General features: G+C 37.7%; 1 protein-coding gene across 1 annotated transcript; it reads right to left on the bottom strand.

Moving 5' to 3' along the window:
• Window positions 1-29,652: 29,652 nt before the first annotated feature.
• On the bottom strand, window positions 29,653-68,526 carry LOC149156142 (CASP-like protein 5B1). The gene is made up of 3 exons (XM_089437938.1): window positions 68,038-68,526; window positions 30,526-30,658; window positions 29,653-30,380 (listed from the first exon to the last, which is right to left on the bottom strand). Exons 1-3 carry the CDS (start codon window positions 68,259-68,261, stop codon window positions 30,189-30,191), a joined length of 549 nt encoding a protein of 182 aa, XP_089294064.1. The 5' UTR covers window positions 68,262-68,526; the 3' UTR covers window positions 29,653-30,188.
• Between the last annotated feature and the right edge of the window lie 3,563 nt (window positions 68,527-72,089).

Genomic DNA, 72,089 nt, shown 5'->3' with positions numbered 1-72,089 from the left:
ATGGAATAAGTCTATAACCTTTTACATCTTCAGAATATCCAACAAAAGTACATTTCTCACTCTTGGGTTCTAAAGCTTTATGCTTTTCATCTGGAATATGGGCCCATGCTTCACTTCCAAACACACGAAAGTGACTTACATCTGGTTTAATGGAACTCCAAGCTTCTTCTGGAGTGATATTCTCTAGAACCCTAGTGGGAGTGCGATTGATTATATAATTTGCACAATTAATTGCTTCGGCCCAAAAACTAAGACTGAGTCCTTTAGATTGCAGCATACAATTAGCCATTTCCTTTAAGGTGCGATTTTTCCTTTCAGCTACACCATTTTGTTGTGGAGTGTATGGAACAGTATGTTGCATTTGAATTCCATTTTCGGTGCAAAAGTTGATGAATGCGTTTTTAACATATTCTCCACCATTATCAGTTCTTAGCTTAAGAATTTGATGTCCAGATTGTTTTTCAACAAATGCTTTGAAGGCCAAAAAAGTGGTAAATACTTCGCTCTTGAGTTTTAAGAAGTATACCCAAGTGCGTCTGGAGAAATCATCAATGAAAGTTAAGAAGTACTTGCAGCCAGAGAATGAAGCAACAGGAAGAGGACCACATAAATCACTGTGCACAAGCTGTAAAGGGGCTGAGGCGTGCCAAGAGGCACGTTTGTCAAAACTGTCCCGATGATGTTTTCCGAGTACACATCCGGAACAAACACCATCTTTGCAAGATACCATAGGAAGACCTGTCACCATATTTTCTTTACATAGATGCTGAAGGGAGCGATAGTTTAAGTGACCAAACCGCTCATGCCAAAGTTTGCTCACTTCATCATTATGAGCAACAAATACTGAGGGAAGATGGGATGACCCAAAGTTGTGAAACTTATACAACCTTTTGGAATCATCAGCAAGACCAGTAGCTAGAATCTGTTTAGGATCTTTTAGATCCTTGATTACAACATCATGAGGTGAAAATTCAACAATTTTACCTTCACCTGAATGAGTTATCTGATAGATAGATAGAAGGTTGCAGGATAAGTTTGGAACACATAATACATCATTGAACTGACCATTGTCTAGATGAACAATTCCAGTCCCTACAACATTAAGAGATCTATCATCACCAATATATATATTTTTGGTGTTACAATCATTTAAAGAAGAAAACATGGCTTGGTTTTTGGCCATGTGACAAGAGGCTCCAGAATCAATGAGCCACTCATGAGAATGAGAAGAAGAAGAAGATACATTTAATGCATAACCAGACTGAGATGATTGACGATGACATGCAGAAAGTGCCGTTCCGGAAGTTGAAGTTGAAGTAGGCTCCAGATGGATGTTATGTTTCTTCATTGCGGCTTCCAAGGCTTCCATCTTCTTAAAGCATTTAGATTCTAAGTGGCCATCTCGATTACAAAAGTTACAATGTCTATCAGTCTTCTTCCATTTGTTTTTATTGGTCTTATCATTTTGCTGAAATGATCTTTCATTTTGAGGCTGAGATGGTTTAAGACCATTCTTTTGAGGATATGACTTCTTAGGATTCTTTGAATTTGGGTGCTGCTGGGCGGCTAATGCTTTCGTGGAAGAGTTTCCAAGATTAAGAAGACCAAGGTGTAAGAGTTTTTCTTGTTCTCTTATTAAGGAATCACAAAAGGAGTCAAAGGAAGGGGCCTTGTAGTCTTGTCCTTGACAAATGAAAGCTTCCCTTGTAGAATGGAAAGTGGAAACAAATACAGAGTAGGCTGGTCCTAACTTAGTAAGGATGGAATAAATAAGGTTACCATCATCTTTCTTAACTTTAACACCTTCCAAGAGATATCTAAGGGTCTTGAATTTGGACAAGAAATCTTCAATGCAGGAAAAATTATTAGGATCCAAAGTAAGCAGCTCATTTTCAAGTTGATGGGATCTAATTTCATTTTTAATCCCAAAAACTTTGGCAAGTTTTTCTAATGCTTCATGAGGAGTCTCACGTCCTGCAATGTGGAATCTAAGATCAGGAGAAATAGACATCCCTATCAAACCACGTACTTGATCTTGTCTATTTTCCCATTTTGCCGCCTTGTCTTCATCTGTTGGTTTCTTCTCTTGGTTTGTGGCTATTCTGAAGAGACCTTTACTTCTAAGTAAATCTTCCATGTATTCTACCCATTGGAAGTAGTTAGTGCTGTCAAGAATGACTTGGCATGGACTTTCCATTTTTTTTTAAAAACTGAAGATGAAGATACTGAAAGTAAGTGTACCAACGGATAGATCTCGAAAAAATAGGCGGTTTTAAAAAAAACGGCTCTGAAAAAGGCTTCCGGATGAAGAAGTTATGGCTTTTTGAAAAAAAACTTGTTGACGTTGCCGGCAAAGTGCGCGAATGTGCGGGAATGAAAAAATCCGCCCCCACAAAATGGAGACTTGAACCCAAGACCTCTACTCTCTAAAAATATCTTTGAACCAATTGATCTATACAAAAAATTTGAGAGAGAGAGCGAGAGAGAGAGAGAGAGGGGGGGGGGGCCTCGGTTTGCGTGCTTGCCTTGAGAAAGCTCTTTTTCCCTACAAAACACAAAACACAAAACCCAACACGAATATGCAAAGAAAAATGAACCTTGCGGCTCGAAGTTAGCTTTAGCCAAAAAACTAGAAATTTTAAAAAAAATCTCAAGGTTAGCTTTAGCCGAAAAACTAAATATTTTTCTCAATGTTTCTGATTTTCCGAGATCACACTAAGGTGCAGGGAAAAGAGCATACGCATGAGAAAAATCCTTCCTTTCTGTTTCTGATTTACCCAGATCGCACAGAGTCGTAAGGCAAAGAGCATACGCAGAAATGAAAGGTATAGATCCGGTTAAAAAAAAGGCTAAATAAACTGAGACCGAAATAAGCAGAGAGAAATTAACAGTAAACTGCAAAAAAAACTGTATACCTCCCGATCTGAAAAATGACGCAGCTAGGGCTACCGGAAACCTTTTCGCATGAAACGAAAGGGGTTCCTCACTGGAACAGATGCTCCGAACGCAACAGAGCAGTCCTCTCGGCCCGAAAGCAGTCAGAAACAACAGATCTAGGAAACGACAGCCGCATGCAGTTCTACCGGCTTCAGATTTGGATCACCAACGGACACGGCCCTCAAATAGCTCTGATACCATGTAGGAATTTACAGGGTAAGTTCCACAGAAAGAATACCAAAAGGACACTGCTCACAACCAGATCTCAAATCAATACACCGGTATTTTTGACGTGGTTAAAACCCTCAGAGTGCAAGGAGGGAAACAGTCCACGGCCTGTCCCAACGTGGGTACTACAGGCAATTTATTAATCAAAGAATGAAAATTTACATAAGCTTCTCTCATGCACAGATTACCCGAACAATGACCCTCCATGCGCTTTAAATAGAACTCATGGACCAATCGGGTGTCAAGCCACGGATCAAGTGTCGGTAATACCGAGGTGAGAGTGAACTGTCGGATCACTACATATCGTGACCGTCGGATTGTAAGTTACAAAATGTACAACGGTAAAGAAATACACTTTACCTAACTCTAACCTAACTCTATACTAGACCAAGTTGAACTTAACTATATCCTATGTGTCGGAATATCCTAACACTTGAACCTGTCCTTAATGCCCCTATCTCTATCAACGAGCTTATTGAATGAGGAGACTTCTACGCCAAGCAACCTTTCTAAAATTTGAGTTTTTGATGTAGATGGATCCTGTGTTTCTCCAGATGGAGTTGTGCCTTTGCTCATGTCTAACTCAATATCAGTTATTTCTACTGAGCCTTTGTGTCTTCCTGTTCTGAAACAAGATTGAGCCTAGGCCTTTTGCTTTGGCTAGCTTCATACTGTACATTGGAAGTGTCCATACCTGAGCTAGAGCCTTCCTCTCTATTCCTTTTGGGATTCTTTTCCTCATTCTGAGGAGTCTGCAAAACAGGAGGGGTACTCATGGTTCCTTCTTGCTCTGGTACCTGCATGAATGAACTTTCATCAAACTGTTTCTCTAAATCAAACAAGGTATTTTCAACATCTACCTTTGTACTATCCCTGTCTATGAGTGTTTTCCAACCACTCAGATTGGTTGGCATATCCCTCTATTTCTGGTATAGGGTGATGAATGTAGCTCCCAATTTGACCTTTTTCTTAGTTTGGTTATAAACCCTTGAGGGTCATACCTCCACATGAAACTATTCTTAAACTTCATTTGTTGCAGAATTTGATCTAATTTCTCTCCTGCCTCTCTAACTATATTGCAAATAAAAGGGCCTAACTGGTTTTTGATATTGAATTGAGTCTTTTTCTTAGCTGAGACAAAGTTGATATCATCAGGGTTCATTATCTGCCTATAATATTCCAGAGCAAATAACCTCATGGGGAGGTATTCGGGTAGTTTGTACAGGCCAAGCTGGCAACCATAGATTCTTATTTCGGTGTGATTTTGATAAAGGTACCAATCTCCCACCTTACTTTGCTTGGACAACTGGAGCACTCTTTTGATTTCTTGGCTTATTCTTGGTGGATGGCTTCAAGTCAGCATGGTCATCATTGGATGGACAAAAGATTCAATGAAGTCTGTGTAGGTGTATGATGATGAATACCTGTGGAATAGTGGTGTCCAAAATATAACAAACCTGGCCTGGCCTTTAGAATCTTTGTGAAGGGAAATCTATCTGACTGATAATAAAAAAACATGTGGTAAAGTACAGATGAGTACTTGAATACTCTCTCATTGTGCATTTAGGTAAATTGTTCATGCATCCTTTCAGCTATGAACTGGGAATAATTGTACAAAGTAGCAGGAAGCTTTCCTGGGGTGAAAATGGACATGAAGGCCAGGATGAGCTCATCAATGTATTCATCTGTGGTATAGCCCAAAATACATGATATCATGGTTACAATTTGTTTGCCCCTTTCAGAGAAAATGGCAGAAACATATGGAGGGGCATCTGTAGGAATGTGCTGCTCCTCTACAATGAAAGTTTGGAATATTTGGGCCAGTCTAGACAAGCTCAATTTTGTATACTGGTCTAACAAATCCCCAATGGAGAGTGGGGTCAGGTTTGGACCTGGTTGGACTTGCAACATTTCATTGATTGACTCAGCTGTAATAGTGAACAAGACCTTTTGGTCTGGGGACATTATAGCTCTCTCACTGGGAATGTAACAAGCATGGCACAAGTGCACAATCTCAGGAAAAACATGTACTTGTGGAAACTGGTATTTGGGAAAATTAGACTCCCAAAGGCCAATGTCATCAGTATGGTTTAGATATTTTTCCTTACTCCAACAATGAATTTTACGTAGGAGTGTATAGGCAACCGTGTCTTTGATTTGAAAATCCCTGTCTGCGAAGGGAAGGTGGTCAAGGTCCAAATGGGGGGTTGACACTGGTCTGAGATCCATGGCAATGGGGCAACCATAATTTAGTTCTTGTGGAGTTTAATTTGACTTTTGCGGGTTTATATCAGAGGTTTGAAGGTAATTTAGAAGCTTTCAAAAGGGTTTTGGGTATTTAAGTCAGGCACACTCTTTGATTTTAAAGTAATTTCAATTAATTTTACTCAATTAAAACACTTTAAAGACTGAACGTTTTCAAATTGAAAGGGTGTCTGGTAATTTCTCTTCAAATACCTAGAATTTGGGTGAAATAACTTCAAATTTTTGTTCTCGGCAACTGCAGAAGGTTGAAAGGGCTTTGGTACGGACTGAGATCTTGGTTGGGGTCTCTGTAACTTCTTCAGGAGTGAAATTGAGGTCAACTGGTAATTTCAGGGTTTGAAGGTGTCACAATGGCTTGTAGAGGTTTACAAAGAAATTGATCGAAAAAGGCCAAATAGGGCTTCTTGGCCTTTTTATTGAACAACAGTCATTTTTTGGCGGGCGAATTATGAATGAATAGTGGGTGGTTTTTTGGGTTGAGCAGGGAGGTGGTTTTCCAAGCCATCACACTGCTTTATCGAGGAGGCGGTATTTTGGCGAGGTCACCCGATCTACCTTAACGCTTGACACATATCAGACAAGGGTTTGGGAAATATCACTTTATCGGCCTAGTAAAGGTCGGATATCGGGTGAACCCGATATGGCTTTGAATCGTTAGATTCGGGTGCTGACAATCAGACGATAATCGGGTGACAGATTAGCACAGATGAAATGGGAAAAGGTTTTTTTGGGGGGGGGATTTAGTTAATGGTGGTTTGTGATTATTCTGGAGTTAAACACGGGATTAAATGATCAGACATGGTTAATGGAGGGATTATCTTAACTTTACGAAGAATTGGCGAGTTAAGAGGGTTTTGTCGGGGGGATAGGGTAAAAATATAGTTTATAATTAAACTAAGGGTAGGAGTAATATATACAGGGATTTATTTATATACAAGGAAAAATGGTATATCGGGAGCTATATTATTAAGTTAGAAACTAATATGAACTGAAATGAGAAAAATGAAAATAATACTAAGTATAATGTAATATTTGCGCTTTTCTCTTACATACACTTATACTTAGGATAAAATCTTTTTGTGGGTATTTTGAGCGAAATGGAATTTAACATGGGGTTTTTTACTTTTCATAGGCAAATGGAGTTTAACCTTAGGAAAAGGGGTTTTATTAGGGTAATGAAGGGAAATGACTTTTATGAAGGGAATTCTAACACTTGATGTCCATAAGTCATTAAGCCGAGGGTCTGGTCCCACCAAAAGTTAGAGAAATGCTCTGAGCCTTTATGACTTGAAAGATTTTTAGTACTAGAACATACTTGTGGATGGGGAAATTAGTAAGTATAGGGATGAAATGAATGAGGAGGAGTCAATTAAATGAACTTGTAAACCACTGTTTTTGCTTTCTTAATTGCTCATGCACATTGAAACATATGATTAAGCATGATAAATGTGCTTTTATCCAATCAACTTTATACTTCAACAACATTTCTTCTACTTACCCATTACTTACCCTAACATTTTTTTTTTCCAGTTATTTGGGTGCATTTAGGCTAGCAAACCCTTTTCTTTTATAAAAAAAAACTATCTACTTCTAACCTTACATCTTCCAAGGGCTCAGATTAAGCTGATGAGCCCCTTTTATTTTCTCTACCTATCTAATAATACGTCAAGATTAAGCTGTTTGGTCAGATTTTATTCTTTAACTATAAACATAAAATTCAAAGCATGAAATAGTCAAGATTAAACAATTTGACTACCATGGGTTGTGGCATATATGACACGCTGCACACAACCATTATTTGCAGAAGAAGTAAAATAGTAGTGGCATTTAGACTTGCACACTTTCATGATCTGTTTTTGTGTTTGGGGTTCATATATTTTCATTTTTTGATATTTTCTTATTCTTTTTGTCCTTTGATATTTCTTTTAGGACACACCCTCTTTACATTTTTTAATTTTTAATATGGAAAACATTTGCAGAAAGCAAAGGTATGTACAATATTACAAGAGTTACTCTCAACCAATTCAAAATTATAAATCCTATCACTATAGGACTCTAAAAGTGGCTCCACATGGGGATGGCATTTCTTAGTGAAATGTCAAGAACTATAAAGATCAGTAGCCTTTGAATTGTAGCTGAAGTTACCTTGCAAAGTGTCCTTTTGTGAATCTGCATTATTGATACTTATGACAGTAAATCTTTCAAAGCTTAGGGCCTTCTCTCTGGGCTTCAACTTTGTAGGATTACTCTCCTATCCAATCTACACTCTGCAATGTTATGTACAATGATGCAAAGTAAAGTGAACTATTGTAAGTCAGTGGAAAAGTAATGCTTCAACATCCTACCATTAACAGGTCCTCCTGGTAGATCTGATCCATCTATTTTTCTCAAGAAAAAGGCATTGTTGCCTCTGTAGCCATAAATGACATAAGGCCCTTGCCACAAAAAATCAAATTTTCCATGCTTGCCTTTGTCTTCTCTCCTTGAATCCCACTTAAGGACTTTGTCTCCTATGTGAAAATCATCTGCTTTAGTCTTTTTATCAAAGACTTTCTTAATCTTTTCCTGGATTATCTGTGATTTTACATATACTTCTTCTCTAGTCTACTGCAGGTGTATGGTCTGATTTATTCTTCTTTGAATATCATTTGGTTCCACCTATAATTCCTGGAGGATCTTCATGACTGGCACTCCCAAGGATGATGGGAAAACTGCATCCATCCCATAAACCAGCTGATAAGGTGATGTTCCAATAGACTTCTTAGTAGTCAGTCTATCTACCCATAAGGCATTGACTAACTTCTTGTTCCATGTCTTTTTATTGTCTTCCAGTAACTTTTTGATAATATTGACCAGACTTTTGTTGGATGACTCTGCTAGTCCATTACCTTGAGGGTAATAGGCTATGGAATGGCCAAGGGTGATGTGGTATTTGTTATAGAAATCTATCATTCTTTTGGATTTAAAGGCTGCTACATTATCAGTAATGAGCTTCTGGGGACATCCAAATCTTGAAAGGATATTACTCTCTAGGAAGGTGATTATGAAAGTGTCTGTGGCTTGCCTAAAAGGTATGGCCTCTATCCATTTGATAAAATAGTCTGTGGCTGTCAGAATCCACTTGTGCTGAGCTGAGGATGCGGGGTGTATTTCTCCAATGAAGTCTAACCCCCATTATTGAAATGGCATCTCAGTGGAAATTGATTTAAGAGGAAAGGGTAAAAGTTTTATCTTTCTCTCAAAAATCTGGCATTTATGACAGGAGGTCACATGTTTTTTAACATCTACAAACAAAGTAGGCCAATAAAAACTAGCCCTCATAATCTTGTCAGCAATACTCTTCCAGTACAAGTGTTTTCCACAATCCCCTGCATGAAACTCTTGTAAAATATTTTCAACTTCATCTTTTAATAAACATGTTAAAAGAATACCACTATTTTCTTTCTAAAACAATGCATTATCTATAACACAATATCTCAATGACTTCATTTTTAAGAATCTAGCTTTAGTTCTTGTCAATCCAGGAGGAGCTTGTAAGTTTAGTAAAACAAATGTAATATCTGCATACCATGGTGAATCAGTAAAAGGTTCACTGATCTGTGGAGTCGCCATCTCCTCCTAATCATCAAGGGCACTAATGAAGTTGATATCAAGGCCCTGACAGTTCGATTCAGCCATGAGTTTGGCTAAACCTTGGCCTTTGATGAGCTTGGTGGGTTTTATCTCTATGTCATATTCCAATATTATGTCAATCCATCTGCCTTTTTTTCCTTCAAGCCTATTTCGAGTCAAAATGTCCTTAACTACAATGTTTGGAACATAAGCAATAATGTGAGAGTACAGAATGTATACTCTGAAATCTTTGATAGCCTTAACCAAAGCTAAAGCCTATTTTTCCATGATATTGTATTTGAGTGTGGCATCTCTTAAGGATTTACTAAAGAGTGCTATTAGTTGTTCATATCCTTGATTGTTATTTTGCAGCAAGATTTCTATAATGGTGTGTTCTAAAGAAAAAGAAAAAATGATAAAATCTTTGTTAAAGTTAGGACTAATCAGGATTGGAGTCTTGATTAATGCTTCATTAATAGCTTCAAAGGATTGTTTGGCCTCCAATGTCCATTTAATTGCTGAGTCCTTTCTTAGCATGTTATTTAATTCCCTAATTAATTCTGCTAGATTTGAGATGAATCTCCTAAGAAAATTAATCTTACCTAGAAATGATTGTAGCTCTTTAATGTTTCGGGGATGGGAAATGGTCAAAATGGATTTTATTCTAGCAGGGTCTATCCTAATCCCATCTTTAGATATGATGTGTCCTAACAACTTTCCCTCTTCTAGACCGAAAAATGTCTTTTTAGGATTTAAAGAAATCCCAAATTTCTTGCATTTGATAAATACTCTTCTGATGTGGTCTAAGTGTTCATCGTCGGATTTAGAGAAGACTGTGATGTCATCCTGGTATACTACTAAGAAATCATGGATTTCCTTGGCAAAAGCTATATCCATAGCTCTTCGAAATGTGGCACATGCATTAATTAATCCAAAGGGCATCTTCAAATACATGAAGGTACCCCAAGGAGTAGTAAAAACAGTTTTGGCTTGGTCTTCAAGTTGGACTAAGATCTGGTTATACCTAGAGAATCCATTTAACAGTGAAATCTTAGACGAGCCCACTACCCTTTGCAATATATGGTCCATTTTTGGTAAGGGGTAGTTGTCTTTTAAAGAGACCTTGTTTAAGTTTCTAAAATCTACACAAAGTCTAATTTCACCTGTCTTTTTCCTAGTTGTAACTAAGTTTGAAATCTAGTCTGAGTAGCTAATGGGCGCTATTATTTGGGCATCAAACATTCTTTTAACATATTTCTCTATGGATGGCATAAGGACTGGGTTTATCCTCCTAGGTTTCTGTTTGAAATGTTTATGATCTTCTTTTAGAGGTACTTTATGTTGGATTATACTGGTTTCATAAGATTTGAAGTCTTCATAACTCCAGGCAAATATATCTTGGAACTCCTTAAACAGATTTATATATTTGACCTTTTCCTTCGGGGGTAAGGATTTGGATATCTTAATGAGTTTTGGATTATCTTCAGTGCCTATATTAACCTCTTCTATGTCAGCTCTCAGAGGTTCCATCTTGGGTTTCCTAGCTACATCATTAGAGTCAAACAAATCTTCTAAAGGTACTAATCGTTTAGGCAAAAAAATATTTTTCAAATGAAGAATCTCATGATCATCATGCATTATTTCATCTATCTCTACATTTTATAAACTATCTATTTCTATTGTAGTAAATTTAGTTGGTTTAGTTATTTCAAAAACATTTTGTTCTAAACAACTTTTTACATTACTGCATATTGTACAGTCACTATCTATCTTACAATTCTGAAATTCACCTTCATTGTTCATGAAATCGTAGATCTGAGAGTCCTAGGATAAAATCTATAATAGTTAAGGTTGTATGGTATAACAGGCCTATGCCTGACTTCTGCAGTGTACTGGTGGTTTAGTTGAAATGGCAATTTACAAGTACTAGCAAAGGTAGCCAGACTGTGGGCCTGCATGTTTTGTTTCTAGGAATGACAACAAATTTTGATTCCAGAAGGTCCTTGATCAAATCTAAAACAATATCCCTATATCTACCAAGCCTAGGGTTGTTGATATAATATTCACCACTTATCTGTTTGATAATCAACTCTGAGTCTCCCATGATGGAAACTTTTTTGACTCCCAATTTCCTAACCAATTGTAACCCTAGAATCAGGGCTTCATATTCGGCCATGTTATTGGTACATTTGAATTCAATATGAAAGCGTGTACCTCAACATGGTTATTTTTCATATTATGGATCCACACTCCTGCATCAGCCCCTAACCTATTTACAGACCCATCAAATTCTAAATGCAAAGTGACTCATGGAATATGTTGTCACTATCAGTTGTTCTGTACTTAAGGTCTTTGGCTATGGTTTCCTTTTTATCATTTTCTGCATTGTATAAGATGAAAGAGTCCATATCTGAATGCATGGAGTATATGGGAAAGTTTTGTGGCTTTTCCTCACTATTGAGTATGTAATTCATCAAGGTCTCCCTATATAATTTTCTTGGTTGGCCAAAAAACGGATATGGTGGCATAAGACATATCCAACTGCAAATATCCCTGTAGTTTTGCTCCCCACGAGAGAGATAGTAGCATTCCATATTTTGGTGGAATGTCTGCAACTACAATGTCCATTAGAATGCTCTTTGCAGGCACTAGACAAGAGTCACACATAAGTCTTTGATTAGACCAAGGAATTTTACCTCGCTGGAGTCAAAAGAAAATACATCCTTATAAGGCCTGGTAATGTCTAGATTCAGTTTTTCCATTATTGCCTTTGGCATTAGATTGTGGGATGCTCTTGAGTCCAACATAGAGTTATGAAATTTTTTATCATGAATGTTTAGGTTGATGTAAAAAGGAGGAAATCCAACTTACTGATGAATTCCATTGGCCTTAGGGCCAAATAATAATTTAGGCTGGTCATCATTCAAATTAATAGAATCCTCTCCCTCTCCTATGTTCAAAGTCTGAGTTATCTGTGACCTATAAGATTGATTCTTTACCAGTTCGGTCAAAGGAACTAATATCTTTAATTTAGCTATTTCATTTTCAATATTGAAACGGATTTGAGATTTGTTTGTTTGATTCAGATCTTCCTTAATGTGTGTAGTTTGAGTATCTATATTCTGTTTCTCAGTGGTAGGTATTTCAGTTTGTGTTTCTACTATCTTGCCTTGATTTCTTTTATTTTGATTGTTTTTGGTGATTGTCTCTATTTGGGTTTCATTGGAGGTTATATCTACAATCCTAGGGGTTGAAGTTTCAGTTGTTTCCCTAGGGATAATTTGCAATACTTTGTTAACTGGAGCTTCTTTTATTATCTTAGTCTGCGTTTGGACGGATCTTTTAATGGGAGTCTCGTCATTCTTCTTACTTCTCAAGCTATATTGTTTATGTACCGCATATATAGCCGTCTCATATCCTTGTTTAAAATCAAAAGATTCACCAAATTCTAACTGCAACTGCTAAAGCATATATAACTCCTGTTCTTCTTGAGTAAGAAAAATAATGTCTTCCTCTGTGGTTTCCACTAAGTTAACCTGGGTATCATCCTCTACTTCTTGGTTCTGTGAATCCTCAACACAGTTTTCTTGGAAGGGGGGCCTAATCTGTTGGTTTGGTATAGAATTTTTTGTAGTATTAGGGTTCTTCCTAAAATTTGGGTTTCTTATTGGGGGTTGTTGTTGTTGATTCTCCCATTGATTTTTCCTCTCCATGTTCTCTAACCTATCCATGATTCTTTATAAACTTTTAGCTAAAACAATACTTTTCCATTTGAAGTTGAAGCTTCTTCTTTAAATACAACTTTCTTTTCATTCTCATTCATGCTTTCTTAGCTAACACATTGGCCTCTACACTGACAGCATTACTCTGCATTTTTTCAAGTGTTTCGAGATTTCTCTCCCTTAGCTGGTATGACATGTCAACATCAAAACCATCAGGGAATTTAATTAATGCTAGGTCAGGTGGAGGCTTAATGTTGGCTGTAATTGCATTGTAGATATTATTAAATCTAGTGCAATAGTCCTGAACTGACTCGTTAGGAGCTCTTTTAATATTGTCATATTCAGAAAGTATTTGCAATGGGTTTTTCTTTCTCTCCCATCTATCAATGAATAACCTTTGAAAATTTTCTAAGTCTGCAATATGGTTGGCAGGAAAGGCTTTGAACCATTTCTTGACATCCCCAGTTAAAGTTTGGGCAAACAATCTCATTTGGACATCTGCTTCATCTATTTCATGCAATTCAAAAAAGTCGGACATCTTGTTTACATGTTGCTAGGCAGTGTAATGACCAGTAGCATCAAACAGGAAGATCTTACTCTGATAATCTGCAGGCATGGGATGGAGTTGGGCAGGTAAAACAAGAGGAGCATATCGGTTTGCCATTGCTGTAATTCTGGTTTGACTGGGGGGTAAAGTTGTGGTGGTTGAAGAAGGGCTTGAAATTGATGGAGGTGAACTAGATGATGATGAAGATGATTGATTAATAAGTGGTTTAGGTGATTGGATTGTGGTAGATACAATTGATGAAGTTGTGGTAAAGGAAGGTGGATTTACAACGAGTGAAGTTTGTGGAGAAACTCCAAGGGCAACAGTAGTAAGGGCAGCTAGTTCAGTAGATTGTTGAATGTAAGAATCACCTATATTACTTATCAATTTAGAGGCCCAAGCTTCTAATTTGTCAAAAGTATCAACAACTAATTTATCTAAATCTGAATGAATAACCCTTTTTGATTCAATGAGTTGAACAAACCCAAGATTTAAGACTGTTTCGTGGATTACATTCTCAGATTTACTTCTGAAAAATGAGAGGTCAAATGAAAAATCGAAAGGAATGTCCTCTAAAGTTGATAACTCCTGAGGGAGTGAATTTGATCTAACTAACCCGCTACTTCTGGCTTGAGTTTCTATTGTTTTAGGTTGTCTTAAAATTCTCTCTGGGTCATCCACTATAGTTGTAGGGTTTGGGTCTGGATTTGCCCTAGTATAGTGAATCTTCTTAGGAGCTAAAATTTTAAGTTTTTAAAACTGTTTTATGAAATTTTCTGAAATATTACTTCAGGTAATGACCTTAAGGGGCTCAAGATTTAATTTAAGGTTTCCTTAAAGTTTTATGAGAATGGGTTCGATTCCCCAGTTTGGTCGCCAAAAATGTTATCACTCTGATAATTCTTTTGAAGTAAAAAGAAAGAAAAACCAAAGGTAACCACAAACTGCTTTTGGAGATCAGGACCTAGCCTTCCTGATGCTCAGAGAGGGCTCTCTCTTTAAAATTTAGCTTTGTTTCAGTTAAGATGTTTTTAGGCTAGTTATGATTGTTCAGGGGGTTTTTGATTTGTATTTGAGATTGGGTGGTGGGATCTATTAGACAGATGGATAGAATGATGTCTTTTAAACCATTGGGCTATGGAGTCAAATAGTAAGGAAGCAAAACTGGATTAACTCACTAAAGGGAATGTCCAAAGGGCAAGATAGCAAAGTGTTTTTCAGATCTTTGAGACAGAGGGGTGAAAGGTTTTCACTAGGGGTGGGAGAGTAATTAAGGGTTCTCAGACCGAATAATGAATGATGAATGAAGGGATAATCGAGATCAAAGGGAAATTAAGAATCCTCTAACCCAGATATTGAAGAAATCAATCTAAACCAAAGAGAAATTAAGAATTCTTTAATTTAGACATCAACAGAAAACATTTAAATGTATAATTGTTAAGACAGAGTGTATTTAAACAAGTTCTGAAATATTATTTCAGTTATAACATTTAGATTTGGAAAAACATTAAAGATTATGAATAACTTGAGAAAAATAACAATAACACATGAGAATACTTGTCTGAAATTCGCTTAACACATGAATCCTTTGAAATGTCTGATCTTTATTTATCAATCCAGCTTGCTGGCTCAGCAAATGATACAATAACCCTCTCGGTTTTCTAATAAAAAAGTCTATAGAAATGTCTAGTAGAATCCACACCTACATACTTCGAATTTTGAAGTATTTATATAAATGGAGTTACAAAATATCTGAAACTGTATTCAAAACTAATCTAGGAAAAAAGAAATATCTTCATGCAAGAAGATAGAGACAACTATTGAACTGTTTCATGTTGTCCCTTTTATTTTGGTTCTGCTGGCTTTGATCTTTTGCCCTTTAATCTGCTTTGTTGTTTGATCTTTCACGTTGGATGCTTCATTTACTTTAGCCTTTCATCTAATACACTTTGACTTTGTTGATCTGTCAACATCCTTTTACCATGTTAATTAACCTTTTTATTGCATATTTATATAGTAAATCAATTAATTTCTCCTATGTTTCAACATCAGGTAATTGGATTTTTAGCATCTTTTTATATGTTTCATCTGCCTTTGTGTATTTGGCAAAAGTAGGCTTATTGATAAACAAGTGTTTTACCTCATGCTGGAGGTAAAACAAGTTTTCAAATGCTTGGTAGAGTACTTTCCCTGTTGGCAATGCCTTCATTCATGATGTATTTACCTAATATTTTGCTACCTCTCTGATTTTCTTGTTGTAATCCTCCTGTGTCATCAACGTATCATTTATCACTAAGGGATTGGGTAATCCCTTTTCTCTCAAAATCTGGAACTTAGCCATAAATTTTTCAACGGCTAACTGCATATTCTGACACTTATCCTCCAAGTTTTGCATCAAGTTCCTCTTGGAGAGGACCTTTTTGACCTCCAAAATTGTCTCTGTTCTATCCTCTATTTCCAATTCCTGCAGCTCATACTTATTCTTGGTGTTAAGACTTGGATAATTCTGGCAGCCTCTTCTGGCATTTGCCCTAATTCCACTTTTACTTTCGAGATGGCCTATGTAGCCAGCTTTATCAAATCTATTTGCTCGAAAATCACGTAAATAGATGGTCAAATATCATTGACAGAGTCAATGATATTGGACCATAGATGTTCCTTAGCTTGCCCAAGGGGTTCTTTCAGTGTTAAGTCCTTTTCCAATGCTTTCAATATTTCACTCATCCTAGTAGCATTTTGCATTTCTTCTTTGTGCATGATTTTGGCAAGCTTGTAATTAGTTTCCAAGCTCGTCACTTTCTCTTTGAGCTTATTCATATTTGTGGTTTGTATGGACATTTCTTCCATAGCTTTAACCAATTTTCTTGCTTCTTCACCTGATGTACCTGTTTTTGATGTAGATGTTGTAGAAACAGGTAGTGTTGTGGCCATTGGAGCTGTGGGAGCCAATGAGGTTGCCAATGTGGGAGGAATAGCTGTGGTAACTATTGGGATGACATTTAATGAGGTAGTGCCAAGATCAGTTTGTTTTAATTGGATTAAGTTGTCCAATTCCTTTTCTGTCTCCCTCAACTGATCATTGAGTTTAAGGACTAAATCCATCAACTCTTCATGCTTAGTTTGGCTTTCCAAGACTTCCTGTGTCTGGGGGTGCTACAGTTGAGGTATCTTTAACTGTTTCTTGAGGGTTGTAATGTCATCATTCTTATTTTGATTAATTGTTTAGTAGCCTTGATGTCTTTGGGATCATGTCCCAATTCAATTACCAAGTCTTCCAAAGACTTGATTCTGGTGTCTTTGGCCTGTGAGGAGGCCTTTTCCAACTGATACTGGGCCGAAATGTTATTCAGTGAATTCTGCAACTGATGTGCAGCCATGGCCTTTCCTGTAAGGGTGGAGTAAATCATTTCTCCAGCTTGCTTGTGAAATTCAATCTGGTCAATGGGATGAATATCCCTTGCCAATACTTCAAAGTCTATCTTCTTGAAATCTGTTGATGTTCTCGGTTGTTGTACAGTTGGCTTCATGAAGGACATTTGCATCTTTCCTTCCTTGATGTCAAAAGCTGACATCAACCTACTTTGATTAGGCGGTGTAAGTTGTGCATAGGATTCCGCATTCAGTTTCTCATTTCTCATTTTAATCTCCTTGAACCTGTCCTTAATGTCGCTATCTCTATCAACGGGCTTATTGAATGAGGAGACTTCTACACTGAGCTGCCTTTCTAAAATTTGAGTTTTTGATATAGATGGCTTCTGTGTTTCTCCAGATGGAACTGTGCCTTTGCTCATGTCTAACTTAGTATCAGTTATTTCTACTGAGCATTTTGTGTCTTCCTGTTCTGAAACAGGATTAAGCCTATGCATTTTGCTCTGGCTAGCTTCATATTGTACATTGGAAGTGTCCATACCTGAGTTGGAGCATTCCTCTTTGTTCCTTTTGGGATTCTTTTCCTAATTCTGAGGAGTCTGCAAAACAGGAGGGGTACTCATGGTTCCTTCTTGCTCTGGTACCTGCAGGAATGAGCTTTCATCAAGCTGTTTCTCTAAATCAAACAAGGTATTTTCAACATCTACCTTTGTACTATCCCTGTCTATGAGAGTGTTTTCCAACCACTCAGATTGGTTGGCATATCTCTCTATTTCTGGTATAGGGTGATGAATGTAAGGTCCCAATTTGACCTTTTGTCTTAGTTTGGTTATAAACCCTTGAGGGTCATACCTCCACATGAAACTGTTCTTAAACTTCATTTGTTGCAGAATTTGATCTGCTTCCTCTCCTGCCTCTCTAGTATTGCAAATAAAAGGGCCTAACTAGTTTTTGATCTTGAACTAAGTCTTTTTCTTGGTTGAGACAAAGTTGATATCATCAGAGTTCATTATCTGCCTATAATATTCCAGAGCAAATAACCTCATGGGGAGGTATTTGGGCAGTTTGCACGGGGAAAACTGAAAACCATAGATTCTTATTTCGGTGTGATTTTGGTAAAGGTACCAATCTCCCACCTTACATTGTTTGGAAAACTAGAGCACTCTTTTGATTTCTTGGCTTATTCTGGGTGGAGGGCTTCTAGTCAGCATGGTCAGGACTGGATGGACAAAAGATTCAATGAAGTCTGTGTAGGTGTATGATGATGAATACCTGTGGAATAGTGGTGTCCAAAATATAACAGACCTAGGCTGGCCTTTAGTATCATGGTGAAGGGAAATATGTCTGACTGATAATACAAAAACATGTGGTAAAGATGAGTACTTGAATACTCTCTCATTGTGCATTCTAGTAAATTGTTCATGCATCCTTTTAGCGATGAACTGGGCATAATTGTACAAAGTAGCAGGAGACTTTCTTGGGGTGAAAATGGACATGAAGGCCAAGATGAGATCATCAATGTATTCATCTGTGGTATAGCCCATTTTTTTGCCCCTTTCAGAGAAAATGGCAGAAACATATGGAGGGGCATCTGTAGGAATGCGCTGCTCCTCTACAATGAAAGTTTGGAATATTTGAGCCAGTCTAGACAAGCTCATATTTGTATACTGGTTTAACAAATCCCCAATGGAGAGTGGGGTCAGGTTTGGACCTGGTTGGACTTGCAACATTTCATTGATTGACTCTGTTGTAATAGTCAACAAGACCTTTTGGTTTGGGGACATTATAGCTCTCTCACTGGGAATGTAACAAGCATGGCACAAGTTCACAATCTCAGGAAAAACATGTACCTGTGGAAACTGGTATTTGGACAAATTGGACTCCCAAAGGCCAATGTCATCAGTATGGTTTAGATATATGTCCTTACTCCAACAATGAATTTTAAGGAGTGTATATGCAACCGTGTCTTTTATTTGAAAATCCCTGTCCGCCAAGGGAAGGTGGTCAAGGTCAATATAGGGGGTTGACACTGGTCTGACATCCATGGCGACGGGGACAACCATAATTTAGTTCTTGTGGATTTGAATTTGACTTTTGCGGGTTTATATAAGAGGTTTGAAGGTAATTTGGAAGCTTTCAGAAGGGTTTTGGGTATTTAAGTCAGACACACTCTTTAATTTTAAAGTAATTTCAATTATTTTTACTCAATTAAAACACTTTAAAGACTGAACGTTTTCAAATTGAAAGGGTGTCTGGTAATTTCTCTTCAAATACCTAGAATTTGGGTGAAATAACTTCAAATTGGTGTTCTCAACAATTGCAGAAGGTTGAAGGGCTATGTTATGGACTGAGAGCTTGATTGGGGTCTCTGTAACTTCTTCAGGAGTGAAATTGAGGTCAACTGGTAATTTCAGGGTTTGAAGGTGTCGCAATGGCTTGTAGAGGTTTACAAAGAAATTGATCGAAAAAGGCCAAATAGGGCTTCTCGGCCTTTTTATTGAACAATGGTCATTTTTTGGCGGGTGAATTACGAATGAATAGTGGGCGGTTTTTCGGGTTGGGCGGGGAGGTGGTTTCCCAAGCCATCGCACCGCTTTATCAAGGAGGTGGTATTTTGGCAAGGTCACCCGATCTACCTTAATGCTTGACACGTAACAAACTAGGGTTCGAGCAATACCACTTTATCAGGCGGGTAAAGGTCGGGTATCCGGTGAACCCGATATCACTGTGAATCGTTAGATTCAGGTGCTGACGCTCGGACGACAATTGGGTGACAAATTAGCACAGATGAAATAGGCAAAGGTTTTGGGGGGGCCCGGGGCTTGAATTAATGGTGGCTTATGATTATTCTGGAGTTAAACATAGGATTAAATTATCGACAAGGTTAATGGAGGGATTATCTTAACTTTACAAATAATTTGTAAATTAAGAGGGTTTTGTCAGGGGGATAGGATAAAAATATAGTTTATAGTTAAACTGAGTGTAGGGGTAATATATACGGGGATTTATTTATATACGAGGAAAAAGGGTATATCGGGAGCTATATTATTAAGTTAGAAATTAATATGAACTGAAATAAGCGGAATACTAAGTATAATGTAATATTTGCGTTTTTTCTTTACATACACTTATACTTAGGATAAAATCTTTTTGTGGGTATTTTAAGTGAAATAGAATTTAACATGGGGTTTTTTACTTTTCATAGGCAAATGGAGTTTAACCTTAGGAAAATGGGTTTTATTACGGTAATGAAGGGAAATGAATTTTATGAAGGAAATTCTAACACTTGATGTCCATAACTCATTAAGCCGAGGGTCCGGTCCCACCAAAAGTCAGAGAAATGCTTTGAGCCTTTATGACTTGAAAGATTTTTAGACTAGAACATAGTTGTAGATGGGGAAATTAGCAAGTATAGGGATGAAATGAATGAGGGGGAGTCAATTAAATTGACTTGTAAATCTCTGTTTTTGCTTTCTTAATTGCTCATGTACATTGAAACATATGATTAAGCATGATAAATGTGCTTTTGTCCAATCAACTTTATACTTCAGCAACCTTTCTTCTACTTACCCATTACTTACCCTAACATTTTTTTCTTCACTTATTTGGGTGCATTTAGGCTAGCAAACCCTTTTCTTTCCTTTTCTTTTATAAAACAAACTATCTACTTCTAACCTTATATCTTCCAAGGGCTCAAATTAAGCTGATGAGCCCCTTTTATTTTCTCTACCTATCTAATGATCTGCCAAGATTAAGCTGTTTGGTCATATTTTATTCTCTAACTATAAACATAAAATTCAAAGCATGAAATAGTCAAGATTAAGCAGTTTGACTACCATGGGTTGTGGCATGTATGACAAGCTGCACACAACCATTATTTGCAGAAGAAGTAAAATAGTAGTGGCATTTAGACTTGCACACTTTCATGATCTATTTTTGTGTTTGGGGTTCATATATTTTCATTTTTTTATCTTTTCTTATTTTTTTGGTCCTTTGATATTTCTTTTAGGACACACCCTCTTTACATTTTTTAATTTTTAATATGGAAAACATTTGCAGAAAGCAAAGGTATGTACAATATTACAAGAGTTACTCTCAGCCAATTCAAAATTATAAATCCTATCACTATAGGACTCTAACACAAGGTGCACCTTTATGCATTTCATGTAGAAGTCTCATATTTTACTAGGACCTGTCCATGGATACAAACAAATGTTTATTACTTACGAGCATGTATCAGTTTCTCCTCATCATGTTGCATATCATCTAAGTTATTGTGCATTTCCCCTTTTTGATAAGATTTTAAAATTAGTGTGAAATTTTGAGATATAAATTTTAACAATTTGTTTTTGCATATGGAGTTAAAAGTGTACCATATCACCCACAATTTTGGAATTTCACAATAAGATTTACATACAATTCAAAATAATCTTTTAGTAATTTTGTAACATGAGGCAAGATCCAAGCATTTATATATTATTAAGCTATTCAACTTGTCTGCTTTTACTTTTGAAATTGAATAAAGTTTTTACAAGATTATATAATTTTTCTCGGTAAGGAAGAATTGTCTTATATAAAATTTCTTTATAAGGAAGAATTGTATTAGAACTTTAGTGATGATTTAGTTATGGACATAGATTAGTTGATTGTAAATGTGTATTACTTCTACCTTTGTACTAATATAAATATCTCTCTATTGGACTAAAGTATCATACCCTTTCAATTGGTAATTGACTTCAAAGCTCATAAGGTTATTTTATATGTATATCTACTTCATTGAGTTACCTCCTTCGAAGATCATTGTATTGATGCATTAAATCACCATATCTTGTAGTGAGTTACCAATTTTGAGGGTGACAAAGGTTAAATAATTTTATTGTTTATACTGAGTTAACATCTCTTTACAATAGGATTCTACCTTCAGGTGCCACAACATTATTAATTGTACTTTCACACTTGACATCTTAGTAGGTTCCCACTTTTGAGAGTCTTTTACTCTCACTTTTCCTTATGGTTTGCCCATGGTAGTCATCATACTCAAGGGTGGAACCTTACCCTAGCTTAATCAAATTAGGACTTTCCTTATGGTTTACCTATGGTAGTCATCATACTCAAGGGCAAAACCTTAGCTTAATCAAACTAGGACCCACGAGGGCTTCACTGGGGGAGCAATATCATATCACGTGCATTCATATTGGGGGATATATATTGAGAAAAAATGACATATTATATTGGGGGATATAAAGGGGGTAAGAGTTTATATTGACAAGTGTAAAAAATGGAGGTCAAAGTTAATGAAAAAATATAAAGAGATATAAAAAATGTTAGTGAAAAAATAGATATCTACAATATCTAGTGAAGGTAAGAGTTTTTTAAATTGGAAAGGTGTATTGGGTTCCTATTGGTAGGGGGTTAAATAATGTGATTTTGAAAATTATTTTCCAATATGAGTCAAATTAGGGCTATTGGTTAGTATGCCACGAACGCACATGATATGTCAGAGGTTCATTGAGTGAAGCCCCTGTGCTAGCACCATATGTAGCTTATGTCACATGGATAATGATAATGAATATCAAATAGTGTTAATCATGTGTGGCTTTTCTCACAAGGAATGCTATGCATCATACTCCTCAAGTTTCCTAGTACACTGTGTCATCACCAATTACCCAAGTCAAAACAAGTAACATTTGTTAATAATTATTTTATTATTCTATAAATGTAAAGACACATGAAGTTATGGTCATTTTCAAGGATATTGGTTGAGAACATAGTAGGGTGTCAAGGAGACTAATCAATAAGCTGAAAAATAAGAACATACCCTTTGAAAACACTAACTATGGTTATTGTTAAGGAGACTAATTGAGAACATAGTAAGGTGTCAAGAAGAGTCAATGATAAAATTAGAATATGGGCATACTCTGATGACATTAGTTATGGTCATTGCCATTGAGACTAATTGAGAATATAGTAGGGTGTCCACGAGAATAAAAAATAAGGTGAGAATAGGAGCATACTATTTGATGTATCATGTTTTCATTTCATTTTCAAATAACACAAAAAATAATTCTTCTAATTTTCAATCTACTAATAATTGCGAAGGCAAAGGCAATTTTATACACCATGTCCAATTGAAATATGAATGGCAACGAGAAATTGCGAGAGCATCAGAGCGGCCTTAAGGTGATTAAATAGTTTAATTAAGCAACACTCTTTCTCTTATTGAAATTTTGCTTTCATATTGGACTCTCTACTTTGTTTTTCACTTACAACCAATTTCAAACTGGACTAGGCTTCCACATGTTTTTACATAGAATACGAGCTTCATGCCTTTTTCAAACCACTGTTACTTTCTTCACGGAGTGGCCTTAAGGTGATTAAATAGTTTAATTAAGAAACACTCTTTATCTTATTGAAATTTTGCTTTCATATTGGACTCTCTACTTTGTTTTTCACTTGCAACCAATTTAAAACTGGACTAGGCTTCCATATGTTTTTACATAGAATGTGAGCTTCGTGCCTTCTTCAAATCGCTGTACTTTCTTCATGGAATATGAGCTTCATGCTTTTTTCTAACCATTGTTATTTGCAATCAATTTGCAAGAGTCTCACCCGTGTTCAAATCTCTGGAGGCAGTCACCCATACGCCCTTAGTGTAGGAAGATACAAGCAATTGAAAGCAAGTGCCATCGCCAACTCCGGCCAACTCCCGCCGCCTTTAGAGTATTGGTATTTAGAATCAATTTGCAAGAATCCCACCTGTGTTACTTTCTTCTTGAAAAGGGCCAACAAATCCTACCTGGTTAAACTGATTCAACCTGAGAAAGCTTTAAGGTGAGACGTAGATGCCCTTTAGACGTCCTTTTAACTCTGATTTTTAGCTTATATTTCCGTTTGATCAATACCCTTTACAAGGACACGAATGTTTACTTGAACATTTGAAGCCTCTAAAACGATACTTGAATCTGTTTCTTTCACAGGTTCTCCCTGTTAGAGATAATGGAGAATATCTTAGAATAGTGAATTGGTTCACGGTACCTTAGGATAGGAATTAGTTTCTATTTTCTAGGGTATGGTTCTAACTTCCCTAAATCTATGATTACTATATAATGTGTGATGTACATGGACAATATAGAGCGTTCTGCAGAGCCATACTCTCCTGGTTCAAACTCTCTTTCGTAGAGGTGACCAGTGGGTTCTTTTTTATTAATTCCAACATCACTTTTTAACATGGTATCAGAGCTATAGGACGGAGGAACCTGTACGCTGAGTGGAGGATTTGAAAGGCGCCTGAGGTGAAATCATTGCGTGGTTTGGAGGGCTAATCGCGCCGATCCCACTGTAACACTTTTGTTCATTTCATTTTGGATGAATGTCGCTGGATAATCCTAGATAGTCGTGAAGACCTCCGCGAATCCGTGGTGCTAAATCGCGCAGACTGTGCAAACAAAAAAGGGTTTGCGTGGAGGCCAAGGTCTACTGAGAGGAGGTCGTGATGGAGGCCGCAGTAGAGGCCGCGAAGGAAGCCATGGTGATTTGCATGTGCGTTGCAAAATCAAAGAGTATTGGAGACCGTTTATCACAAACTCTGTCTTTGACACAGATCTGGGGTAAATCTAACATCTATTTTTTTTACCTGTCAATTTTTTTAATCGCCAAGATGAATAATCAAATGATTGAAGCATACTTGAATGAGCATAACAAGCTTGATGGCTCCAATTATGCAAATTGGAAATTCAAGATGCAGACTCTGCTAGAAGTGCAGAGTGCTTGGACGATTGCAAATGGGGATGAGCATAAGCCAGCAATTGGATCAACGTCAATCCTAGATTGGGAGAAGCAAGAAGGTAAATCAAGGACTCTGCTGAAAATGTCAGTGAAAGACTGCATCATACCACATATCAGAGAATGTAAATCAACAAGCTAAATTGGGGAATTTTGAAGGATTTGTATGAGATCAGGAATACAAATCGTCTTCTGTTCCTAAAGAGCAATATCTTATCCCTGAAGATGGAGGAGAATGAAACAATTGTTGCCTTCATAGCAAGGATCAAAGATCTAAAGGAAAAATTGGCAGACATTGGTGATACAGTTGCAGATACAGATCTAGTAACCATTACCATGAATGGTGTGACCGATGACTACCAAATGTTTATCACTAAGATAAATGCAAGAGAGAAGATCCCAAAGTTTGAAGAACTGACAGGAATATTAATGCAAGAAGAAGAAAGAAGATCGACTCTGAAGCCCCAGAGTGCAGATCTTGTGTTGATGGCGAAGAAGAACTTCTTCAAAGGAAAAGGAAATCCGCAACAACAAAATGAAGGAAACTCACAGAAAAGACCAAATCAGACTCAAGGTATGCATCCGAATAGAAACAACTCTGTAATTAAATGTTTTTATTGTGGAAAACTTGGTCATATAGCTAAGGAGTGCAGGAAGAAGATATATCATGAACAACAACAGAAGCAGAAACGACATGCAGGTCATCTCACGAATGATAATCATGAGCAGAACTTCAAATTGTTCATGGAAAATTTTGATGAGAATGTTGATGCAGACATCTGGTATGTAGATTCGGGAGCATCAACACATATGATAGGGAACAAGCAATGGTTCGAAGATTTTAAAGAAATCAATGACGGAGCACAAATCTACCTAGGTGATGATAGAAGTCATCAAATCAAAGGGTGTGGGAAAATTTCTGTCATTTTACCTAATGGTACTGTAAGACAAATTCATAATTTCATGTATGTGCCCAGTGTAACAAAGAACTTGATTTCTGTATCCATGATTACAGATCAAGATCTTAAAGTTGAATTTTTTAAATCTAACTGTTATATTAAAGATCTGTTAGATGGCATGAAGACTATTGCTATAGGAATTCGAACAAGAGGTCTGTACAAATTGGATGTAAGACCAACACCAGTTCGAGCTTTGACAGCAGCAAGTTTGACTACAGAAGAGCTGTGGCATCAGAGATTTGGTCATATCAACTACAATGATTTGTTGTTACTTCAAAAAAAGGAAATGGTAAGAGATCTTCCTATGTTAAAACAAGTGCATAATGATTGTGATGCTTGTACATTAGGAAAGATGCATAGAGAAGAATTCCCTGTTCGAGTAGAGAAGAAACAGAGAGACATACTTGAATTAGTGCACACAGATCTTTGTGGACCCATGCAAACAAAGTCATTAGGAGGTGCACTGTATTTTTTACTGTTTATTGATGACTGCACAAAGTTTTCTTGGGTATATTTTTTGAGTAAGAAGAGTCACACATTTGAATACTTTAAGCAGTTCAGAAACATGATTGAAAAGAAAACAGGGAAGCATATAAAAATTCTCCGCTCCGATCAAGGGGGAGAACACAATAAGGATGAGCTTATCAAGTATTGTAAAGACCACAGAATATTACAACAATTCACAGTACCATATACTCCTCAGCAGAATGGAGTAACAGAAAGAAAGAACAAAACATTGGTGGAATGTGCTAGGAGCATGTTGAAAGGTAAGGATCTTTCGAATGGTTTTTGGGCTAAAGCATTGAATACTACAATTTATTTGAAAAATAGGAGTCCTACAAAGAGTCTTGAGTTTAAAACTCCTTATGAAGCATTATATGGATTTAAGCCTGCAGTAAAACATTTAAGGGTGTTTGGGTCTAAAGCATTTGCCCATATTCCAAAGGAAGACAGAAGAAAACTAGATTCAAAAGCCATTAGATGTACCTTTATAGGGTATTGTTCACAATATAAAGCTTATAGATTATTTAATCCCTCTACTCACAAGATTTTTGTTAGTAGAGATGTCATATTCCATGAGTAGGATCATGAAGAATCTGATAAGGCAACGAGGAATGGGATATTCCGTTCTTGGTAGAAGAAAGCAAAGAAACATGGAACAATCATGATCAGCAGATAAACGCAGAAGATGAGCAGCAACAGATGCAACAGCAACAACAACAACAACAACAGCAGCAGCAGAAGCAGGAAGGAAAAGAAGATGATGTAGCTATCAAGCCAAGTCCAGAAAATGATGATCAGACAAGGTTTGAAGCTACCCCACCACTCAAGAGATCAAGTAGGAAAGCTCAATTGCCTGCAAGATATAGGGAAAATGCTTTTATAACTAGTATGATGAATGTTGTTGAACCTTCTAGTTATAAGGAAGCAAATGAATGTAGTGAATGGAAAACAGCTATGGAACATGAATATGAATCTATAATCAGGAACAACACTTGGGAGCTGGTTGAACTTCCTAAAGGGAAACAAACCATAGGTTGCAAATGGTTGTATAAACCCAAGATTAATGCAAATGGAACCGTAGATAAATTAAAAACTAGATTGGTAGCAAAGGGGTATTCACAAAAAGAAGGCATTGACTATGAAGAAACCTTTGCCCCCGTAGCTAAACTAAATACCATTAGAATGTTGATTGCTTTAGCTACTAAGAAATATTGGATGATTCACCTACTAGATGTAAAGTCTGCATTTTTAAATAGAGAATTGAAAGAGGAGGTTTATTTAGAGCAACTTGAGGGGTTTGTCCAAAAAGGGAAAGAACATTTAGTTTGTAGATTAAAGAAATCTCTTTATGGACTAAAGCAAGCACCCAGGTCCTGGTATGAAAAGATTGATTCATTTTTTCTGCAACTTGGCTACAACAGAAGTAAAAACGACCCTAATCTGTATACCATGCAAGATGAAAAGGGGCACATAGTGTTGATTTCTTTGTATGTAGATGATTTAATTATTACAGGTGATGCTATTTCTCTAATCAAAGAAATCAAGCAACAAATGTCACAGGTGTTCGAAATGAAAGACCTTGGTGAATTAAGATACTGTTTGGGTCTTGAGATCTGGAGAGATTCAGGACAAACATTTCTGTCCCAGGGTAAGTATGTCAAAGGTCTACTGGAAAGATTTAGGATGGATCAGTGTAAGCCTGTAGCAGTACCACTACAACAGAACATCAAACTGCAGAGTGAGGATGGCTCTAAAGAGGCAGATGCGACACTTTATAGACAACTGGTTGGGAGCTTAATCTACCTGACCACTACTAGACCAGATTTGGCTTATGCAGTCAGTGTGCTAAGTCAATACATGTCCAAGCCACTTGAGAGTCATTGGAATGCAACGAAATGTGTTTTGAGGTATCTACAAGGTACTGTAGACTATGGTATTATTTATACTGATTCCTTTGATGTTAGATTGACAGGATTTACAGATTCCGACTGGGTTGGAAATGTAGACGACCGCAGATCCATAATAGGCTATGCATTCAACATTGGATCCGGGGTGATTACATGGAGCAGCAAGAAACAAAACACAATTTCCTTGTCTTCAGCGGAAACAGAGTATCAAGCCATGTGCACAACAACATGTGAGGCAGTTTCGTTGCGGAGACTTCTCCAGGATGTCGGGGAAGAACAAAAATATGCAACAACAATCAGATGTGACAACCAGAGTTCAATCAAACTTGCTAATAATTCGGTGTTTCACAAAAACACTAAACACATTGATACACAATTCCACTTTGTCGAGGAGAAAGTGCAATCAAAAGAAATCCATCTGATATATTGTAATACATGTGATAATGTTGCAGACATTTTCACTAAGCCTCTTGGAAAAATCAAGTTTGAAATGTTTAGGGAGATGTTAGACATATTTGTGAACCCTTTCTCCATTAAGGGGGAGTGTTAGAGATAATGGAGAATATCCTAGAATAGTGAATTGGTTCACGGTACCTCAGGATAGGAATTAGTTTCAATTTTATAGGGTATGGTTCTAACTTACCTAAATCTATGATTACTATATAATGTGTGATGTACGTGGACAATGTAGAGCATTCTGCAGAGCCAGACTCTCCTGGTTCAGACTCTCTTTCGTAGAGCTGACTAGTGGGTTTTTTTTTATTAATTACAACATCACTTTTTAACAGGTTGGTCTCAAATTTTCTACCAAATCAGTTTGAGGTGTAAAAGTGGATGTTTCGATGGGGAATCTGATTATTTTAGTCAAGTAGGAATGGGGAAAAGAATGTCCTAGGAAGAGCCATACACTGCATATATAGACATCTTGCCAAGTTGAAGTGTTAAAGTGTTTTTAAACCAATTTCAAGATCTTCTAAGATGAAACCAAATTTATTTGACTTGAAAAGTGATGACATTCAATCGTCTTTGAGTAAAGTCTAGTATGCCTGGTTAGTTATGGGCCTTCTAATTTTGCTTTTTTATCGCTCCCAACTCTCCTGAGATCCATAACTTTGTGAACACATAAAAATCCATAATAGTGATCTAGTGTAAGAAAGGGACCCACCTCTTATTTTTCTTTTCATGGAATTCTCTCATTAAGACGTTGGTTTTTATATATGAACCATGCCCGTGGCAATTAGAACGTTGCTTCAGAGATAAATATCTTAATCCAAATGCAGCATCATTCAACATCCTTTACAATTCAAAGAATGTTGTCAAATTACTATAAGAATTGCGAGAAACAACAAAGAACAAAAGAATACAATGAAAAATTCCAACATTAAATTGATTCTTCTTTGCATCTACTCAGCTGTCCTTGCTTGCAATTTAGTAAAGCTTTCTTCTTGGACATCTTCTGTATAATCCTTTGGATGAGCATACCTATCTTAGAAACACAAATCCTCATGTCAAAGGACAGTTGTTGGAAATACCAAAATGCAGAGTGCTAAGGAAGAAGCCTGTGGGCTCAATCTCACTAAGGCCTGCAACTCCTCTCGAAACACATACCCATTATTAAGCAATGCAAGCTAGATATTTAATGAAATTCTCAAATTATTCAAACTGAAGTTAGGATGTGGTAAGCCACTTATCTGGATGATCAGTCATTAGCAGAAATTATGTGGTAAGCCACTTATCTGGATGAACTCCAGGTGTGCAACCTTTATACCAAAGATACAAGTTCATCGTAAGTCCAACCAAGATACATTTTAGCTTAGAGCTTGTTTAAGAAGTACATGTTGCTCAAAATAAACCATGGTAAAGGTGTTCTTTTAATGACCAGTGGAGGAACCTACATGAATTACTATTTTAGTACACGCTAAACAGAAAGGTTTACTGTCTACTATTGAACAGATTACGAGGAGACAAGTTGTCCCTTTCGAAATATTTCTATGGAGTTTCATCAATGTTTAGTATATCAATTTTACAATCATAGAGGGTAGAGATGACAAAATGCTGCCCCAGAAAGCTAACGAGCAGGTAAATTCTGAATATTCAATAGATTTCAATACCTTTAAGGATAAGAAAAACGAAATTACACAAAGCAGGATAAGCCAAACAGTTCCACCAATATGTATGAAGAAGGCCCAGTAGTTCAATGCCATCTCTTCCCAGCAACAATGCCACATACACATGAAACAGGCTCTAACTTGAAAGGCAGATGTACCCACTGCCCAGAAGGAAGGAACTTCTGGTTCTGTGATGTTGAGGAGCTCGATTTACTGTGGTTTTCATTACAAAACTAATTCTGAGAAAATCACTCGGAAACCAACAGCCATAGTGTTAGAAGAGATGAAATTGCAATCAACACCCAACTCAAGAATGCCATTGTAGCAGAAAGTTGATATCTCCGGCAATGCATTTGATCACAATAATTCAGGTCCTTATCAAAAAGAACAGTTATTCCTGCTGTTGAGCAGGCTGCTGCAAGTGACAATGTTGCAGTAACCTGTGTTTACCCCAATCCAGTCCTGTTAATCTCTTAGGAAACTTCCTTTAAAAAATGTGTGTGTGTGTCTCTCTCTATATATAGAGAGAGCCTGTTAAAAGTTTATATAAGCATAAATTACATGAACAGAAACAAATCTGCTTACCCAATCTCCCACCACAAACAAGCTCAGCAAAATTGAATTGGGAAGGCCTCTCTTTATAAGTAATGCATACACATCAAGAGTGGCTAATAAAAAGCTCCACAGAAATTGTAAGGCCATTGCTGCAGCCAAGTAACTGTAAAAACAAGAATCCAATCCAACTTGGTTATATGAATCTTTTATTAACCCATGAAAAAAATAATGAGGATTAAATGTTAGTTTTTGATGGATTTGGTAGCATCGGACAAGTGTTCTAGTCTCAAATAACGTTAAAACCTAAGAGACTAAGGAACACGAGATCTCCAAAACCCATAAAAGGTTTCACGAGATAAGCTTGGGAAGCACCTTGATTGAATTAATTTGCCATAACTAAAATATTTCCTAACTTATGAAAAGTGGTAAATTAAAGTTAAATAATTAAGGATGTTCGAGATTGCTGTAGAGACTTCTATTGATGAAGTCTAATTGATCTTAGCCATCTATGGGAATTTAATCGTGACCGTTGAGATTCCAACGAGAGATTATAAAAGCAAGTTGAAGGGCTTGGAGATAGCATCAATGTGATCAATTGTGAGCAAGGCAGATCTAACTACCTAGTTCGCAATTTTTAGTGAGGGCATAGTTCAAGCCAAGGAAAGAGCATCAAAGAGAGGGAGCAGCAAAGATTTGGGAGAAGAGATCTAGAGGAGATTATCCTCATTTTTTTAGTGTCCAGCAGGCAGGAAAAGAAGAGGCTGAATTGTCTGCAGAAGAGGCCGATTTGTATAGTGCGAGTTAGCCAGTTCAATGATGTGAGTTGCTAGAAGAGGGTTTGTTCAATTTCCAGAGGCTTGATCAGTATCGGAAGGCAGATCGAGTTCATTCCAGAGGCAGAAGGAGGCTAGACGACCCAATTGGAGGTAGATCCAGGGCTATGCATATTCTAGTCAGTAGTGCGGGCTTCCAATGTGGGGTATGAGTAGGCCAAAAGAGACCAAGTTGATAGCAAAGGGAGATAATTATCTCCAGATATTTTGCCAATTGATTGCCGGAGGTTTGCTTGTTGGCAATTAGTGGTAATAATTTTCTCAAATTGTTGCATAATAAAATAAACCCACATTTGTTGCACCGGTTTTCCCTTCAAGGTTTTTCTGCGGATGTTTAGTCCAAAATAAGTGTCATTTTATTATGTGTGTGCGCATCTATTTCTCAGTTCATGTTTTGCTTCAGCAACATAATTTTATTTGGTGAAGAATTGCAGCTTGGTTTATTCGATATTTTCCATTAATAATTTAACAAAAAACAAATAAACTGTTAAGTTAGGAGAATAATACTCAGTTACTACAATTCAAGGAATTTTCACATGGTATCAAAGCATAGTTAATAAGATCAAAGGTTTAGAGGTGAAAGGAAGAGAGATCATGCAGTTTCAAAGGGAGACCTAAAGCACTATTTCTAGATCTGCACAGGCCAGCTAAGCAGTGTGAATTGCTGGAGGAAGGAAAATCGATTTCTAGTTCAGGGTGAAGGAAAAGTTCAATTGGCCCTAGAAGCAGTAGCAACAGGGAATGGATTTTCCAGAGAGAGGGTTCCAGTGAGTAGATCAGTGAATTTGCAGAGTAGATTTGGGCATAGAGATTTGTAGTAAGGGTTTGCAGTTGCATATCTACGCAAAGCAAGAAGAGAAAAAGCACACAAAGAGGGAATTTCCAAATATTCTCTGAAGGGTTTCTAGTTTTCTAGTTGTAGGAAAGGAGGCCATAGTTTCTAGTAGCAGGCTTACCAGTGTAGCCAGTGCGAGTTTTAGGATTAACAGTACGTGTGCTAGATTCCGGAGGACTTCCGAGAACTAGAGGAGTTACCCAATAGAGGTAGCAGGCATAGCGAATTTCGGGAAGGACACCAAAGGAAAGTGTAGAAGCAAATATGTGCAATATAAGAGGAGTGCGTGTAGCAGAGAGTAGGTCGGGTGAGTTGCCAGAAGGAGAAGGAGATTTCCAGCATATAATTCTCCAGTTACTTGAGCTTCATAGATATGGCCGCAACAAGACTCGGAGATTAAGACAGACTTGACAAAGCCTCAAACTTTGGCATCTAGACCACAAGGATGCAGTTCCTTTTGGATGAGCATGATCTAAAGGAGTTTGTCACAACAATTGTAACTGAACTGACAAACCCTATCAAGTATCTTGATTTCAAGAAGGATATGGCCAAAGCCAAGAGGATTGTTCTAGACGGGGTTTGGGATCATATTGTCTTGCATATTGCAGAGAAGAATACAACAAAGGACATGTGGGATTCCATTGTGAAGCTATACCAGGATCCATCTAAGAATAAGAAAATGGTTCTCAAGAAGCTGAGGACAACAAAGATGCAGAAGGGTGAGAGCGTAACTTCCTATCTCACCAGAATTTAGGGAGTCTGAGATGAACTTGTAGCTGTAGGAGAGAAACCAACAGATAATGAACTGGTGCGAACAACTCTAAACGGGTTTACCAAGGAATGACAAACTTTTGTTCAAGGAATCACTGGAGATTGAGAACACCTATGGAGTGACTTCACTCAGGAAGAGCTAAGTCTTAGTCTCACAGATGGCGCTACCAACAATAGTAGCTAGCGATCAAAGGTGGAGAAGGAAGAAAAGAACGTGGCCCTTGTAGGAAAGGGAAAGACGAAGAAGGGTTTCGGCCAGGGACACGACTCAAAGGGAGAGAAGAAGAAGGACCTGTCGAACGTCGAGTGCTTCGGATGTGGTGAGTTTGGTCACTACGTCACCCAGTGTCTAAAGACGAAGAAGGACCAGAAGGGGTAACAGACAACAACTTTGACAAATATCGATGAGTTGACCTCTAGATTGGAGGAATTTGCATTGATAGCAGTGATACCTCCAGATGGAGGAGGAACATGATGCTTCAAATTGCTAGATTGGACAGGTTCCATGGGTGAGCAACAGGAAGTCTACATCAAATCTAGTCACTATTCACATGGATCAATACCTTTGCTACAAGGGCCCACAATAGTAAATTAGTAGGAAGATTATGGTGTCAACAAGGCGCAGTCAAATCCTAAGGGACAGTGCAAATCTAGTTGCAGTCAGATACTTGAGATGCAATTGCAGAGCCAGTTGGGTGCAGTCAGGTGCTCAATAGACAATGTAGAAGCTAGTTGCAGTTAGAGACTCAAGGGACAGTTGCAGGGGCACAGTAGATCCGAGGTTGATTCAGATGCTTTAGAAGGTAACCATAGTTAAGTATGGTACGGAGTTATGGTCATACCATTTTCTTATTTAAAATGTGGTAGGATCTCGAGTCCTAAGAATAGGATATAAGTACCATCATGGGAGTGCCATTCCATGTGTGCTTGAGAATTTGAGACTGGATCTCATCTTGGATAGAAAACTTGTGCATGTCTTTTATTGCATTAACACGAAATGGGGTTTTTATTGTAGTAGCTTCCCAAAATGCTACTACTGATGGTATTAGAGACCAATGTTGCACTAATCGTTATCGGGAAAATTTCGGCGCGGGGAAAAAATCGGAAAAAGTCATAATAATCGGGAAAAAATCGGGAAAAAATTGTAACATACAAAAATATTCATTTTTTTCAAATTTTTAATATCTAAACCATCTACAACATAAAATAAATACATTGACACATAAATATGATAAAAGAACTAATATATAAGATGTTTAATATCATTTCTAGTGCTACATCACACATAACAGTGAATCATGTCCTGAATAGTAAGTCCTGACTCCCGAGTCCCAACTCAGCCTCAAAATATCAACAAAAAATAAAATAATGTATCTCATGAGTCATAATGTCATATACAATGAAATGAACAAAATAACTAAAGTCTAATACTATTGATTTCCTTTGCCCCTCTTGTGAGAAAATGCCATAGCTTTCCCTTTCCCTCTAGAAAAAATCACAGGACCGTCGGGCAGCACGTGTTTTAAAGGGAAAAACATGATTTAACTTGTCATTTGGACAGCAGATAGGCACGCGACTGGGGTTTGGAGACTTGGAGACTTGGAGACTTGGTAATTTTGGTGCTGAATCAACTAACTGGAGGAGAAAAACGAAGTGTGAGCTAAGGAGGAGACACATTTTCCCCATAAAACCGGTATCCTTTTCCCAACAGTCCTGCGATATTATCGTTGCACTTGGCATCAAAAAATTGGAAATTTGAAATTACTAAGAACTGCCATTGTTCTTGCAGTAGAGGCGGCTACATCAAAATTTACAACATTGACAGGTAGATCATAACAAGTTACCTATGATATACTTTGATCCCAAGTTGAAGGAAAAACAAGAAGCTAATAAAAGTCAGTAATAGAAAGAAAATGACAAAATGGATGAACAGAAATCTGAATTGGAAGATGAAATCCAGAAGGAAACAAGCAACTCCAAAGCAAAATTTGATGGATTGCCCACATAGGTTAATGAGCCAGCTATTAAAATATTGTGTAATTCCAAAGTGAAAAGACTTTCCAAAATTTTGTAACAGCTAGCCTTCAATGAAGGACATTGGGAGTAGTTACTCAGTGTTTTGAAAATTGCAATGTTAAATCTGTTGTGTTCTCTGCACGATGATGTTATGTTGTTTGGACTATTTGTAAAATTTCTTGTAAAGTAAGTGAGATATAGGCATAAAGAGTGTATAAAATAAAGGTCAGTGAATTTTAACAGATGGTAGATTGGATAAGACACGATGCCCCTTGTGAGCAAAGTTTATTCTTTGTACCTGCTGCAGGGAAGTTTAATCAATTACGTGTCTCAGCTGTTCTCCACAAAACTGCGCTATCTCGTCTCAATGTGTGTTTCTTTGGTTGGTTAATTGCTACGTCTAGCTTTTTTACATTAAGATATCTGGTTTGCAGATCTTTGAGTTAAGTTAATTCATGAATCATAACATGATATGAACTTATGAAGCCATGTGTTCGAATCTCAGGAGACCCAAAAGCTTTGATCTTGGGAGACCTGAGAGTTTCAATCTCTAAAGAGATGAGGATGTTCCTAATATGTCTCTAAGCCATGTTGGCAGCATGAGATGGAGGCCAAGAGGAAAAGGGAACCCTCTGTGGCTGTCGAGTTTTTGCTCCAAATGAATGGCATGGGATTACTAGAGATGCTATCAACTCAGAAAATGGTCTGGCGACTTTGGAAGTATCTGGAGGAATTGTGGAGGAGTTGGGATATTGAGCACAAGGGACACAAAGAAGATATCTTTCAGGGAAGTTGATGGGTATGCAGCAAGGTGATTCCAAGGATGCAGTTGTCAAATATGGGCATTGTCCCTCCAAATATTGGAACTAGACATGACTTGTGAGGGAACTTTGGACGCTGAGTTTTGTACTCAAGAAAGACTCATAATTATGCTGTGGATTTAATGTATTATGGGGGAGCATTGAAGATACTGATATCAATAAATCTGTTGTTTTAACATTTTAGGAAACGTTTTAATGGGTAGTTGTATGTCCTGTCAGGGAGTAATCTAGAAAGTTCCTTGTAAGCAATCTGGAAAGTTTCTTGCAATGTACCCGACACAGAGGCATGGAGTGTATAAAAGGAAGCTAGATGCAAAGTAACAGATGGGAGATTGGGTGAGACAAGATGCTCCTCATGGGCAAAATTTATCCTTTGTATTTGTTGCAGGGACAGTTGGTTAATGAATTATTTGTCTTTGTTATTCTCCCTAAATCTGTGTTGTCTCATCTGAATACATTTTTGGTTTGCTAGCAACTTGTCATCTGTGGTTTTATTACATAATATAATCTAGTTTATCTCCGAGTGTTTATTTTGGAACACTTGGTCATCATATTCATGATCCTTCATGCAACAACTTATATCAGGAAAACCATCACTTACCTATTAAACACAAATAATGTTCATATAAAAGTTTAACAGTGATATAGAACCAAAACAGATCGCCAAACTCTAAAGTGCATTCATTGACCTTCAGGTATGTGACAATACAAACAAAAATTGGCATGCCATCAATTGACTTGAAGGACAGAGCTTCACATGCAAACAAAGATTGTTGAAAAGCTAAGTTGCACAAAATGTGGAAATGTGTACAAGTTTCTGAAAAAAGAAAATAGAACGTGAATCCCCACGACCCCCTTCCCCCGCACCCCCAAAATGGGTATGTAAGGGGAATTAAAAATACAATATTTATCTATATATATTAACACCCATAGATGAGTATAGGATGCAAAGTCCAAAATTAGTCTTTATAGATGAGGCTATGCATCCAAAATCAACCTCTAAACATGAGGCTATATGCACTGAAAATGAAATAAAACACCAGCTAAGGACACACACAATTACATATCCATCTCATCTTCATCCTCATCAACAAAAATTGAACAAGATGCTTGTTCAATAGAACTAGAGCGTGGATTGGAAGAAGAGGCAGTTCCACTTCCACTTGCATCACCACCAATATAAAAATAGAGAGTTTTCCAAGTCTGGGCATTCTGCAGCCACATCCTAATCTCAATGAGTTGCCACTAGTATATTCTTCACCCCTACAAGACACAAGGCATGGGTTTGAATGCACAAACAAAAGATCCTCAGCCTTCTATGATCCCAAGCAATTGCGCTCATGGAATGAATGAAACCATAGGTGCTCCAATTCCTTTCCACCAGTGAAAAGCTTGTCTGTTCTGATAAAAACAAGTGCCACGGTTTTGCAAATATACACCATTTTCCTCATGGACATTCCACCGTTTAACTAGGTTCATGCTCCTCCTCTCATCCAAAGATGACATGTCTACAAAATCCTCTAGTCCACCAGATAAAAAAGCAAATTCTTCTCTCACTTCAGTTTGCATACAAGCTAGAAACAACTCTCAAAAGCTTTTCTCACTCCCTTGGTCACCTCCTTGTCCTTATGTGGGGGCGTCCTCTTCCCATTGCTTTGAGAAATGAATTATTCATCATAAAATCTTGGATTGAGAGCACGTGCCAAGGCATTCAGTGGAGTGTTAAAGCCATCCCACATCGTAACAATGGTGGATCTTGTTACACCTCATATTGTATGAGGTTCCACTTTGTGATTTTCATCACTTGGAAATTTGCTATTGGCTCCTAGGAGCTATTAGACCAATTTGGGGGGGATTCATCTCTATGGATCCCCTTATCTTCATGGCATTGTATCATTTCATGGAGATCTTTGGTTTGGGGGAGTCTCACTTCTCCTTGGCTGGATGATTGTGCTTGTTGCTTGGTGGTCTTTTCATATGTGTTTGCCTTGTTGGTCACCCCTTGGATGCACTTTTGAAGGATGTGTAGCATGTTATCTCATAATGGTGGTTTGGTATATATGCTTATATTGAATATGGACGACCCTCAATGGTTTAGATGATGATGGTGGTAGCAAGTAGATGTTTCGTGATGTTGTTGATGTTTCCTAGTGACTTGGTGTGTTGATATATGATGTTGGTGTCACTAGGAGGGGGTATTCTACATGATCTTCATGTGTTGGGTGTGTGATGGAAAACACACTTGATGATTTGAAGGGTTAGCACTGTTATCCACCAAAAGTGAGTAACCCATAGGAGAAATTTTTTCTCCTCATTTGATAGCGAAATAGCCAACAACCTTATGATGGTATTCATATAGCTTTATGCTAGAGCTCTCTACCTATTGCTCTAGTTAGTGCTCTCTCTCATCTAGCATTCTTCTTGAAGGAAGGTGGGTCATCTACGAGTAGGTGTTGATTTGGGATAGCATCGGATGTGCTTTAGCCACGAAAATTGGTGGAGAGGCTAAAGCACATGAGATCTCCAATACCCAGAGAGGGTTTGGGCAGATTCTAAACAGTTTGGGAGATATTAAAATAATTAATATTTTTAATGGAGTCCCTAAGTCTAAACTTAGGGAAAATAAAATATTAATGTGTATTAATATAAAACTGTGTTAAAATGGTCCAAAAGTCATGGATCAAGCTAGATCTAACCTTAGTCGTTGATTAGGGACTTAATCTCGGCCGTTGATTTGTTAACGAGAAAAGTATAAGAGGAGGCTTGAGGGTCACATGGAGAACACACTGAGGGAGACCAGTCAGTTTAATTTCTGGAGCGGGGTTAGCGGAGAAATTGAACCAGTGGTCTGGAGAGCAGTCAGAGGCAGCGAGTTCGGAATAGAGAGACGGGAGATCAGCACAGAGGCAGAAAAAGTAGATGCAAGGCCAAAGCAAGCTACATAAAGGCAGCAGAGACTGCGTAAAGCCAGCAGGGCCTATGTCATCCACGCAGAGGCTGCAGGGGTAACACAGAAGGCCAGAGAGGGTGCGCAGAGTCTCAACAGGCTGACGCAGAGGGTTTCTGGTCACGCAAAGATCAGTAGGGCTGACGCTGGGTTCAGAAGAAGTGCTGGAAAAATTGTCTATCTGTGGGTAACCCAGTTTGGCACCCTATTGTACTAGAAAATTGCTGAATAATAAAATCCTCGCTTGCTGCACCGGTTTTCCTACATTGAGTTTTTCTGGGGACATTAGTCCAAAATAACTGTGTCAATGTGTTGATTCTTGTGCATATGTTTGTTTCTGTATTATGGTGTGATATCTGCAGCAGTGTTTATTTTAATGTTTATTGAAGTAATTTCATGAATAACTTATGGTGAAATAATTAGGAAAAATAAATCAGTTGCTGCAGTGATAGAATTTTCACAGCTGGTACTTTAACCATTTTAACAATCATGTGCTTTCATTTAATATTACAGATATATTAATACGAATAATAGGGAAAAATGGATGATTGACTACTCTCGATTGTATCTTTTTTCCCACACTTCACTTGGGAGGTTAGCCTTTGACTCTAGTCTAGTGGGGCCCCTCCTCTATGGCCTTATGGTTTAGAAAGGGAACTAATAGGGGGCACTGATTGATATAGTGTGTCCATGATAATCTATACTTACCACTTTCCATCCTTCCCTGTATCCATCTCCATTCTTTGGGTTGATTTTCATTGGTCATTGAGATTGGCATCACATATCCACATCCTTGAGTTAGGACTCAAAAACATGGCCATGGAGTTGATGCAGCTAAATGAATGATAAAAGCATATAAAACCACAATGGAAAGAAAATGTAAAATGAAAAAGATGGATGGGACTTGTTTAGCACATAGGCAAAAGTCTAGCATGAGCTCTACCTCCCTCATTAGCCATCACCCAGTTGCTCAATGTAGAAAATTTCTACAAATCTAGCTTTGATACCATGTAGAAAATTTGCTGGTAGGTTAACCCGATAATGAAATATAAATCAAAGCAGAATACTATAACCTACTTCTACTATCAATTTGCGGAAGCTTAAAGATCGAGCTGAATAATATAACCAGAAGAAGAAGAATCAATGGCACAATACACATGAAAATACTGTGGGGAAAGCCTCAGCTAAAAACCCCACACTATTGTATTATAATACAGGTGGAAATACAAAGGAATTATACAAAGCTTTAGCTCTCATAGCTAGCCAGCTCTCAGTACAATCCTCACAGATGCTCACAGGTAATCTTGGTTTCTCTCCAGCCTTCCTCTCTGCCCTCCAAGCTCCTATTTTTTATGACAATTGTTCCTTGTGGATGATATTCTCTTACCAAGTGGAAAACCAATCTAGCAAGAGGATGATCAAGCCTCCAAAACTGCGCAATCTTCAAGGATGATTCCTTGACTACATGCATGAGTTTTCTTTATAAGAAAACACATGCGACTGTTAGAACACTGTCCTTGACTTTAATCTCAACTGGGTCTTTCTCAGAATAGACATGCATGAGTTTTTGATGAGGGAATCTTCAGTTAACTGGAGTAGCACTAGTTGAGTGCATGCATGCATCAACTCACTGTTAACTCACCATTAGTTCTTCAAACAATTTGAAACTAATTTAACTGGACTTAACTTAGTAAACTGAGTTAACTCATTACAACTCAAATATAACCCAATCTTATCTCCTTAATTTAAGGGATAACTTTTGCATGACTTCAGAAAGACTTCTAACTTGAATTTCTCCAACTAATTAATTTAAAATAAATTAATTAATTATTTCCAAGTAGCTGTTAAGACTAAATTCGATTTTAATTCACAATTTAATTCAAGGACAAATTAAATTGGAATATTCTTGTTGCCATATTTCAACAAGCATTTAATGCTTCATCTAAAATAAAGGAACTCTTGAATGTCCCAACCCCAATGAGTGTGAAACTACTACATCTTTAAGGGGTATTGGAAAAGCACAAAGCAAGCTTGGCCTCCTACGATATGCACCAAAGAAAGTCAAATCATTAAATTAAAAGGTGCACTAGAGGGGTGGAAAAAGCAGGACGAGGAAAGGGCTAAGTCACGCCTCCGTGATTACTCCTCCCTTACATCATTATACCAGGATATTGGACCTCCAATAACTGATCTCATGGCTATAGCATCTTCCTTGAAGTCTTTCCTACTCCATGACCACTTCATTACATACACCTATGGATTGATGGGTCTACCTAGGACATGTCACTCCCCTTGGGGGTTGGAAACAACTAATAGAATTATTGACCTAAACATTCCTAACATAAGTGAGGTAACTTGTTTACAAATCTTGAGCTAGTAAGACATTTGAAGGTAAGTCTTGTGTGAAATATTACTGTGTCCCCAACATTAGATATGGTCCATTATGATGCTTTAATGGTTCTGTGTCCATAATGATGTTGATCTAACTTGATCATGAGAAGTTTGTTTCAAGTAGCATCACACATAACAAAGATTGTTGATTTTTGGTAGTTATGGTCATTATTCAAATCAACAATTTAAAAGAAATTAAATTTATTATTTACAAGTTCATGTAGGATCCAAACTATCAGGTTGGCCCCACTAGTTGAATACGTTTGACCCTTGGTCAAAACCCACATGATTTGACCACTATAAATAGACCATTTGACCTCCTCCATTTGGCATCAAATCAATTCAGATCATCAAGTCAAAAAGTCTTCTGTTCACACGTGCGAAGGAGGAAGAGGAGATCTAAAGTTGACCAGCTTTGACCAAGTCTTATATGTTCTATTTGACTGAATCTTTGACTGCTCTATTTGACCGAAATTCTGGAGGGTTTACTGAACTTCTTTCTAGTTGAATTGACCAAAATTTATGAGTTGACTGCAAGTTGTCTTAGCAGTGTCACCAAACGTTCTGAGGCAGAGTCGACCACAGTTCACCAAGATTTTCTGAGGCAGAGTTGATTGAGATTTCTGGGTAGCGTTTGACCGAAGTTTGGGTAGAGTTGACTGAGATTTTGGGCAATAGTTTCACTGATTTTTGTGAGAAGTTGGACAAAGTTTGACCTAGCTAGTTTATGTGGTCAAAATGACCAAGTTTGACTGAAAAATCATTTTGTACCATTTGTTGAATTGAACAATAATTTCTCCTAGAAAAGATTGCTGGGTTTTCTCCCAAGGTTGGGTTTCCCAAGTGAAAAATTTCGTGTCTATTGTTCTACTATGATCTCTATTGTTCTACTGTTCTATTTCATTTATAATTGAATTTTATGGTGTAACTGAATAATGATAATATGGAAAGTGCAAAAATATCATTAGAAGTAATTACCAGTAGCAAAAAATTGTGCTTGTCCTCTTAGTAGTAGAAAATCAACATGGAATCATAGCTTTAGTGAAGGAAAGGAAATTGAGATCACTCTTGAAGACACCTACTTGATCACTCTTGAAGACACCTACTTCTGCAATCTAATTTGTGACTAGATCTTTGACCATGGGTTCATCTACTACGGCAAAGAATAAGTTGGAAGGTGCTACAAATTTTACAGCATGGAAGACAAGGATTGATCTCATTCTTGAAGAGCATGATGTTATAGATTATGTGAATGAAAGGGTCACTAAACCACATAATAATGAAGGAAAGGCAAGGTACAAGAAGTTTGAAATTACAGCTAGAAGGGTTCTTGTTGAATATCACTTGATTCCATATGTTTAAGGACTAGAAAATTCAAAACAGATGTATGATGCCCTAGTAGGATTGTATACTATCAACAACATTGGTCAAAAAATGAGCTTAAGGAACCAACTTTGTGATGTTCATATGACTAGAGATGATACAATGGCTTCCTACTTCATGAGGATCTCTCAATTGAGAGATCAATTTCAGGGTATTGGAGAAAGCATTGAAGAAACAAAACTTGTGACTACAACTCTTAATGGTTTACCTAATTCATGGGATTCATTTGCATCTAGCATTTGTGGTAGAACAAAAATCCAAAGTTTGATCAACTATGGACCTCATGTACTCAAGAGGAATCTAGGCTAATATCAAAAGGAAAGATTCAAAGACCTCAAGGTGGTGATCTCAAGCATTTGTAGCTCATGAAAAGAATGGTAAAGGAAGAAGAAATTTTGGAAAATTTCATAAAAAGAATATAGGAAGAATACTTGCTCCCAATCATGATCAAAAGAAGAAAGATTTGTCAAATATTCAATGTTTTTGTTGTCACAAGTTTGGTCACTATTGACCACTACGTGTCACCGACCCATAGCAGTACACCCCCTTTTTTCGCAAAAGGGATAGCGCCTGATCGATGTGTTTGTGTCGTCCAGCTATTATTATCAACCTGATTGTCATGTTATAATGTAAACCCATTTTGCATGTATATGATGTAAATAATTTCAACAGATCTGTGTCATCATCATGTATGTAATTGCCTAGGTAAACCTATTTTTCCGGTAACAATCTACATTTCGGGAGGTTTTTTGTCTCACTGATCCATTCTCGGATGGTCGGCAGAGTTTTCCCTCAGCCTTACCCCAAAGCCGGTATGAATTTTGTCACCAGGATCTTAGGCAAGTCCTAGTGATCGAGTCTATGTAAAAGCGATTTGGGAATAATTCTAACTATTTGGTTAGGTTATTCTATTACAAATTGCTTAGTCTGCTAGAATATATTTGTGTCGCAGAAATGGGTAGTCTGTGAGGGTCTATTTCAGATGGGTTTTCCCCCTTGTGATGTGAAAGATATTAAAATAATGATGTAAAGTGTCTTGAGGGTTAGAAAAATAATTTATCCCCTCATAAGTTAATTAATTAAATTTTCTGGCCAAAATTAATTAAATCATAAGCCATAAATTTAATTAATTCTAGGTCTTAGGTAAATTTAAATTCTCCGAAGGCAAAATTCGTTGGTCCTTAAAATTTAAATTTTAAGAGGTCCAGGGACTAAGGTAAATTGATTATTTTGCTAAATTTTAAGCCTTTGGTACCTGGGGTGAAGTTAAAGTCAAATTTTTGAGGAAATTAATTCAAAAATTTTAATTTTTGAATTAATTAAAATGCATTTAATTGAAAAATTCGAAATTTCCTCAATAATTTAAAATTTCGACAGATGAGATTAAAAAAAAATTGATCCTCATCAACGGTCAAGATTGCTTTGACGAGGATCACTCGAACTAGCCGTTGGAGGATTTATCTTTAAATAAGAGGTCATTTGTCAGTCAGTGTCATTCGATCTTTGAGTCGTGTGCTAAGTGAAAGCTCTCTTGTAATCTTTTTATGAGCAATAAAAAAAGACTTTGGGGTTAATTTCTGTTGATATTAGTCTTCGTGGAAATACTGTGAGATGTGTCATTTTTATGCATAGATTTCCTTTTAGCCATTAACGATAGCTTTCTAAAGAGTGATTTGAGTACATGTATCTTGCTCAGTCACTAGGGTTTGAATGGTAATTTAAGTTTTGAATATAATAGCAGGTATCTCTATTAAATTTGAATTTTATTATCGTTTTCTCGCTGTATGTTGATGGTTGAATTGTGTTGTGCAGGAAATTCTTGATTTTTAGATCATCGGGCGTTCGGGGAAGTTTTCAATTAGACCAGCCAACTCCCGATTCGTATTTTCCACTGTTGATAATATCGGCGATATTCGGAAATATCGCGATATTTTCGGCAAAACGATATATCGCCGAGAAAATATCGCGATATTTTCTGTTTTGAAAATATCGCGATATTTTCAAAATATCGGCAAATTTCGGAAAATATCGGCAAAATATCGCGATATTTTGAAAATATTGGCAAAATATCGGCTATATTTAAAAATTTGAAAAAAATATTTTTTATGCTTGCCGATATTTGCCGATATTTTGCCGATATTTTCGCCGAAATTGCCGATAAGATATTTTCTGGACCCTCGCCGATATTTTGCCGATACCGATATTTTCAACACTGGTATTTTCTGAAGAGCCCAACTTGATTGGATCCCAGGCTTATCATAACAAAATTTATTGTTGATGCATGAAGGGTTTTGGGCGAAGCACCTCTGTTTAAAATCAAAATTTCAAATTTTCTGTGCTAAATTGATAAATCTGGCTTTTAAAGAGCCTTAGATTATCATATCTAGAGCGGAGTTGGACTCACACTCGCCAGATCTGATAGAGCTGTTGTCCCTGTGCATAGATCTGTAATTTTTTTTTTTTTAATTTTCTCTGACTAGGGTTTCTGGGATTTCATTTATTTTGTATATCCGAGTTCTGGGTGGTTGTGTTTTCAGGAACAGGTTGCAGATCTGAAGGTGAAGTTTGATTTTGAAACCAGATCTAGGCCTTGGAGGGTAAGATCTAGCCTCAAGACGAGCTTTTGCAGAGGCATTATTTTGCAGTCCAAGGGTTTCTTAAATTTTTTAAACCTGGAGATAATTTTACAGGGGCTTCGATTATGAATCTGAATCAAAACATATCAATTTAATCTGGAAATTTCTGGGTTTTATTGGGCCATGATTTTCCATTTTGTTTGCTACCTGGGGTTTTTCCAGTAGAATTATTTTCGAATTTTTTTAAGGGTTTTGCTGCCATTTGTTTGATTCCTCTCCCTTGCTGTCCGAAATTGTCTATCTCTCTGCCACACATTGTTGTAGCCTCCCTCATCCCCTGATCTTTTCAACCCTCGAATTTTTCTGCTCCACACAGCTCCTTCCATACTTTTGTTGCCTCATACGCTGCCCAATCCGCTGTGTTTTTCCTGCCACTCCATGCAAGCCTGCAACCTGCGAACACTGCAACGTCTCTCTCATCATCGTCAGCTTGCTCTCCCCGCTGCTCCCTCTCTGCTTTCCCGCAGCACCGTCCCCTCTCCTCTACACGCAGTTTCCTGTCGCAGCCTCCAGAACCTGCGTCCTCCCTTCTGTCATCGAGTTTCCTCATCCTTTCAGTGCCTATTCGCTCAACCCGCCTCTCCTATTCATAACTCCATCCATCCCTTTATGCTACTCCAGACCTGCGCATTTGCGTATTCCGCATCCCTGCCATCGATCATCCATTGTCATTGCCAGATCCGCATGCCTCCTTGACCTTCTCCTCTCCACCGTCGGACCTGCACACTACAATCCCATTTGAGCTACACACTACAATCCCATTTGAGTTTTCCTTTTTTTTTTTTATTCTGTGCATTCGTGAGTTAGATAGGAGGATAGCTTAGGTTAGATAGGTAGCGTAATTTTTTTTATTGTATGAAGTGTATTTTGTTTTGATATCATTAAAAAACATAAAAAAAATTCAAAAGTCCGATTTTAGTTTTATGTTATTTCTTTTTCTTCTTTTTTTTTAACTTTGTGTTTGACTTTGATACTTTTTTTATTATCTAAAATTCAAAAAATCTATATATATATATATATGTAATAATCTAAAAACCCTAAAAAATTTAAATAAAAACTAAAAAAGCTAAAAGTGGCTTCACATTAATGTGACTTTGAGACATCCTAAATTTTTTAAATCAAAAGTAAATTTTTAGCGTTAAAAGATTTTAAATTTTTTTATGTGGCCTGTGGCCCATTAAATTTTTTTAAAAATTATTTAATCTTTTGATTTACTTTAATCACATTAAGAGAAATTCTTGATTAATCATTTACCATGTTAAGTCTTGCTTAGCATATTGAAAAAGGTTTTCCTAAGGACTAGTCAAATTTGTCAAGGATAAAATCTAAATGAGAACTTTGTGGTATCAACATTTCTTTTTCTCTATAGTTAAATGTGCTTAAATTTTCATATATAAAGATTAACTATAGGAAAGTGGTAAATTTCCTAGATTTGGGTCACTAAGCATAATCATTTAAATTCTAGTATCTAAATCGGTTAGCATTTAAATTCCGTGGTTGTTTAAAGTATTTGAATCTCTTAAAATTTAATTGCTAAGACATTGTGCATCTGTTGAATATCTTGCATCTATCTATCATCATTGCTTGGATTATTTAATGTTCGTTACATGCTAGACATTTTGCAAATGTTTTCAAGTGATTGTTAAAGAATCTTGTGGTGAAATTATAATAGATCACATATCTCTGTTTCCTAAGCTAAGCATACTTTTGAGCATTTGTTGACATTGATATCGAATCGCAAAGTAGTTTTTGTTTTCTTTGAGCTAAATTGTATCAAGAAGATTTGAAATACGCTGGTGTTTTAATTGTAATATCTTCAAGAGTTTATCTTTTAAGTCTTCATCTAATAAAGCGAACATTTCATTTGAGTAATTGAGGGCTTTTGCGACATAAGTGTTTTTCCATCCTCGAGTTTAACTTCATCTCATCTTCCGGTGCATTTGCATATAAGTTAACTTTGCATAGATAAAATTTATTTCCAAGCATAAGCTTGGTCGATAGACAAATAGATATCCATCCGTCTTTTCTTGAGAAGCCTGTTTTAATAGTACTTAAAACGGTGACCTTGCAGTCGTCAGAGTCACAACTCTCTGCAGCGCCGGAGGCACCGAGTATGTTAGAAGTTCAGGAGAGGTATCGTTAATCACACCTTAGTGTGATTAAACGAGCTTGCAAAATATAGAAAAAATAGATCAACGCCTTAGAATTCAGCCTCTTCGAGGAGGCGACCTCCTTTACATTACACGAATGAACAATTCTTGAATGATACAAATGACAAGACCTCCTTTCTATATATAGAAGTTTAAGGGGTCATAATATAATCAAAGCCGACATAACAATAATAATGTAAGGGCACAATAATAACAATAGTGGGCTTCTATGGGGCACAATAATAACAATATGGGGACTACATGGGTACAACCATGTAATAAGGGGGTTGTACTAATAACAATAAGGGGTTACACTAGTAGTATAGGGGCCTAACAGTGTGCTTCTCTTTATCTTCTCTCTGCTAATTACTACGAAATCAGGTTCAACACAGAAAGGATTGAAGGATTCATAATTTACGTAGGCATTTAACTAAAATTAACCAAGATTCCTGCATCTCACATTAGTTTTAGGGATTGCAATTCATATAAGGTAGTCATTCATCCAAGCAGCAATTGCTAATTGATTACTTGGTCTTCATTTCCCTAGCAAGATCGTTGACTCCATAAGGCACTAATATCAACCGTTTAAAATCTAATCAAATTCTAAGTCTTGCTAAATCTTAATCAAGTACTTGATCGCCTCACTGTGTCTCCCGAACTGGTTGGTTCCCAACTAGTTCTTCTTCATTCCTTTTTTCCCATAGGGTCTACCCCCCTTAGCCTGCTGTAGGGAAACAGCTTAAACGAAGAGATTGGGGATCAGGGTGATAGCGCCTGATCTAAGCGTTGTCATAGTGCCTAGACATTCTGTGTGACAACAGTCACTATAAAAGGCAACACACTGAAAGGAAGAATGATTAGAAGAGGAAAGGCAAGCAACATGCTTCAACAACAACAATTGATGATGATGAACATCCAAATCAAAATAAATTCAAGAATGAAAGTGAAGAAGATTTTGTTTTCTTTTCTGCTCTTTCGGGTACTGTTGCAGATCACAGTGACATCTAGTTACTAGACAGTGGTACCTCCAAACATATGACAGGTAACTGTAATAGTCTCGCTGAATTGGTAGAGAAGTCAACACTGAAAATGGAACTTCGTGACAATGGCAAGTATGAATTTAAAGGTGTTGGTCAACAAATTTTTAGCTGGAGTCAGAAGAAAATGTTTATTTAAATGATGTATTGTATGTACCAGGTTTGAAAAAGAATTTACTCTCTACTTCATCTTTGGAAGACAAAGGGTATAGAGTTCAATTTGTTGATGGACAGGTTCTTGTATGGAAAAAGTGCTCAAACATAGATTCTACAAAGGTGATTAGTGTTCGAGAGTGAGGCTTGTACAGACACCTGGAACAATTAGCTCAAGAATTGGTACAAAATGACATCAATCTATGTGAGTTATGGCACTGTAGATTTGCTCACATTCACTATAAGGCTTTGTCAGTATTAAGGAATGTGGTTACAGGTCTTCCAGAACTCCAAGAACAACATGAAGGAGTTTGCAAAGGTGCACTTGGCAAGAATGTCAAGGGATCCTTTCCTGTGAAAATTCTATCAGTGGAACAACTGATTTATTTTTCCTACTTATTCCACAATAAGTTATTTATGAAATTACTTCAATAAACATTAAAAATAAATATTGTTGCAAATATCACACCGTAATACAGAAACAAACATATGCACAAGCATTAACACATTGACACAGATATTTTGGACAACAGTCCCCAGAAAAAACCCAATGTGGGAAAACCGGTGCAGCAAGGGAGGATTTTATTATTCAACAATTTTCTATACAACAGGGTGGCAAACTAGCTTACCGACAGAGAGAAATAATTCTCTAGCACTTCTCCCAATCTAGCATCAACCTGGCTGACCTCTGCATGGCTTTCAAACCCTCTGCGTGAGCCCCTGCGTGACTGTGTCAACCCTGGGCCTCTGTGCATCACGCAGGCTCAGAAAGTGACTGTGTAGTCTTCTATTGCCTCTGCGTCTACCCAAAAAGCCCTGCGTCTGCCTCTCCTGCCTCAGCGCTGATCTCCAGTGGCTGATCCCGCCTCTCTGCTCCGTACTTACTGCCTCCTGACTACTCACCAAACCACTAGTTCAATTTCTCAGCTAACCCTGCTCTAGAAATTGAATTGACTGGTCTCCCTGAGTGTGTTCTCCAAGTGACCCTCAAGCCTCCTCTTATACTTTTCTCGTTGACAAATCAACGGCTGATATTAAGTCCCTAATCAATGGCTAAGATTAGATCTGGCTTGATCCATGACTTTTGGACCATTCTAACACAGTTTTATATTAATACACATTAATATTTTATTTTCCCTAAGTTTAGACTTAAACTGTTTAGAATCTGCCCAAACCCTTTCTAGGTATTGGAGACCTCATGTGCCTTATCCTCTCCACCAATTTTCGTGGCTAGAGCACATCCGATGCTACCCAAATCAACATTTCCAAGAAGTGACAACTTGGATCTGATTCATTAAGATGTATGCAGACAAATGGCAACAACTTCTTTGGGTGGCTTCTTGTACTATGTAACAATTATTGATGATTTCTTCCAAAAAAACATGGATCTACTTCATGAAGACAAAATATGAGGTCTTTAGCAAGTTTCAAGAATTCAAAGCTTAGGTAGAGAACTTGACAAGAAGAAGATCAAGACTCTGAGGACAAATAATGGACGAGAATACACTTCCAAGGAACACATTGCTTTTTGCAAAGAAGCTAGGATTGAGAGGGAGTTGATAGTCCCTTACAATCTTCAACAGAATGGGATTTCCAAAAGGAAGAATGTGACTATTGTGGAAACCTCCAAGGCAATGATTTATGATCAAGATTTATCCATGTTCTTATGGGATAAGGCATCCAAGACAACAATTTATGTTCAAAAAGGAAGCCCTCACCAGACTTTGGAATTCAAGACTCTTGACAAAGTTTTCACAAGTGAGAAACTAGAGGTTGGGCATTTGAGGATCTTTGGTTGTCGTGTCTACATTCATGTACCCAAGGACAAGATGACAAAGCTGGAGCCTGCTAGAAAGAAGGTAACATTTGTTAGATACACTGAGTCATCAAAGGCTTATAGAATTTGTAGTCCAGGACAACGACAAATTGAAGTCCACAGAGGCAAGTGTTATCAGATCTGGGCCAAAACCAGAGGAACTGGCCAATCTGATCGGTTTGGGGACCAAACTGGTCCGGTTCAAGGTTCAGAACTGACTAGTTCGACACAGAACCAATCGGTTTTGTACCGAACCAACTAGTTCTGTATAAGTTCATCAAAGATGTTTGAAACTCAATTTTTTAAAGAAAAAACAAGAATTTTTTAGTGGGGCAGCCTAATATTCAAGCGTATGGCCTTTTTACTTAAATTTTTAACATTACCATGAAATGACTCAGGATGTTTGAGTGGTTCCAACCTCATTGAATTTCATATGGAGAAAGTAGAGATTTAGATCTCGCTCAAAATCCAACAGACGTAATAGTTTTTCATGATTAGTGGATTGCAATGTTTCCATCGGATTTGGTCATGTATGACGATATGGAACTAGTATTTAATCAAGAGCACCAAACCCTCTATGTGCCTTGATGTTAGTGGCATTGGTTGTCGAGCTCCTCTATCACGACCCTACTAAAAATGTACCCATTACTCAAACAAAATTTTGACTCGACGTGCTATGTTTTTTCTATGTTATTTTAATGCTTAGAGGGTGATATTGATGACAAAATCCCAATATAGGCAATGATTTTGATGATAGGTAGGCATTTGATGTAGCATGAATTTTTTGGGATGCTAGAGGCCATCTAGAGCCTGTTTGTTGATGTATTTTCAATTCAAATACATATTGCACTCAATGCTATCTTGGTCTTGTGCACCCTTACATGCTATATAAATGAGAAAATTTGCTTCTTTGTGCATAAGTGATTTGGATTCATATGGATACACATGAATATATATGTTTTTCTTTAAAATTTGAATATTTTATGTGTTTTTGGTTGACTAGTTTTTTGGTCTGGTTTTTTTACTAGTTTCGGTCTGGTTTCAACCGGTTCTCAGTTCAAATCATTTTTTAGTTCGGCCACCGGTTCAGTTCTGATAACATTGGTAGAGATGCTACCTTTGATGAGGACGCAACCTTCAGGAAGTCTAAAGATGTTGGGGATGATGAAGAACACGAAGTTCCCAAGGGAGTTGGTTCAAGGCCTTCTGAACCTATGGAACATTTTTTAGATCGTTAGGAAGAGCCTGAACCTATGGAACATTTTTCAGATCATCAGGAAGAGCCAAAAGGGTTGAATGATCCTAGGGACCCACCTATGATTGTTCTAGAACCCAAGAGACCAACATGGCTTCGTAGTACATCGCAGGAAGTAGACGAACATGTAGCTTCTCGTGGCACTTTTAGAGAAAGCAAACGTCCCAAGACCTACTAAGGATATGTAGCATTGATGAGTCACATCATTGATTCCATGCCATCCAACTATGAGGAGGTAGCAAGTCAGGAAGTTTGGAAGGATGCCATGATGGAAGAATATCAATCCATCATGAAGAATGATGTGTGGGATATTATACCGAGACCTGAGGAGAAGTCAGTGGTGACTTCCAAGTGGATCTACAATATCAAGCATGTGGTGGATGACAACATAGAGAAGCCCTGTGTCTGCCTCTCTTACCTCAGCACTGATCTCCAGTGGCTGATCATACCTCTCTGCTCCGTACTTGCTGCCTCCTGACTTCTCACTAGACCACTGGTTCAATTTCTCAGCTAACCCCGCTCCAGAAATTGAACTGACTAGTCCCCCTCAGTGTGTTCTCCACGTGACCCTCAAGCCTCCTCTTATACTTTTCTCATTGACAAATCAACGGCCGATATTAAGTCCCTAATCAACGACTAAAATTAGATCTGGCTTGATCCATGACTTTTGGACCATTCTAACACAGTTTTATATTAATACACATTAATATTTTATTTTCCCTAAATTTAGACTTAGGGACTCCATTAAAAATATTAATTATTTTAATATCTTCCAAATTGTTTAGAATATGCCCAAACCCTTTCTGGGTATTGGAGATCTCATGTGCCTTAGCCTCTCCACCAATTTTCGTGGCTAGAGCACATCCAATGCTACCCCAAATCAACATTTCCAAGCAGGAAGGTCAGTTGGGAGATCAGTTACTTACTTCTCAATAACTAAGTTGCAGTGCAACAGTGGGCAACACGATGCAACATGATGAGAGGAGGTGCAAAGCAGATGCAATGCTGGGAGGAAGGACCAACAACAGCACAGATGCAGAGGGAGTTGTAGTACAGATGCAGCAGTGGCAGTGGCAGAACCACGGGCAGCAGTATAAGATGCAGCAATGCAGAGGATGATGGGCAAGAAGGCCTAGCATCAGCGCAGGTACCGATGTTGGATGATCAGAGTAATACTCAATGAGGAGTATTGCTAGAGCACAGTCCTCGCTAAGAGGGAGTGTTGATTTGGGGTAGCATCGGATGTGCTCTAACCACGAATGGTGGAGAGGCTAAAGCACATGAGATCTCCAATACCCAGAAAGAGTTTGGGCAGATTCTAAACAGATCATGAGATATTAAAATAAATAATATTTTTAATGGAGTCCCTAAGTCTAAACTTAGGGAAAATAAAATATTGATGTGTATTAATATGAATCTATGTTAGAGTGGTCCAAAAGACATGGATCAAGCCAGATCTAATCTTAGCCGTTGATTAGGGACTTAATCTCAGCCGTTGAGATGTCAATAGGAAAAGTATAAGAGGAGGCTTGAGGGTCACTTGGAGAAGACACCAGAGTGATCAGTCATTCTATTCTCTAGAGCGGGGTTTGCTAAGAAAGATAGAATCAGTGATCGGGAGAGCAGCAGAGGGGCATTGAGTACAGAGAGACAGAGACGCAGAGGTAGTGCCGGGATAGCAGCAGAGCAGCCAGAGAGAGAGACACAGGAGCAGCCAGTGCTCACGCAGAGGCAGCTAAGTGTTGCGCAGGGCACCAGAGGGGCCGACGTAGCTGACGCAGGGCCTCCTAGGGCTGACGCAGGCCAAGATAGGCTGACGCAGTGCCAGCGCTGGGCTAGGAGAGGCTGACACAGTCCAGATTGGGCAGATGCTGGGGTTTCTGGGGCAGATTGGTGCTGAGTAGCTGCCGGAAGGATTATCCGGGGTTTTAGCCAGTAGATTTGTCAAAAACCGAGAGGTATTACTGCTAAGGAAATTCTCTGTTGGGTAGGCCAGTTTTGGCACCCAGATTGTACTCTGATATTGCTTAATAAGAAAACCCTTAGATAGCTGCACCGATTTTCCCACATTGGGATTTTCCAGGGACATTAGTCCAAAAATAGTAGTGTCGTGTGTTGTGTTTGTTCTTGTTTCTTTTAGTTGCTAATCTGTAATATGTTGAACATGCACTAGTGTTTATTTTCAGTATTTACATTGTAAATAACTTGTTAAGGAAGAGAACAAGTAGGTAGGAATAAATTAGATAAAGTGCATGGAAGGTTTCTAACTAAGTAAACTTAGAAACTTCAACACAAAGTGGTTTCTCCTTGGGGTAGTTGGGCTTCTCCTTGGGGCAATTGGATTTCTCTTGGGAAAATTCATCCCAAAGCTGCCCCAAATTTCAACATTCCCTCTCAGCTAGGGAGGAATTTTCAGTTGCACCATAAGTCTCATCTCAGATGTACATGTCTCAACATAAGAGAAACTTATCTCATCTCATCTTGTCTCATAGAAGAAGAATAATCCACAACCGATGATAGGGGAGATCGATTTACCACAACCAAGTCCATGGTAGTCATAAATGATCTTGGTAAAGATCATCCAAACACTATGGATCTCCAGGTCAAGTTCCATGACCTCATCTCAGCTGAACAACGATGTCTCAATCCATAGAAGAAGAAGAATGATCTAAGCTGACAATAGGGGAGATCAATCTACCACAACCAAGTCCATGGCAGTCATAAATGACCTTGGTAGAGATCACATGCACCCTATGTCCACTGACTAATCCTCACCCAACTTGATCCTCAGTAATCAAGTGGTAGAACACCTACATCCAATACTTAGGGGAGATCAATTTACCACAACCAAGTCCATGGCAGGCGCGTCCGACCTTGGTAAAGATCACACACCTGAATCTCCTCTCCCATGTGGCCAAGATGGGAGACAATATCGACAAGCTTAACCAAGTCCATGACCCCTTTACAAGGGTGACTTGTGGTTAGGATGCATACTAGGGTATGTACTCAACCAAGTCCATGGCTTTAAGGAGTACCATCTATTGAAGGAAATGTAACTAGGTTCGATCTTCATAAATGTACTTTGGATATTTTTATTTATTCAAGAAAAGAAATATTATTTTTATAATATATGTCAATGAGTTTCTTGCTCATCGAAATAGGTCTAGCACAAGTTAAAGTGCTATAGGTGAGTCAAATAGTCAAAAGAAAATGTAGAAGACCTTAAGGACATGTTGCATCATGTATATGTTTGTATAAAGTCAAAGAATACTCCTCCAAGCAAAGTCAAGTCTCCTCCAAAGCAAAGGCACCATCAATGAGTCTCCTCCAAGCATGTGACACCACCAAAGAAGCCATCCGAAGTACACATAGCAAGTCGGCCTACATACAGTCTTCAAGTCAGCCTAAAAGGAGGGACAATCCTCTATATATAGAGGTTGTCCACTCCATTACAACGTAAACCAAGTAGCTCTGAAATCTGCGAAGAAAAGAGGCTAGAGAAAGGGTAACGAAGGATGAAGACGAAATCTCCTAGTGCAGTGAAGAAAGGAGGAGAAAAGCCGAAGTGAAAAGGACTGTTTCTAGGGCTAGAAACAGTCACACGTGTGAAGAAAGGGTGGTCAAGTCTGCGAGTATGACTTCAGGTACAAACAGTCCATAAACTAGTGTTGTTTGGGTTTGAAACTAGGCCTACAAGGCCTCTCAAGTCAAGCGAAGAAGCCTATCTCTCTAGCGAAGGAAAAGGACCCTAATTCTCTAGGGTACCTCTCACATGTGCGAGAATTAGGGCTGCAGTGCTGTCACACTAAGCCTACCACTATACATCAAGAAGGAACTCGGATGATCAAGAGAAGGAATGAGTACCCTTAGGTGAAGAATATAACTAAGTAAAAGTATCTCTTCTAGAAGATCTACTAACAGTGGAAGGAAGAACGGAGTGTCGGAAGAAGGAAGAAGTGTCAGGGAACGAAGTGCCAGAAGGAGGTGGACAAAGTGCCAGGGAAACATAGTGTAGAGAAAAGGAAGGACTTCACCTGTGCTTGGAGGTCTTCTAGTCAAGGGTTTAGGGTTTGGCATTGATCATGAAAGAAGCTTCAATAAGAGAAAACTTACCTAAGGGTTTTCCTCTCAAGAGAAGAGAGGTTTTGGCTCTGGCAGAGAGCCAACATCTTGTGTTCTAGTTTTATGTGTTGATAGCAGTTTGATGAAGCACACACATGCATTAATAAGAAAAGAAGAAGATTAAGCTAACAAAGACAAATTGTAAAAAGACTTCACAAATTGTTATCTAGTCACGAAGAATCACTCTACACCTAATTGCCCTAGATTCTTCAACACCATCACCCAGGAGTCTAGATGCTCAACCCCCTTCATAAATTCCATGGCTAGTCATAAAGATGGGGGAAGGCATATGCTCAGTGTTCTCCATCAACCATGATCCCTCTCGAGGAGGGAGAGGCTTGCTGCACATCTCCCTTCACCAAGTCCGTGACTAGTCATAAAGATGGAGGATAACATATGCTTAGTGTTTTCAATCAGCAGTGTTCCCTCTTAGCGAAGAATACATTCTCCTACACTCCAAGCTACTCTCTGAAGAATATGAACTTTGCTTTCGACAAAGGCTTGGAGAGATTACTAGGAGACCTGCTTTCATCTCTCCAAGCCTTTGCCACCCCACCCCCTTCCATTCAATTACCTACTTTCAATTCTGAGTCACAATGGTTAAACCATTTGCCCAAGGCATGTTTCCCATGGGGAGGCCATAGGTCCCATGGCTTCTCTCCATAGTTCCCCACTCAACTCAAGGAGGGTTTTGGAATTATTGGTCTATTATGCACAAGTGGTTATGGCCTATTCATATATATCATTACCTACCTGTAGTTATGGCTAAGACCATATTTGAATTCTTTTATTGTATTACTATTTATGGTTAAAGCCAGCCTAGTCACACTTGATATGTAGGCTCAATAGCACTATTTGGGTTTGTGCTCTTGTTTTGTGGTCCCATAACACCCTCTTCAAAGGATGCCTCACTTGAATTGTGTGTAAATACACAACTCAAGCTCTCATTTGTATTGTCTCATCCTATGATATCTTGATCTCTCTTATAAAGTGTTTCATGCCTAAGGGAACCTATATCTTTGGTGTTCTCTTGTGCTTGGCATTTCTTTATTTTGCATGTACTTGTGCATTTCTTGCATAGTGCACTTTTACATGGGCATATTTTTCTCTCTAATGATAACCCTCTACGGTATTTGTGAATAAATTACTACACAATTTGGGTTTTCTTTGGTTCCATTCAATTATCTGCTTTCATTTGTGAATCTCAACAGTTGAACCATTTTCCCAGGCCACGTTGCCCATGGGGAGGTCACAGGTCACAGGTTCAGATATGGTCAAGTCCATTGGAGTTACCAGCCACTATTGTGGCTGGTAGTATCCAGATATCCCTGGGAAGAAGGGGATCCTGTGAGGTTTTCCTTGCGAAAAGGTATTAACCACTAAACATAAATTCCTTTCCTAGAAGAGTCAAATCTGCCCTTCTCAACACTGTTACCTGTGAATAGATTTTGTTTCTTTCTGTAATAACCAATGCCTCAAATATTAGCTGTCATTATCATTAATGATTTTGGAGATGAGATAATGCTTCCAAGTTCCAATACAAAAAAAATCATCCATACATAAAAAAATGTGCAAGTGATAAATAAAATTCACTATTTTCCACTATTATATTTCCAGAAATTGGGATTGCAACAGAGATATTTTCTTCAAACTGATCAGTGTATCACTGATAGCCTAAAGGGGTTAGGTTGTTTGATCTTGGGGCAATGAAATGATAATTGAAGGTAACTCATTGGGTAGCCATCTGTTTGTGTAGTCCTATCATGAGATTTTTAAAAAAATTATTCTTTTAAGTTGGTCTAATAGTGACATCAGATTTAGAATGTCCATTTCTTGAACTGGAGAGTAGATTTCTTTTCCATTTTACAAAATGTAAAAGGATTTTGAAAAGTCATCATGTCCACATATGCTAATTGAATGCCCTTAATTCTCTTTTATATCTTTCCCGGATCAAGGATTCTCCAAAAGTGAACATACTCCCAGTAAATAGACATTTCACTGTTCAGGGATATAACATAATAGCATTGAGTGGTTATGAAACAATATGCTGTGTTGAGTTAGAACAGTGGAAAAGAATTTATATATACAGTGATAGACGCTTTCCTTGGCATTCCCTTGATGATATGATTTATATATAGCATATACATAATTTGAAATCCACAATAAATCAACCAGCTAGAATCTTCTATGCAGCTAGAAAAATCGGAAAGAAAAGCAACCCAAGCTTCAATTATTTGCAAGGTTGTCTCATTAAAATAGAGAAAATCATGCCAACCAATTTTTATAAAGAAAATTGATTGGTGGTCAATAGTCTATCAACCATAAAAACCACAGTTAGATTAAATTAAAGATCAATTCAATCCTAATGGCCTGTGCAACATCAATAAATGTCAATGGGAGTAGATAGAATGTAAACGTACTCTCTGCTCTAATGACAAAGTATTGCCATGAGGTTGTTAGAAATTGCATTCTCCATATTTATGCGAAGATTTCTGCCTGTGTCATTCCTGCAGAATTTGTGGATATGTACTGTGATCTGTGGGTGATCACAGCACCCACAGATAGGTCTCACAGATGGGCTATTTGTAGCATCCATAAAGAGGATTTGCAGATAGATTGAAGATCTGCAAGGAAGTCCAAATGGATCCACACCAGATGATATCAGCGGGGGTATCCATGGAAAAGGATTGTCGCTTGAGACTTAGGAGTTTGTGGATACATTGATGCAGATACAGATACATTTGCATATGCAGCTCTGTATCTTCCCAGAATACTTCTGGTGATGAGATTGGAAGCCTGTAGATATCACTAGAACAAGGGAGCTAAAGAGATATACCAGTTTGAGTGGTTTAGTTATCAATTCGTTCAGTTACCTGAATGATTGTGACTCTTATGCCATATGAAAGTGAATGGCTAGTTGGAATTGCTCTTGTAGTGTGACTGCAAATGAAACGTGGATGGATGTAAGGATGTAGGCAGATAGTAAGAGATGGGGGATTCTGTGATACTGGGATGTCCATCATGGGCAGATGATATTCTTTGTACCTACTTCTCCTGTAATAGAACATATCTCTTTTATCCTCCATATCTGCATTTGTTGAAGTTCATATGATCAAGTGATTATTTCATTTGTTGTTTAATTCTATCTGTTTGTTGCATGCTATTGAAAATTGGCAGCTCAGGGATGAATTTCCTTAAATAAAATCTCATTTCTACCAGTTTTGGAGTGACTTTCTAAAAATAGAAAATCATGTCTAGCATCCCAAGTATGACTTTCCAAAAGTATTAAACCACCTGCATCAATTGGTAATCAAGTATTGTTGATGGAAAATCACTTAACTTATCATTAATCTTAATAGTTCAATCTCGACTTAATCATCAATATTATTATTATTTATCCTTTACGATATTATGATATTATTATTAAAAAGAATTACAAGTCACCTTACCTTCATCACCTCAATCACTTCGCACCTCTCTCCTTGATGTCTCACATAGCACTATGTAACTCTCTCTCTCTTAATGATACGTTACACTCTCTCTTACGCACTCATTAAAGACATGGCATATTCCTCTTACACTCATTAAAGGCGTGTCATAAAATATTCCTCTTACGCTATCTTTAATGCATATGTTACACTCTCCTTAACTAAGGCATGTGTACCTCTCCTTAATGGCATAAGTTACTAAGGCACGCGTACCTCTCCTTAATGGCATAAGTTACTAAGGCATGTATTTCTCTTCTTAATGGCATGAGTTACACTCCCCTAAATGACATATGTTACTCTTTCTCAAGGCATGCATATTGCTCCTCTTTTGTGACAAGAATTCATTGTTCGTCCTATATATGTATCTCATATCATCTCATCTTCTTACTACTTGTGCATTGTGTTGAATTTCCATGATTTTGGGTCTAGGATAGAATCTTAAAATCTCTGACGCTACCAAACCAAAAATCTAAACGATACTACTTTGCACAGCAAAATATAAACCAGTGTGGAAAAAGTCGGCAAAAATCGGGATTAAATCGCCAAAATCCATTTTTTTGGGTTGGCCGATTAAATCGGCTGATTTTTTGCCAACTTTTTCACTGAGAAAAAATCAGGATTAATTCGTAAAAGTCCTGATTTAATCGAGAGTCGACCCAAAAAGTCATCGAAACTTCCCAAGGCATGGATAAGAGGCGGAAAAGGCAAAAAACCCATCATTTTTCATTGTTTTTGCTGCCATTCGTCCCTGTGGAGAGAGGAGGTGTTTTCCATTTCCCAAAAGGAGGAGATTTGCTAGTTTTGTGGTGGGGATTTGGAGATTTGTCCACTGCTCAACGTGAGAGATTCAAAGTGTCGATTTTTTGCTACCAAGTATGTATTTTAATTTCTCTCTTAGTCCTTGGTCCACAAATGGCTTCTTAAATATTTCTATAGATCTATTAGTTTGTTTTTATCCTATTTTTGCTTAGAATTTAGAATCTAGATTGAATCAAAACTTCAACTTTCAAGAATCAAATGACAAAAATTCAAACCCTTGTTTAGTGAATCTAAGTGTGTTCAAGTGAGTGAGAAGAGGCATTTAAAATTTAAAATCAACAATTACATTTGTGTTTGCTTCTTATGTGATGGGCAATTTTTTATTTTTTTCAATTTTTTTTTGTGCCCAGGTTCAAATTCAAGTTCAAAGTTTCAAACAAAATGCCAAGGCTTTTGGACCCTATGTGGGAATATGGTGAACCTGATACTATACCCGAATCTAGGGGGTCAATAGAATGTATTTGACTTGCAAGTTGTGTGGCAAGCATATGTCAGGGGGTGTCAACAGATTAAAATTCCATTTGGGGCAAATTTCGGGGCAAAATGTAGACCTTTTCCTAGATCCATTTCCAAAAATCATCCAGCAAGCCATTAAATCATTGATAGATAAAGAGGAGGGAAAAGACATCGTGGCAGCACTAAAAATACAACTTGTAGGGGCCTCAAGAGTGGGGGGAAGTGAGAGTGGTTCTTCAACATCACCTTCCACACCCACATGTCCCAACCCCTCAGCTTTCTCAACTTTTTTTGTTCCTAGAACCACACCTGGTGCACAACCTGGCATCAAATCGACACTTAAAAAAAAGGAAAAGGCAGAAGCTAATAGGTTGGTCAGTAAGTGTCTTCTATGGAGTGATGTTCCTTTCAACATTGCCAAGACAAACCCATTCTACCAACCTATGTTTGATGTTGTTGTTGTCGTTGGCCCGGGGTACAAAGCCCCTACCTTTGCAAAGTTGAGAGGGCCTCTTCTTCAAGATGAAAAGATTGATTGCACTGCTAGATTGGAGAAGTTTAGGGCATCATGGGAACACACTGGATGCATAGTCATGTCAGATGGTTGGACTGGCATGAAGGGTAGGACCCTTCTTAACTTCTTGGTTAGTTGTCCCAAGGGGACAATGTTTATGAAATATGTTGATGCATCTACACACATTAAAGATGCATGTTTATTATGTGAGTTGTTGGACATCTTCATTTAGGAAGTAGGCCCACGAAATGTTGTCCAAGTCATAATGGACAACGCTGCAAATTATGTTACAGCTGGCAAGTTTCGTATAGAGAGGTATCCTAACTTGTTTTGGACACCTTGTGTTGCTCATTGTATTGACTTGATGTTGGAGGATATAGGTAAGATTCCTCTTGTGATGGATATTGTTGAACCATCCAGGAGCATAACAAAATTATATATAATCATGCATTTGTGCTTAACTTGATGAGAAGATTAACCAACAACAAAGAGTTGGTGCGTCCTTCCATTACACGATTTGCCACTACTTTTATATCTCTTTAGTCTCTGTTGAATTCTGCGTCGGATGTGAAGAGCATGTTTCTTTCACAAGATTAGCGTGCTTTGTCTAGTTTCATATGAAAACTAGTTTCATATGATCAGAGCTTTTGGGCAGGAGTAGAGGAGGTGTATGCCATTTCAGAACCTTTGGTAAGGGTTCTTCGGTTGGTTGATGGAGAGAAGCCTGCAATATGCTACTTGTATGAGGGCATGGATAGGGCCAAAGAAGCCATTCATGCCTATTATGAAGACAAGGGAGACAAGGGGTTAGAGAAACAACAAGTCATATGGAGAGTGATTGATGAGCGATGGAACAATTCCCTCCATCGTCCCATTCATGGTGTAAGTATCTACCTCAACCCCACATTTTCTTACTCTTGGGGTTTCAGATTTGATGTCATGGTGATGGATGGATACTTCACTTGTGTTGAGAGGATGGTGGCATCTGAGTAAGAACGTGAAGATATTTCTAAAGAAATGGAGATATATAGGATGGCAGGTGGCACATTTGGTTTTACCATGGCTATTAAGAATAGGATGACCAAAATGTCAGGTAAGCTTCAATTTGTTTCAAGTTTAGAATTTCAATGTTTTAACCTTTTTTTTATGTTTCTCATTTTTCTTTTAACTTGTAGATGCTTGGTGGACAAGCTATGGTGGAAAAGTACCCCATCTCCAAAAACTTGCCATTCGAATGCTCAGTCAAATATGCAGTTCCTCTAGGTGTGAGCGCAACTGGAGTGTATTTGACAAAATACACAACAAAAAGCGCAACAGGTAACAAAAATTCAATTTAAATTTTTGAATTCATTTGATTATTTTTAATATTTAAATTTTCTAAGTACTAATTTACAATCTATGACCCTAATACAGATTGGAGTCCCAACGCCTCAATGACATGGTCTATGTCTACTACAATCTTTGATTGTGGGTGAGACAACTTCAGAAAAATCCTGATGTGGAAGCCATCTCATTGGACAATATTGATACCACTGCTGCATGGAGGGTCGAGACTAAGAGGCCGACCATGGACTCGATCCCTAATTGGTTAGATGTGGATCCAGAGGCACTAGCGACAGAGGAGGTAGCAGTTGTAGGGGAGGGAGAGCCAGAGGTAGAGGAGGAGGAGCAGCCTCAGGGTCAGGAGGCAGAGCAGGAGGAGGATGATGAGGAGGAGGTGACACCATCTAGGATGGGAAGCAGCAGCAGAGGACAAAGGCCACCTCTTTTATTGGCTTCTAGAGGATGACTGAGTCCATTTGTATCCCCAAGGGCAGGGCCTTCTTCCTCTAGAGGAAAAGGCAAAGCCATTCCCTATTCCCGTAAAAGGGGCAGAGGATCTCAGTGACTGATTACTTTATGACATGTAGATGACTCATGATATACATTTATTATATTTTTTGTTGATATTTTGACTCTTGAGAGTTGAGACTGAGACAGGACTCAAGATTCAAGACTTGATTCACTATTTTGATATGTGATGTAGCACTAGACTTCATATACATATTATATATTAGATTTCTTTACATGTTTATGTGGAAATGCATTTATTTGATGTTGTGGATACTTTAGATGCTATTTTTGTTTTTAAAGATGAATATTTTTTTAGTTTTTTTTAATTTTGCCGACTTTTTCAAAAAACTCCAGACTTTAAAGAGTTTTTCAATTTTTGGACCCTTGGCAATTTAATCCCGATTTCGACTTTTTCCACATTGATATAAACAATAGTAAATCACACATGCACAGAATATAGACAACTTTTTACATTTTTCAACCCAACTTCGTTATATTAAACAACATATAATACAATAGTCTAGGGCTCCTGTACCAAGGATAATGGCCCTCATACATCCACTAGTGCAAGAATACAAACTAGGGCTTGGTGTCGGTCCATCGACAACCAATCTACCCTCAACAAGATACTCTTACGGTTTACCGTCTAGCTGATGTAGTTGACTCTCTCAGCTCCTCTCGGTCGTACACTGTACCTGCCCAGTCCTTCGACTCCCGATCTGCAACACTGCCTCTATCAACAATCCAAGTCCATCTGACCAATGAACCTCGACTATCCAATCTGCTCACTAGTTCTGCCTTAGTCCATCAAGGGCACAACACATCGAGAATCCTGTCAGGTTGTTCACAGCTCCACTTGTGAACAACTCTCAACTGCCCACTGCTGCTCCTCAGCTACTCAGGGACTTCAACCCACTATGGTCTTCCTGCACTGCTCCAATGAAGAACAACATAGGAGATGGAGGGATGTCACCTATCACTACAAGATGCCCATCTCCCACAATGAACACAAGCTAAGAGGACTGCCCATCATCTGTTGTAGAAGTCCTTATCCACACACAAGTCTAGGGCCACTCAAACTGTACTGGCTGATCAGACCCTTGAGCTCCAACAACTGCCACTCTAGCAAACATCTAGGTCCATGAAGATGGTGCACATCGGGCTCCAACTTGCGCACTATCACGCTCTCCTCCAGCGAACCATAAATGCCCACTCCACATCAACACTTGGTCCTCTCTCACACTGCCCTCCAACATTCCATGAGTGACCAAGTCTGTTGTAGCATCTGCTCCTAGTTAGGGCATCCAACACATAGGAAACCCCTCCACATGGCTACTAACAGACTTCTCCAATGGTCCTCTCCTAGGACACCTATTACTCCACTACGAGATCTACTCATAGTTGGCGTTTCTTAATACCCAACACAACCCCAACAAATGACTCCCACAAGCTACTATGTAACTGATCCAAAATTGACCCGAAACATGGATCCAACACCTACAAAAATGTATCACAATACATATCTTGGCTCACTGTTTGAGGTACGCTCCACCGCTGCAATCTAGGCCTGGTTAGGGCACAAAACATAGTCCTTTATCTAGCCTTAATTCTGCCCAGAATTGCACTTAAGGACTGTGGTTGCCCTTCCTTGAGGGGCCAAGGAGGTTTGTTGCAAGTCTGGGTTGTTCTAGCCCTCAAACAACCCTCGTCCCTCCTTCAAATCTCTGCGGTTGCTTCAGATTTGCCCTCACAGGCTTGCGGCAACCTAGTTTAGGGTTTGCCCACCCTCAAACGGCCCTCAAACAGTTCCAACGTCTACCCCTGTGCCTCGGCCTCCTTGTACAACAACTCGGTCACCTAAAAGAGGCCTCAAAACAACCTTCTTCTCCAACACAAGTCACCCTTCTTTGCTGCGGCCTAGACAGGAGTATCCTTCTCCTTCAACGAGCTCCCTTTTGTGATGTGTTTCACTTTTTGGATGTGTTCAAATGATCCTCACACACCTCATATTTATACACAAACATGAGGGCTACATGTGGTGTCAACAAGTCTAATTTGGACACAAGCCGACCTGCTCTTTTCTCCCAAATTAATCCACAACCACATATATTAACTTCAAAAATTCATAACTCCATTTCTACAACTCGGAATCAGATGATTTTCGTTGCGTCGGATTCATCTCGACGAGAGCTATCATCCTCATCCATCACATGTCAAAATGTGCTCATGGTTTTGGCCCAAATCACGATGGGTGCAAAACCTTGAGCTTGGCTTTCAAGCTCACAAGGCCACTTGTGAAGCTCCTTCCACCAAACCCTCAATCCTCTAGGCTTGGAGTACCTCCCAAGCTACAAAAAATCAACACATTGTGAAAGAAGAATTGGATCTTGAGAGAGAGAATTGAAGAGACTTGAAGAAGATTGTGAGAGAGAGACACTTGGAGAGTAAGCGCAGAACTTGGTGAGCTAAGGTTGATTCAGTTGAAGAGAAGGTTGATTCAGTGTTTGCATCTACTACTGCTAACAGTGATCTTCATGCTACAACTTGTTCAGATTTGGGTAAACTTACTCATTCTCTTGATCTCTCATTGTACTTTGTATCTCTACTGAACAATTGATATCTAATAGAAGAAGAATCTGGTTGGGTTTCCACCTTGTGGGTTTTGCCTTGGTCATTGAACCTAAATGCTCTGTGTCTCTTTTTGTTCTTGGCTGTCTTCAATTGTGCATTTGGTTTATGTTCTATCTACAATTGCTTAACTAATATTGTTGCAAAAATAAGTTTTTGGACTAAGTAATTGTTACAGCATAGAACATTAGAATTTCAACAGTTTGGTTTAGTTATCAATTCGTTCAGTTATGTGAATGACTGTGACACTTATGCCATATGAAAGTGAATGGCTAGTTGGAATTGTTCTAGTAGTGTGACTGCAAATGAAACGTGGATAGATATCAGCCTTAAGGATGTAGGCAGATAGTAAGAGATGGGGTATTCTGCGATACTGGGATGTCCATCATGGGCAGATGATGTTCTTTGTACCTACTTCTCCTGTAATAGAATGGATCTCTTTTATCCTCCATATCTGCATTTGTTGAAGTTCATATGATGAAGTGATTATTCCATTTGTCGTTTAATTCTATCTGTTTGTTGCATGATATCAAAGCATGTTTGCATCCTACTGTGTGTTGTTGACACTCACAGATTAAATTTTTTAACATAGTAGTAAGGCTAAGTGTTTTGATCCTGGACAACCCGGGAGTTTGATCTTGGGAAAGCTGAAAGTAATCCTAGGAGAGCCAATGACTACAATGGGAGATGTTGCAGCAAAAAAAATGAGAACGTTCCAAATATGTTTCCGAGCCATGCAGGAAGCATGGGGTGGAGAACAAGAGGAAAAAGGAACCCTCCATGGTTGTCATGTTTTTGCTGGTATTTTATACATAGGGCTCAAAATTAACAGCATGGATCGGTAGATATGTTATTATCAACTCAGAGGATTTTCTGACCCGGCGTTGCAAGTGTTCATAGGAGTTATGGAGAAGTTGCAAGTCAGGACACTTAAGTTTTCAGATCTTGAAGAAGGGGGATCTTGCAGATGGGGTTGATGGGTATGCACTAAGGTGATTCCAGAAGATGCGGTTGTCAAATATGGTGATTGTCAGGCCAAATATTGAAGTGGACATGAAACATCCTGGGAAGGGCTTCACGTGTATGTGCAAGAAGGGAATGAAATTCATTCAAATTAAATGAGTATCATATGGAGACTCGGTAGTGGTATCAAGACCACTTGGTAATGCAGAATAATTTTAAGGGGTAGAATGTTCAAATGTTGAACTGTGGTGTTGATATAGTTTGTGATGTAAATATTAGACAGGGGGAGTCTGTTAGAAAATTACAGTCCCAAAATTTGCTTGAAGATGTGTGTCTTAAGTCATTGTTGTGGGAGTTTGACAGGATTACAGAGTTTTGGCAGTATTATGGATTGATTTCAACCTGCAAACCAACGTTGCAGCAGCTGTGACGGTTGCCGCCTGCAGATAGTGGACTTGCAGATATATATTGCAGTCTGCAGATGATTGGAGCATCCACGGATAAGTCTTCCGGCCTGGTTAATTGTAACTCTGTAGCACCCATAAACAATCTTTGTGAAAGGATTGAAGACTGCAAGGTACTTTGTGGACCCACAGAGGTGTCTTGAGAAGGAGCGAAGACCTCAAAAGGAAGACCTGCAAACCTCAAAGGGGTCCGTCCACAAGTACCCACAACAGATCATGTTGGCAAGAACTCTGCAGAAGATGATTGCATCTTGTGGCTTAGGAGGCATGCGGCAGCTACCCTTGCAGTTGTAGATGTGACTGTGAAGAGCAAGATGCTTGCTGCGTGCAAAAGAATGCATGCCAAAGCTAGGAAGCTGAAGAAATGTAACAGTATCAGGAGTTCAGTCCCTAGGATGGTTACAACTCCGTGTTGTGGTTACAAATCTCGCAGTAATTCGTATGCTTTGTAACAATTAGCTACTTCGATTGATTCTGGTTTTCTAACTGTAAAATTAATGAGGCATAAAAATGTATTAAAGGAAGCGGGCAAATTGTGCGAGTCTTGAGGATGGGCTGAGACAAGGATGCCCCTTATGGGTGGTTTTGTATTCTTTCCACGATGCAGAGAGAATTAAGTTAATGAAATATTTTGTTCCCGTAAGTTTATTCATGCGATTGAAGGGCTGTTACTTTACAGTTTAAATTTTGTCTTTGTTGGTTGCATGGTATTGTATCATGTATTTGATATTGTTACTGTTTGTCGAACAGACTTTGAATTTTGCAAAGAGGTGATCTATTAGAATTTTCTGTTTTTCCTAAAAAAATTGTTAGATTGTTCTGAAACTCTGACGAATCACAATTCTGACATTACAGCAGAAATAGTTTACAAAAGTACCACCATTAGATTTAAAATTCACATAAATATGAACCAGCCTATTCTTTTGGTTATATTCTGCATATCATATAATTGGATTCTAGAATTAGGGTCAATTCCTACAAGATAATAGTCTATCTGCTACTAAAATAAGGTAATTTACTTTAATCCAGAGCCACTTTCAGAATAGGGTCCATTCTATTCTGAGTTCTCAGTATCTATTGACTTATCCTAACATAACTTCACAAAAGAATTTATGTCTGGGAATGTTTGTATAGCACTTTCAAGGCAAAATTCGCACACACTATACAATTGAAAAATATATCAAAACCAAGAATCCATACGAAGAAATTACCAGAAAGCTGTGAAGTTGATAAATTCATCACCAGTGACCATGATGACAACAGAAGCTGCAGCAAACAGGAACTGGCCAATGCGAAGAGCAAGGCCTCCAATGGTACCTGGCGTTCCAGGTAGATCTTTCATGGTGAATATCACAGGGCCTTCCTCTTCCTGTAAATCATGCTCATGTTCAGGGTGGCCTCCAATCTGATTGTCCACTGCGTGGCTTGCGTCCATCAATTCTCAATATTATTCTAAGTTACTGCCTCCTAAACTGCAAATTTCGTATGTCATACACTTCAATCATTAATTAATTATTGATTCACATTTCGATTTCGATTTCGATTTGCAGGGAACAAAATGCTTGCATCTCATAGTCAGAGCTCCCTTAATTCATCCAACTGATTAAATATTCTGATCTAATGTAATGTAATCCAAGTAAAAACACTTTACTCTTTCTGAGGCTAAAAACCAAATGCAACTTTTCAGCTGTTGAGCTTAGGTAGCACGTCACGGGTCCAATCAACTACCACAACTTCACTAACTTGGAATAATGGCAATTTGGTACATTTATTTAATGCTTAGAATCTACTTGTCATCTCAGAACATTTTTATTTTTAATATCCTAAGATTGAGGAGAATTTAGTTGCCAATTTAGTGTTATTAGTTATTATTATTTATAAATATAGGTTAATTTATTATTATAATTTCAGAAATACATATTTAAATATTTATAAGTTAGTTATTATTATTTATAAATATAGGTTAATTCATTATTATAATTTCAGAAATACATATTTAAATATTTATAAGTTTTGCAGTGTTCTTTTTTATAATCTAATTTAGTTCCAGTGTTTCATAGGTATTTTAGTTGAATTTATTTATATTTTTAAAAGTTTATTTTAGATAACATTATTATAATTTGAATAAAAATTTATTTTCAAATTCTCAAAAAAATAAACATGAAATAATTAATTATGATGATTAATTTTTATTAAAATTTATAGTTAAAATATATTTTTTTATTTGATTTTTTTTTAATCATAAATTTGCACAATTCCATTCCAACCATTTTTTATTTGACGTTATTTATATTTCCAAAAACTTATTTTAAATAATTAAATTCATGATCTTGATCAAATTTTATTCTACACTTTGAAAAAAAAATGAAATAATTAATCATAATCATTAACATTTACTAAAATTTATAATTAAAATTTAAAATGTATTTTTCAGTTTTTTTATTAATATTATCTATTATTTTACAAATATATTTATAATATAAAAATATTTTACTTAATTATTATAAAAAAAGAATGGTAATTCATAACTTTTCTATTAATTCTTAAACAAATTACAACGTGCAGAAAGTCTAAGGCCTCACTCCTACTGGATTTGTTGGTCATAAAGTACAAGCCAAAGAATTGTGATAACAAACTTACAAAATTGTGATCCCTCATGTCAATGGCCTAGCAAACCCAAAATTGTGCCAAAAAAAAAGATAGCCTACATGTCTCATTAGCCATGAACATTATTAGGATCCTGCCAGGGCGATGGAAAGCATCATGAACATGTGATTCCATGTGTGCCATATGTCCTTCAAAGTTGCCCATCCTTTCTTGCAACCTCTTCTATCCTCAACGGAGAGAATCTTGGCGATCTATGATATGACACTGATTGTGTTGGATATCATTGAGGAAACTAATGACTTCATTTCGATCATTATGGAAATTTTGAGCCTACTGATCAACCACTACTTGAATAATCCGAAATTGTGCTTCGAGGGAGTCGAATGAGGGGGAAAATCCACTTGCCAGGGGAGCCACCAAGTGGTTGGCCCAATTCTCCTCCATTTGTAGGTGGAACCACTTGAGGTTGGTCTCCCTAACCACTTTGCCCCCCACCTCTCCACGACCTCCCTCGTTGACGCTGCATAATGAGACCACCTAAAAATGACAACAACCCCAAGACAAGAAACTGCCCCACAATATCCCAGGCGACTCTCCCAAATAACATGACCACCGCTTCGCAAGCGGGAGGGAGACCTCCTCCCCACACCAATATGGCACCACAACCAGGTGACAAAAGATACCCCCAACTCCTTTCTCCATGACAACACTAAGGGTGAGAGCCAACACCAAAATTAGCCTACTTCGAAAAAATTTGACACTCACTCATTTACCAAAGAAACACCATACATACCACATGTCTCTAATTGAGGCCACAACATACAAGCACCTAACCTCCATAGAGCCATGTTACACCAGGTAACCCACAACATCTCTCCCACCCATGGAAGCCCCGAAGGACACCAAGACACATTACCCACCGATGAGACAAAGTTGTCGGACCACCCTCAAGTAGAGTTCAACAGAATAAAAAGGACACTTTCCAAGGCCACTCACCCAAGGAGAAGGCCCCTTTGTTGCCCACCTTAACTGCTAGTAAAATCAATCTAACTAACCAAAATGCAAATCTACCACTACAGATGACCAAGTGGGTTGAATTACCTAGTGAAGCACGCAAATTTCCACTCCATCCTTTCTTATATAACAAACCAAGGTCCCATATGATCATCTGGGAAGCTAAGTGTAACCATACCCTTCTAGAGTTCAACCTTTTGTCCACGCAAGAACTCCCCCACTTAATAAAGAACAAGTAAGGCACTCCAGAGAGGCCTCCTATAATTCTTGCACAGTGAAATCCCTCATCCAACCCAACCCTCATCTCACAAGTCTCAAAAATGCATGCAAAGGTTATTACCAACAACACTATACCCCAAATTATCTCAAGAACATTCCTTTGCATGTCACATGATCTTGCTTGTGTTACACGTCTTTGTGTCATCATTGCCAAGTAAAAGAGCCATTAATACTTGTCTTTTGATCAATATTACCTCCATCCATCACCTTATCAAAAATAATTATTTTTAATTATTATTTCAACCTTTCAATTAAATTAAAAATTATGTTTATTTAAATTTAAATTATATATATTTTAAAAACTAAAATGAAAATAAAAATTCATTATATTTTAATCACTTTATTAGAAGGAGTTATCCGATTCCAAAGAACTTCTTTTATTTATATTTCTCACGTATACTTTAATCGTTTGATGTTTCTTTTCGACCTAAACTTTTTTGCATGTTTTTATTCCTTTTCTTTTTTAATTTTATATTATTTTAATTTTAAATATTTTCCGTTTATTCTTTTCGCTTCTCTCTAATGGACTCAATCCACTCTTATTTTCATAGTATTCATTTTATTATTACTTATAAACTCCGTCAAACCTTGTTGATTCTTTTTAAATCTCCTACCTAATGAATATAGACGGTATTCAAAACGTGATAGAATCTCAAATTAATTCTTTTTTAAATCTCCTACATAATGAATATAGACGGTACTCAAAACGGGATAGAATCTCAAAGATGATAATACAATTCTAGTAGATAATATAATTTTAATTTAAAAAAAATTGGAGTTATTTTTATGGGTAGAATACAGGGTATTTTATTAAGTTATTTTGAAGGTTGTTTGTTTGAAATTTAGTGGGTAAAAATTTAGTTATGTTAAGGGTTGGTGTGGTTCATATTGGGTGTGATCTCCAGGGGATTTTGATAATTTAGATGTTCCTTGATCGCGATTTCTCAAGCCATAGGTCAAGCCTGATGTAATCTTTGATGAACTCAAACCACTTGACAAACAAAAAGAACTTAATCCATACATGGTCAAAAATAAATTTTAAACAACATAAATCGTGATTTCTCTCAAACCACAGGTCAAACCTGATGTAATCTCTGATGAACTCAAACCACTCGACAAACCAAACAAAAGAAGTTAATCTATACATGGTCAAAAATACATTTTAAATAACATAAGATCATGATTTCATTGACAAATGTTTCGCAACCAAAAACCCCAAAACTTATAGTAGTTTGACAATGCCTTTTTTTATGGTGATTTTTGTGAATATACATAAGTTGTTAATTAAGTTTAGTTTGGATAGTTAATAGTATATTTTATCCTCTTCACATGTATTAAATTTCCACAATTGACATGATGAGCT

Source organism: Pinus tabuliformis, chromosome 9 (assembly GCF_031772625.1).
Source record: "Pinus tabuliformis cultivar Carrire ecotype Pingquan chromosome 9, CPIR1, whole genome shotgun sequence".
Classification (NCBI taxonomy): Eukaryota; Viridiplantae; Streptophyta; class Pinopsida; order Pinales; family Pinaceae; genus Pinus; species Pinus tabuliformis.
This window is presented reverse-complemented; position numbering and strand designations above follow the sequence as displayed.

What these genes read in the sequence shown, in the direction of transcription:
- LOC149156142 (XM_089437938.1), bottom strand. Translation starts at nt 68,261, where the DNA reads ATGGACGCAAGCCACGCAGTGGACAATCAGATTGGAGGCCACCCTGAA. An exon ending in ATCAACTTCACAGCTTTCTG is followed by an intron (nt 30,659 to 68,037) that starts GTAATTTCTTCG and finishes TTGTTTTTACAG; the next exon opens with TTACTTGGCTGCAGCAATGG. An exon ending in TGTTTGTGGTGGGAGATTGG is followed by an intron (nt 30,381 to 30,525) that starts GTAAGCAGATTT and finishes GGGTAAACACAG; the next exon opens with GTTACTGCAACATTGTCACT.